At 37.4% G+C, this 60,948-nt stretch overlaps 2 protein-coding genes across 2 annotated transcripts; one reads left to right on the forward strand and one right to left on the reverse strand.

Annotated features, from left to right (window-relative positions):
- Positions 1-23,849: 23,849 nt before the first annotated feature.
- LOC145769370 (uncharacterized) lies at positions 23,850-41,731 on the forward strand. The gene is made up of 12 exons (XM_082580992.1): positions 23,850-25,185; positions 26,955-27,165; positions 27,353-27,459; positions 29,654-29,726; positions 31,573-31,702; positions 32,187-32,352; positions 33,693-33,861; positions 37,242-37,339; positions 37,849-37,920; positions 38,989-39,144; positions 39,363-39,525; positions 40,846-41,731. The coding sequence occupies exons 1-12, from the start codon at positions 25,084-25,086 to the stop codon at positions 40,968-40,970; spliced, it is 1,572 nt and encodes a 523-aa protein (XP_082437118.1). The 5' UTR covers positions 23,850-25,083; the 3' UTR covers positions 40,971-41,731.
- Positions 41,732-42,473: 742 nt separating this feature from the next.
- LOC145769361 (uncharacterized) lies at positions 42,474-60,545 on the reverse strand. The gene is made up of 16 exons (XM_082580979.1): positions 60,443-60,545; positions 57,788-57,943; positions 57,568-57,701; positions 56,976-57,133; positions 56,423-56,612; positions 55,406-55,553; positions 54,696-54,888; positions 53,655-53,790; positions 53,149-53,241; positions 51,891-52,034; positions 51,045-51,270; positions 48,698-48,823; positions 46,811-46,974; positions 46,103-46,251; positions 44,099-44,225; positions 42,474-42,721 (listed from the first exon to the last, which is right to left on the reverse strand). Exons 1-16 carry the CDS (start codon positions 60,522-60,524, stop codon positions 42,608-42,610), a joined length of 2,340 nt encoding a protein of 779 aa, XP_082437105.1. The 5' UTR covers positions 60,525-60,545; the 3' UTR covers positions 42,474-42,607.
- Positions 60,546-60,948: the final 403 nt, after the last annotated feature.

Below are 60,948 nucleotides of genomic sequence, written 5' to 3' on the forward strand. Positions count from 1 at the left end.
ACATTTTCCAACTAACCCCACCGACTATTTTCCAACTAGCCCCATTAGCATATGGGGAGCAAAGGAGCAAACGCTCCTTGGGCAAAGTGGAAAACATTAAATCGACTCCGAACCGATGTTGGACGTACTAAGTCTGCAATGGTGGAGTGGGGCTACGACACGGGCCCTGCTGTATGTATCTGTGGCACCGAGCCCCAAACAGCGGACCACCTTCTTGTTTGCCCTCGGCTTGCCACCCGGTGCAGTAGGTGGGACCTGTCAGTGTACAACTACGTTGTGGAAGAATGTGTCAATCTGTGGTGTATCAACAAACTTTAGAAGACTCGATAGAAGAAGAAGCATATGACAAACTATTTTCCTAAAATATTCAAGCATGGTGCAATAAACTAAAATTTGTTTACTTCTTAGTGTTGTAGAACACCTACAGCTGACACACACCAAAAAACTTCTTCCTATCTTTAACGATATCGACGCATGAGATGTTTTTAAATACACTAAAAAATTTACTTCGAAAGTAAGAAAACACAAAATTGTCAGCCAAACAAATAAACCTTGACTCAACAAATCGAAACTAACATGGATTGTGTGTTTTTATAAACTACTTCACATGTTTGCAGTAAATATTTAAAAAAGTTATGGAGAGCTAAAAAATGATCATTTTTCAAATAACCCCGCCTTCCAACTAACCCCACTCTCCCCTACTTTTCATTAATCATTTTAGTAGGCCCACGTCTTTGGTTTGCAGCGTTTCCGTTTGTACAAACAAATAACTCAACATAAAGCGCCATTATGATGCAAAACATATTATTTTTCCAAGTTAATGTGTCAAACAAGGAACGACAAGGTTAATCTACTCAAAAATAGCTTTAAAACAGCAAATTTCTCTGTTACAAAGGAAAGGAAAACAAATGAATCAGAAAATTCTTCTGCTAGCTACAAGGAAGCACAATCAATAGCAAAAGACAAGAAATCGTTTAGTGATGGAGAATTTGGGAAAAGGTGTAAGATGGATGTTATTGAAAACATATGTCCAGAGAAAAAAAAAAAAAACTACTTTTCAGATATAGGCCTAAGTCTACAAGAATCGTAACTCAACGAAAAGAAGAGATATCGGAGAACGTAACATCCAGCAAAAAGTTATTGTACCGTATATCTACAGTTCTTCGCAATAGATGAGAGCACAGACACGACAGATAAGCCTACAGCTGAGCTGGCAGTATTTGTGCGTGCAGTAAATAAAGATTTTGATGTTTAAGAATTTGTTCAGCTGATTCCCGTCAAGGATATTACTTTAAGAAAAATGTGAACACTATAATATAAAAGACGACCTTTTAGAGTACATGTTAATTGTATGAGATAACTCATATCACATTTTTCTTAAATTTTTGATGCTTTTGTATCTGCTTTACGCGGATCCCCGATTGACTTTAACGTTGATACGGGTTTAAAGTAATCGCCTCCATTTTTTAAATAAGGATATTACTAGCCGATATTCTGAAGGTATTAGGCTACGTCAACGCCTTGAAATCATGCCTCTGAATCTGTCAAAACTGGTATTAATAGGCTACGGCCTGCCAAGACCATGTAAAGTTTGGCTTTGGCCCGCTGTTAGAAAAAGGTTGCCGACCCCTGGTTTACACATTACATTGCGTTTTCATAATTGCCTTTCGTGCCAACAGGCAAGACTTTCTATTTTTGGGCCGATAATCACCGATAAATTTTATTTCGGATCAACACGCAAGTGGAAAGACCATGAAAAGTAATATTTTTACTAGCCACCTAGTTAATGAAACTAAAATTGAAACCAGTTCTTCTTCAGTGCCTGAAGTGTGTGTGCACAGGTCGTTGTCAGGGGAGGGGGCACGCGCACGCCCCCCTGCAGCGACGGCCCTGACAACACGATATGTTTTAGAGTTGCAAATTGCTGCAATGAAATGCACGCAACAATTCAAAGTAATATACAACATCACTGAAACAAGTCATTGCGGAATATGATATTGCTTGAAGCATTTGACATGCAGACCAACAATCACATTTTTGCATCGTGTAGTAGTTTTTGCATGACAATAGGCACATCGAGTTGCGTGGTAAAAATTGTGCTAAATACAGTATAACCTTTCTTATTTACCGATGCGACATAGCCTACCTCAATCAAATATTTTTATTCCCACTAATACAGTGCCTATATTGTAATTCTTATCTCAACAACTCAGCGTTCTGCCATTGTTTTAATGATAGTGTTCACAAAGAAAACAAAAAAAAAATATCTAAAATTATATCAGTAAATTACGATTATTATGTTATTGTTCTAAAACAAACACGACTAATTTGACAAGCTTGATGGATGTCACAGTATGCACATTTTTATTACCAATAACGCTTAAGATTAATGATAAATTTTCAAGCATTTTGCGCTGTTGGAATTTTTTAATTATTGCTGACTTTGCTGTAAACAGCCCTTTAAGCAGAAAGCAAAATACAAAGTTTGGAATTTTTTTTATGTATTTTCATTTGATTTAATTATTTTGTCTACTGCACGTAAGCGGCAGTGTAACTCAATTGATAAAAGCATCCAACTGGTAACTGAAGGTATAATTATAAGCACGGCGGTTACCTCAGTGGTTTGATTGTGCATCAAGAGGTTGAAGATTCGATACCCACTGCCGCTGTTGCGATTCTATTCATGCATAACTTACAAAAAGTTTTGTCCTTTCACAGTAGGTATATTATGTTCGATTTTTCGTCATGTTGATGAAAACCGTTCGTAATGCATGGGATGGGGCAGCGCTAATCAATAAAAAATTATCGTTATCGGACATGATCGGCGATAGTTTTATCGTTTATCGTTATCGCTTAACTTTTTTTGATTGATCGCTTATCGTTATCGCTTTAGGCATTTTTCGTTTATCGATTATCGTTATTGCTTGACTGAAAAATGAGTTATCGCGCCCAACACTGATGATATCACTGTTCTAACCATAGAGAGCATAGAAAATAATTAAATTGATTGGTAGATTGCTCCAGACCACCAGTCACACGCAACCACACCCACACGTGCTGCACATCAATAATGGACTCAACAGAAAAGTTTAAAGATTGGATTTCATCATTGAGCTATCAAGGATAATAATCAAACTACTGTGTATCAAACGAGTGAAGACCTTTTTTTGGAACTCCCTCTCAGATTTGCCGTTTTCGCTACCTTTTCAAAGAAATTTGGCTTTTAAAAGTGGGTGGGCCAGGCCCATCCAGAAAATAAAGTAGGTGGGCCTAGGCCAAGCCCAGGCCCACGAGGCCCACGTGGTTCCTCCATCCCTGCTTATCACCAGGTTGGGAGGCTCTAGCAAGCAATATAAACATGTGAGCACGATTTTGTATGAAAAATTGTGATTTTTATTTTTTTTGGATTTTAGAATTTTTTAGATGTCGAGTGAGTTTTTTCTTAATATATAAGAAAGGTTATTATTTAGTGAGTGCAACGCTAGGGCAGTTATTAAAGCTCACTTTGACGGTGAAGCCGTTGTTGGAAGTTCGATAGTTTGACATAAATTTTAGTTTTTACAATATGGCTGCCATGGTATCCGGACAACTGCTCCCGGACAATTGACCCCTGGACAATTTCCCCCGGACAATTGCCCCCGTAGGACAATTGACCCCCGGATAACTGTCCCCGGATAATCAATACCAAGAAAATAATAAAATTTAAGCGTGACTTGGTGAAGTTTATTCAGAGCACGAAGGCGTTTAGTGGCAACATCGTTACTCGTTACAACGAACAAAGGAAAGGCAGGCGGAAGGATTGCAAGGCCAATATCAGGCAGATGCTGACTTTGCTCTGAAAATTTGTATGCTTCCAGCTCTAGCTTTTATTCGACCAAATGACGTGGTTAGTGCGTTTGAAACACTTTAGGATACTATGCCAACAGACAGTAGCGCACCCAGAAAAAAAATTAGGGGGGTGGGGGGGTAATTTAGAAATGTTGGCCGAGTGATTTGCGACAATAGTGACAGTAGGCCAATGCCCATCCCTTTGATTAATATTTAAAGGCACTCACGGCCCACAACCCACCGGTTGCCGATACATCAGGATTCGTTCTCTCAATCAGATTAGAAGTTGGCCTATAGTGAACTCCATGCTATTACAACCATCAGCACTCTCATCCCTACGTCCACTCTAGCAATCTTCTATAGATCTCGATTTTTTTCGTCATGTATGACAAAATAGAATTAGCTTTCCGTTAGCCAACACAAATAAGTGCGAAAACAACAACTAGCACGAAAACAATTTGAAACAAAACACTAATAATTTGTAAACAGTAAATATGATGTGGACATTTTTCTTACTTACAAAACATTCAAAATTAGTTCGTATTTTCAATTACAGTCCCAGACGCCTTCGTCATTCTACTCAAATGTCGTAGCCTATACAGTTTTACATGTCCGTGTGATTCAACATTGACGGTACGGTACATCGGTATGTACATCGGTATGTCCCAGGGGCGCTGGAAGCGGGGGGCAAGGGGACAATGGTTCTCTTTTCAGGTCACGTAAGCTACTGCACATTTTGCAATATAAGAATTTCTGCTATTCGCTTTTAGCCTAATTATAATCTTTCATTTTTGCCTCAAAATAATATTCACGGCACAAGGTTCTGTAACACAGTAGGTTACATCATTATAACATAGCCTAGCATGACGCCCTTCTTTGTATACCGGACACTTGTAGGCTATCATTACTCAATAGTGAGGTGATAGATGAGTATTTTTGCTATATCTTATCTTAAAACTTTAAAGAAATTGGCCTTTCAGTAAAAAAGTGTCCTTTTTTCGTAATCCTGCCCCCCCCAATCAAAAATCGTTCCGGCGCCCCTGTGTTCACCAGACATTTGACCTCGAGCGTAGGCTACGGGAGCATCTGAATTTTAGGGACTTAAAGAAAAGTGCCACCAAAGACCATATCATGAAATGTTCTTTTTGCACAGATCAAAAATTCTCTGCTGACTCATTTACAATTTTACGCAAAGGCAAATCCCGATTTGACACTAAAATTCAGGAGGCATTGTCAATGCTAGGCCTACAACCCAAATTTAAACAAACAATTATTTGCCTCAACATTTACTTGATGTATCACGTTCCCTGTGGCGCAAATTTTTTTGTAGTTATTTATGTAGTTGCCTTTTCCTAATGTAAATTTACCTTCAAAAAGTTGAAATTTGCAGTTTTTAATTATTTTCAGGTTCCTGATGAGGGCTTAAAGTTGAGCCGAAAACGTTCGACTGTTAAAACTATTTGTGAATATGTAAAATAGCCTATATATTGTTATAATGCTCAGCCCTGTTGTATTTTTGTGGCTTATTCATATCTAACCTGTAAATAAAAGGTATAAATGGGGAACATACAAAAGTCAAAACTTCATTTTTAGTGGCGGGTTTGGGGGGGGCTTGAGTCCCTTTAGCCCCATGCTGGGTGCGCTACTGCCAACAGAAGCTGATTCGATCTTAGATTACTTTGAAGATGTCTTCATCGAAAGAAGGCTACACATCAACAGACGATCACCCCGTTTTCCGATCAGCATATGGAGCATGCATGATCGACGATCGTGTAGTGGAAGATCTTCCCCGCACAAACAATTGGTTGAAAAGATCAAAGATGACATATCCAACTTCAAGCTAACATGAGTGCATGTCATCTAAACGTTTGGAAGTTTATGTAAGTTTATGGACGCATTAAACAGCGAGCAGGCTTTAGCAACGGTAACAATTAACCAAATGGTTGCAGAATTTCCTGCACCACCGCCCAAAAAATGCTATCAAGACTGTTCAGCTCGCATTGCAACCATTGTAGAAGACTATGAAAATTGCAATGTAGGCTACTTGGCTTTTTAAGAAGAATCGTTTATAATTTACATTTCTAGTGGCGATGTTTCTATATCTTTCTGTCGCAGATAAGAATCAAACCATTAGCGCTAATTAAGAAAAAACTTTAACTTACTGCACTTTTTGATGGAATTGTCCGGGGGCAATTGTCCGGGGGGCAGTTGTCCTGGGGGCAATTGTCCGGGAGGCAATTGTCCTAGAACCCAAAACTTGATAGCAATTCTTCATATATTGTGGTTACAGCCAGACTTGTTGAATTGTTTTCGCGGAAACCATGTTGTGATGTCGTCAGTAAATTATATTTGTCAATGAATTTTATCATTTTTTTGTGAGTAATTTTTTCAAAAATTTTAGAGAATGTTGTTAACAGTGATATAGGGCGCAAGTCTTTTATAATTTTTGGTGAGTTCACTTTTGGAATAAGAACGATTTGCGATATTTTAAGAACATCTGGAAATATTTCTGTAGCAACTAAATGCATATGTTTAATAACTTTGTTAGGATAGGTGTGACAACTAGCCTACATTAACCATTTTAATAATTTAGGATGAAATTTCAAAAATTCTTGCAGCTCTGTTTAGTTTTAAGTTCCTTATTACATCAGATACCTCATCCTCACTTATGTCTTCAAAACCACAGGAACAAAAATTTGAATTCGAAAGAAAGTTTTGATAAGAGATCGTTTGTTGTGGGATAGAAGCTGCCATTTCAATAGGCCCAGTGGCGTAACTACCCATTGGATCTTGTGGATAAATCCAGGGGCGGCACGTTGCTAGAGGGCGGCACAATGTGATAACGTTTTAAAGTTTAAACGAACAAAGACAGTCACATTAATTTATTCCTGAAGAGATTCAGACTTAAACGACCTAAGTTAACACTGATCTAAGTGAAGCCAAAAAATTAAACAAGTTATGCCTATAAACTAATTTGCAACTTTTTTAGATTGTGCCTCACCATGTGGTATTTGTGACGGTTTAATGATACTCATGCTGTTGTTTGTTTAATGATACTTTGTTTAATTGACGGTTACTTTGTTTAATGACGGTTTAATGATACTCATGCTGTTGTTTCTCTGGGCAAGAAACTTTACGATAATTGCCTCTACCCAGTGATCGATTTCGAGTAATGGGTAGTACCAAATTTAAGTCATACGTAGAGTAGACAACCGGAAACAGGCATTGCAGTCGGCTGCAGCGTGGGTCAGGTGTACGTCGGAAGGCGTACACCGATGCATAGCGCTCAAGTCTGCTTTCCCGCAATGCAGGATAAAGATAATAAAACAAACAAAAAACAAACAAACATGCTGTTGAAGTAATGATAGAATGTCGGTTGTAACTTGTAAGCTATAACATTGTTCAGTCAATTTAGCTTTGGTAGTTAACTTCAAATTAGTTTTAAGTTTATTTCACTTTCGGGAGGAGACAGGAGTGGACCGTGAGGTCATCGAGTCAACTGCCACCTTTACCATCTGTCTGTGGTAGATAGACGGGATTCTTCCATCTTCATGAGTGAAGATGGGTTAGGTTACTGAAAGGTTTAAAGTTTCAGGTCTGAAATAGACCACTTAGATTAACTCAGCAAATTTGCAAATATGGTTATTATTTTTAACTAGGCTTACCATACGTCCCGTTTTAGGCGGGACAGTCCCGCTTTTTAACGTCTTGTCCCGGCGTCCCGACCGGTCAGCCAAACGTCCCGCTTTGGCGTTCAGCTTCAGCCAGCATAATACACGAACATTACCAATTAGCATGTTCTCGTTACTGTTGTTACTGTGTAGCGTACCGGTAGCCTACTTGCTGAAGGTGAATGCGTGATTTTGGGCAAATAATGCAAAGGCAAAAGGGCATAATAATGTTTTCTTCAAAGTGAAAGAAAAGATCGAAAGAGATCTGACAGGGATCGGATGTGCAGCTCATATTGTTCACAACTGCCTCCAACATGCTGAGGATACTCTCCCTGTATGTGTCGAAAGTCTTGTTGTGAAAATCTATAAATTCTTTCACATATACACCGTTCGAGTTAATGAGCTGAAAATGTTTTGCGACTTTGTAGATATTGAGTATCAGCGTATCTTGCAACATGGCAATACAAGATTTCACTCTTTGCTACCAGCTTTGCAAAGAATACTTGAAATGTTTGAGGGATTAAAAAGTTACTTCAACTCCCAAGAATGTTGTCTTACGCTCATCAAAAAATGCTTCAAAATTTGTTCATGGGCAGTTGAAATACTTCAACGAGACTATTCTAAAGTTAGAAAAGGAAAACGCTAGTGCCGTAGATGTGGCACATGTTCTGTCAGAGCTAAAGCTAAACTTACTTGAAAAGAAAGAAAAACAATTTCATCTCATCTGCAGCATTGACTCTCTTAGGCAAGCTAGAAAAAGCAGGCAAAGTAAACGTAAACTTGTTTTACAAAGATGCAAGAGATTTTTACGATAAATGCTTATCGTATCTGAATCTTTATGATGGTACGGTAATTATAAAGATGAGCTTCCTCATCTTTGGATCGACCTAAACAAAGAAATATCCTGGGGGCAGGTGTGTGAGTCTGCAGAAAAGATCAACATGATGTTTGGGAAGCAGGTGATCAACAGCGACTCTCTTTTCGACGAACAAGTACTAGTGAAACGGCACATGTCTGAACGTTGTAATAAAGAGAGCTGGCAAAATGCGTCTTTGGAACAAAAGTGGGTCGAGATGTTCAAAGAATTTGAAAAAACATGCATACGCGTTGCAAACTTTCAAAAGCTATTAGATTTCATATTTTGTTCACCCGGAACATCCGCAACCGTTGAAAGATTTTTTTCCATCATGAAGAGCATGTGATCTGAGAGCAGAAGCAGGATGCTGGAGCAGAACGTGAAAGCGTTATCACATGTAAAATCAATACTGATTGCCTTGTGATTGGTCCTGCTCTGACTTTTACGAGAATGTAAAATTGAACAATTTCTTTTTGAAGAATCTACAGAAAAGTATGATTGGGCGAATAAGTAAATTCGCAAATGCTTGTACGCAGTGTTAGGTAAATTCAGTGCAATTGGGAGTTACTTATCGACTTGAAAACCGCAGGCTATTTTACTATTCTTTCTTCTTTCTGCTTTACAAAAAATATAAATTCGAATTACTTTGTATCGTTAACGTCAATTCCTTTCTATTTTTCGAACTGAAACCGATATTTAGACAGAGAATATGCGCATGAACTCTCGATGACAATACGGTCAATGAAGACGGCCGGGATGGCTTTAAATGTAGGCCTATGTAATAATATCGGAAAATGTAAAGTTAAAAAATCACAGTTAAGTGGTCTTGGTCTTTGGAGGCGTCCCGTTTTGAAGTCATAAAAATATGGTAAGCCTATTTTTAACTAATGTGCTGCAGATTCCAGAACAAGATTTAAGTTGCAATTTTTTTAAGTTAATTTTGCCTATGACGAGAATAAAAGAAAGTGAAGAGTTTTTTAGAAAGATAAAGAAAGCTAGAGAAGAGGAACTAAAAATAATGAAGGAGGTATTTTGAAGTTCGTAAAAACTACCTCTGCTAAAAAAAAAAACAGTAGCCTAGATCTTAGCACAGTAAATCTCTACCTCAAGTTGAAACGGAAAAAGAAGTGTAGTGTAGGCTACCTCGACGAAAACAATAACAAAGTGATCATTGCAAGAAGTCAGCCTATAAATGAAACACTGTTAGATAAAGATAAAACAGATGCTATCTATTATTCTCATAACGATATGGCTACTTGGCCAGAAACATTAACTCATAACATGAGAGTTGAGATGATCAGACTAGGGCCGAAAGGTTTCAGAATAAAGAAGGGCCATTCAAGCCAGCGATTAGAGTGATTAAAGGTGACAAAGAATTCTTCAGCTGTCTGAGTAAGAAGTGGTTTTATTTTGAACTTTCAGTAAAATTAAACAAAACTGCTTTAGCCTAATTATTCTGTTGTGTGGAATTTTAATCAGCTTTTACGACGGTGTCAAGGGGGGGTAGGGTCGGTAGGGGCGGCATTTCGTGCAAAAATCCAAGGGCGGCATATTGCGTTGCTACGCCACTGAATAGGCCTACCTATATTTGTAAAGTATGTATTCAATAGATTGACAAAAGCATTTGAGCTGTAGCATATGGTTTATTCTCCACAAACATAGTGGGTGGAATTTTGGGTGCTCTTCCACAAGACGCCCTGTTGGTCAACCAGACAAAATGATGACGTCATAAAACGTCACACACATTGGAATGGACTATTATGAAGGAGGAAATGCGGGGTGGAAATGCAATGAAACACACCAGAAAGAAATTGTCTCCCATTTATTTATTTGTTGTTCAATTTCAACAGATTTGCTATCGTTGAAAAGCACAAGCATAGATCTAACCAACTAAATTAATACCAAGTCCCAAAATACTACTAGCTCCATCTAGTGGCCACCTAAACTTGATCACATGCAAACCATTGCATTTCAATGGCGAATCGATCGTCTTCCAGTTTACGCCCTGCATGTTCACGATAATTAATTGTCTCCCATTTATTCATTTCTTGCTCAATTTCAACAGATTTGCTATCGTTGAAAAGCAAAGCATAGATCTAACCAACTAAATTAATATCAAGTCCCAAAATACTACTAGCTCCATCTGGTGGCCACCTAAACTTGACCAAATTTAAACCATCACCAAAACTTCATTTTAAATGATAAACAATCTAAATCAAATCCAATTAATAGAACATGGTACTGTTTATTGGAGGGCTAACTTTCATTTTTGTATCTTATTTAATATGCGCGTAATCGTTGTTCGAAGACAGCCCCCCAACGAAGCTTTTGCCCAATGCATTTCAATGGCGAATCGATCGTCTTCCAGTTCACGCCCTGCATGTTCACGATAATTAATTGTCTCCCATTTATTCATTTCTTGCTCAATTTCAACAGATTTGCTATCGTTGAAAAGCACAAGCATAGATCTAACCAACTAAATTAATACCAAGTCCCAAAACACTACTAGCTCCATCTGGTGGCCACCTAAACTTGACCAAATTCAAACCATCACCAAAACTTCATTTTAAATGATAAACAATCTAAATCAAATCCAATTAATAGAACATGTTACTGTTTATTGGAGGGCTAACTTTCATTTTCGTATCTTATTTAATATGCGCGTAATCGTTGTTCGAAGACAGCCCCCCAACGAAGCTTTTGCCCAATGCATTTCAATGGCGAATCGATCGTCTTCCAGTTCACGCCCTGCATGTTCACGATAATTAATTGTCTCCCATTTATTCATTTCTTGCTCAATTTCAACAGATTTGCTATCGTTGAAAAGCAAAAGCATAGATCTAACCAACTAAATTAATACCAAGTCCCAAAATACTACTAGCTCCATCTAGTGGCCACCTAAACTTGATCACATGCAAACCATTGCATTTCAATGGCGAATCGATCGTCTTCCAGTTCACGCCCTGCATGTTCACGATAATTAATTGTCTCCCATTTATTCATTTCTTGCTCAATTTCAACAGATTTGCTATCGTTGAAAAGCACAAGCATAGATCTAACCAACTAAATTAATACCAAGTCCCAAAACACTACTAGCTCCATCTGGTGGCCACCTAAACTTGACCAAATTCAAACCATCACCAAAACTTCATTTTAAATGATAAACAATCTAAATCAAATCCAATTAATAGAACATGTTACTGTTTATTGGAGGGCTAACTTTCATTTTTGTATCTTATTTAATATGCGCGTAATCGTTGTTCGAAGACAGCCCCCCAACGAAGCTTTTGCCCAATGCATTTCAATTGCGAATCGATCGTCTTCCAGTTCACGCCCTGCATGTTCACGATAATTAATTGTCTCCCATTTATTCATTTCTTTCTCAATTTCAACAGATTTGCTATCGTTAAAAAGCACAAGCATAAATCTAACCAACTAAATTAATATCAAGTCCCAAAATACTACTAGCTCCATCTAGTGGCTACTTAAACTTGAGCAAATTCAAACCACTATCAAAACTTCATTTTAAATGATAAGAACATTAAACGACAGCCAAATAAAAGAACATGTTATTGTTTATTGGAGGGCTAACTTTCATTGTTATATCTTATTCAATATGCGCGCAATCGTTGTTCGAAGACAGCCCCCCAACGAAGCTTTTGCCCAATGCATTTCAATGGCGAATCGATCGTCTTCCAGTTCACGCCCTGCATGTTCACGATAATTAATTGTCTCCCATTTATTCATTTCTTGCTCAATTTCAACAGATTTGCTATCGTTGAAAAGCAAAAGCATAGATCTAACCAACTAAATTAATACCAAGTCCCAAAATACTACTAGCTCCATCTAGTGGCCACCTAAACTTGATCACATGCAAACCATTGCATTTCAATGGCGAATCGATCGTCTTCCAGTTCACGCCCTGCATGTTCACGATAATTAATTGTCTCCCATTTATTCATTTCTTGCTCAATTTCAACAGATTTGCTATCGTTGAAAAGCACAAGCATAGATCTAACCAACTAAATTAATACCAAGTCCCAAAACACTACTAGCTCCATCTGGTGGCCACCTAAACTTGACCAAATTCAAACCATCACCAAAACTTCATTTTAAATGATAAACAATCTAAATCAAATTCAATAACATGTTACTGTTTATTGGAGGGCTAACTTTCATTTTTGTATCTTATTTAATATGCGCGTAATCGTTGTTCGAAGACAGCCCCCCAACGAAGCTTTTGCCCAATGCATTTCAATGGCGAATCGATCGTCTTCCAGTTCACGCCCTGCATGTTCACGATAATTAATTGTCTCCCATTTATTCATTTCTTGCTCAATTTCAACAGATTTGCTATCGTTGAAAAGCAAAAGCATAGATCTAACCAACTAAATTAATACCAAGTCCCAAAATACTACTAGCTCCATCTAGTGGCCACCTAAACTTGACCAAATTCAAACCATCACCAAAACTTCATTTTAAATGATAAACAATCTAAATCAAATTCAATGACATGTTACTGTTTATTAGAGGGCTAAGTTTCATTTTTGTATCTTATTTAATATGCGCGTAATCGTTGTTCGAAGACAGCCCCCCAACGAAGCTTTTGCCCAATGCATTTCAATGGCGAATCGATCGTCTTCCAGTTCACGCCCTGCATGTTCACGATAATTAATTGTCTCCCATTTATTCATTTCTTGCTCAATTTCAACAGATTTGCTATCGTTGAAAAGCACAAGCATAGATCTAACCAACTAAATTAATACCAAGTCCCAAAACACTACTAGCTCCATCTGGTGGCCACCTAAACTTGACCAAATTCAAACCATCACCAAAACTTCATTTTAAATGATAAACAATCTAAATCAAATCCAATTAATAGAACATGTTACTGTTTATTGGAGGGCTAACTTTCATTTTTGTATCTTATTTAATATGCGCGTAATCGTTGTTCGAAGACAGCCCCCCAACGAAGCTTTTGCCCAATGCATTTCAATTGCGAATCGATCGTCTTCCAGTTCACGCCCTGCATGTTCACGATAATTAATTGTCTCCCATTTATTCATTTCTTTCTCAATTTCAACAGATTTGCTATCGTTAAAAAGCACAAGCATAAATCTAACCAACTAAATTAATATCAAGTCCCAAAATACTACTAGCTCCATCTAGTGGCTACTTAAACTTGAGCAAATTCAAACCACTATCAAAACTTCATTTTAAATGATAAGAACATTAAACGACAGCCAAATAAAAGAACATGTTATTGTTTATTGGAGGGCTAACTTTCATTGTTATATCTTATTCAATATGCGCGCAATCGTTGTTCGAAGACAGCCCCCCAACGAAGCTTTTGCCCAATGCATTTCAATGGCGAATCGATCGTCTTCCAGTTCACGCCCTGCATGTTCACGATAATTAATTGTCTCCCATTTATTCATTTCTTGCTCAATTTCAACAGATTTGCTATCGTTGAAAAGCAAAAGCATAGATCTAACCAACTAAATTAATACCAAGTCCCAAAATACTACTAGCTCCATCTAGTGGCCACCTAAACTTGATCACATGCAAACCATTGCATTTCAATGGCGAATCGATCGTCTTCCAGTTCACGCCCTGCATGTTCACGATAATTAATTGTCTCCCATTTATTCATTTCTTGCTCAATTTCAACAGATTTGCTATCGTTGAAAAGCACAAGCATAGATCTAACCAACTAAATTAATACCAAGTCCCAAAACACTACTAGCTCCATCTGGTGGCCACCTAAACTTGACCAAATTCAAACCATCACCAAAACTTCATTTTAAATGATAAACAATCTAAATCAAATTCAATAACATGTTACTGTTTATTGGAGGGCTAACTTTCATTTTTGTATCTTATTTAATATGCGCGTAATCGTTGTTCGAAGACAGCCCCCCAACGAAGCTTTTGCCCAATGCATTTCAATGGCGAATCGATCGTCTTCCAGTTCACGCCCTGCATGTTCACGATAATTAATTGTCTCCCATTTATTCATTTCTTGCTCAATTTCAACAGATTTGCTATCGTTGAAAAGCAAAAGCATAGATCTAACCAACTAAATTAATACCAAGTCCCAAAATACTACTAGCTCCATCTAGTGGCCACCTAAACTTGACCAAATTCAAACCATCACCAAAACTTCATTTTAAATGATAAACAATCTAAATCAAATTCAATGACATGTTACTGTTTATTAGAGGGCTAAGTTTCATTTTTGTATCTTATTTAATATGCGCGTAATCGTTGTTCGAAGACAGCCCCCCAACGAAGCTTTTGCCCAATGCATTTCAATGGCGAATCGATCGTCTTCCAGTTCACGCCCTGCATGTTCACGATAATTAATTGTCTCCCATTTATTCATTTCTTGCTCAATTTCAACAGATTTGCTATCGTTAAAAAGCACAAGCATAGATCTAACCAACTAAATTAATATCAAGTCCCAAAATACTACTAGCTCCATCTGGTGGCTACCTAAACTTGAGCAAATTCAAACCATTATCAAAACTTCATTTTAAATGATAAGAACATTAAACGACAGCCAAATAAAAGAACATGTTACTGTTTATTGAAGTGCTAACTTTCATTGTTATATCTTATTCAATATGCGCGCAATCGTTGTTCGAAGACAGCCCCCCAACGAAGCTTTTGCCCAATGCATTTCAATGGCGAATCGATCGTTTTCCAGTTCACGCCCTGCATGTTCACGATAATTAATTGTCTCCCATTTATTCATTTCTTGCTCAATTTCAACAGATTTGCTATCGTTGAAAAGCAAAAGCATAGATCTAACCAACTAAATTAATATCAAGTCCCAAAATACTACTAGCTCCATCTAGTGGCCACCTAAACTTGATCACATGCAAACCATCACCAAAGCTTCATTTTTAATGATAAACAATCTACATGAAATTCAATTAAAAGAACATGTTACTGTTTATTGAAGTGCTAACTTTCATTGTTATATCTTATTCAATATGCGCGCAATCGTTGTTTGAAGACAGCCCCCCAACGAAGCTTTTGCCCAATGCATTTCAATGGCGAATCGATCGTTTTCCAGTTCACGCCCTGCATGTTCACGATAATTAATTGTCTCCCGTTTATTCATTTCTTGCTCAATTTCAACAGATTTGCTATCGTTGAAAAGCACAAGCATAGATCTAACCAACTAAATTAATATCAAGTCCCAAAATACTACTAGCTCTATCTGGTGGCCACCTAAACTTGAGCAAATTCAAACCATTATCAAAACTTCATTTTAAATGATAAGAACATTAAACGACAGCCAAATAAAAGAACATGTTACTGTTTATTGAAGTGCTAACTTTCATTGTTATATCTTATTCAATATGCGCGCAATCGTTGTTCGAAGACAGCCCCCCAACGAAGCTTTTGCCCAATGCATTTCAATGGCGAATCGATCGTCTTCCAGTTCACGCCCTGCATGTTCACGATAATTAATTGTCTCCCATTTATTCATTTCTTGCTCAATTTCAACAGATTTGCTATCGTTGAAAAGCACAAGCAAGGATCTAACCAACTAAATTAATACCAAGTCCCAAAATACTACTAGCTCCATCTGGTGGCCACCTAAACTTGAACAAATTCAAACCATTTCCAAAACTTCATTTTAAATGATAAGAACATTAAAGGACAGCCAAATAAAAGAACATGTTACTGTTTATTGAAGTGCTAACTTTCATTGTTATATCTTATTCAATATGCGCGCAATCGTTGTTCGAAGACAGCCCCCCAACGAAGCTTTTGCCCAATGCATTTCAATGGCGAATCGATCGTCTTCCAGTTCACGCCCTGCATGTTCACGATAATTAATTGTCTCCCATTTATTCATTTCTTGCTCAATTTCAACAGATTTGCTATCGTTGAAAAGCACAAGCATAGATCTAACCAACTAAATTAATACCAAGTCCCAAAATACTACTAGCTCCATCTAGTGGCCACCTAAACTTGATCACAAGCAAACCATCATTAAAACTTCATTTTAAATGATAAACAATCTAAATCAAATCCAATTAAAAGAACATGTTACTGTTTATTGAAGTGCTAACTTTCATTGTTATATATTATTCCATATGCGCGCAATCGTTGTTCGAAGACAGCCCCCCAACGAAGCTTTTGCCCAATGCATTTCAATGGCGAATCGATCGTCTTCCAGTTCACGCCCTGCATGTTCACGATAATTAATTGTCTCCCATTTATTCATTTCTTGCTCAATTTCAACAGATTTGCTATCGTTGAAAAGCACAAGCATAGATCTAACCAACTAAATTAATATCAAGTCCCAAAATACTACTAGCTCCATCTGGTGGCCACCTAAACTTGACCACATGCAAACCATCATTTGTCGATTGTTGTAGAAAAATTAAATCTTCGTGTTTCTTAATAGTTGCACTGAGGTCTCCACAGGGCCTCTGAGAAAAATTTTCAGTAATTGTACGAAGAGTCATTCCGGGCCCCCCTCTCACTCCGGGCCCTCTTTGTCTTTGGCAAAGCGCGTGATTTTACTTAGGCGTATTGCACACCATACAACATTTTACTGCAGAATTGGTCATCTGTGCGCAATAATAGCATCAGGCTGCAATAAAACTATTATTTAGTGTTTTGTGTTGTGTATAGCTTATCATGTGATCTGTCCCTCGCCAATTTGCGTAGGCTATCCTGCATTGGATTCGTGTGTCAGTTGTTGATGCCGGTGCTGTTGAGAGGTGTCGCTTGTAGCTTACAGTTTTAATGCAAAATTTTCAAATTCATTCATTTATTTCTCTTAGATGTAGCCTATAATTAGTCCTGATGAGGACACTATGATTTGGTGTCGAAAACGTTGGATTTAGTAGTGTTTCTTGTTTTTTTGTGTGTTTAATAAAAAATGTTAAATCCACTAACGTTACTGAGTGTTATATGTATCTGGTACAACAAGTCAAGCTCTCTACCAAGGCTCAAACATAACATCTTGTCAAAACATCATCAAATTAATCGTCTGACCAATAAGCTTTCTTCATTAACTTTTGTATTCACCACATGCCTAGCAGAGGTGAACGAAGTTACTTTTTTTTGACTCGGTTCCGTTCCTGCTCCGAAAGTATTGACTCCGGCTCTTGCTCCAACTCCGAAATCCATTTTGAAGTGAAATAAGCGTGAAACTACCTTTTTCAAATAATTTTTAAAAAACACAAAAAAGCCCAAAATCACCCGAGCTTTTTAAAAAAGCCCGGGTTTTTCTCAACCCTGCTTTTGCTTCCCTATGTCCTCCCCCCCCCCCCGAACAGGAGAAAAACCAACTTTTACGATTTAATTTTGGGTGCTTTAAAACGAAACATTTTTGCACGTAAAGCATTAAATCACCACTTTGGGCCCCTAATTTGCGTGCAATGCACTCAATTACTTTTCCGGGCCCTTTTGCTACATTACGGGCCCCCAGGACTAGAGGATAACAACTTTTATGCTTGAATTTAGTCGTTTAGGGTGGTTTTAACCATCATTTTTTCGCGTAAAGTATAAAATTACAATTTCGGGCTTCCCAACAATCACAGGCCTGGGCCCTCAAGGGTATGCCGTACCCTCAGTACCCTCTTCTCATAGGCCCTGAGTCTCCAAGCAAAATATTCAAACACAAACGGTTTTGAAACAACAAATATTCGTGCTTGTACGAAAAGCATATTATGTGGCTTCAGGCCACATCATCACTATTGATGAACACGAATATTTGCCATTTGTTGATAACGTACAGATCTGTTCGGAGGATTTGTTGAGGAATCAGCATCAAATCGGTGGACCTGGCCAGTGGCCACATCGTCGCTATCGGTGAGTCCTTGGTGGCCAGACGAAAACGAGGAAATTCACAAGGGCGCCCAGTGCCACAGCAGTGGATCTTCGGCGGGATTGACACCACAACAAAGTAAGTTATATAATATGTGCATGTTTACGCACTACAACTAGGCCTACGCCTAGTCAACTACGTTCGAGCAGGTGAGCAATATCACTTGGGCTTGGGATTTGAAGGAATATTTGACACTTTTATTTAACCCACCCTACTTAGGGCACTTTCTTTTGCTTCTCAATGCCTGTAGATATCCCTAGTAAATTGTGCTATTAGAGAATGCTTCATCGTAATGGTACCGCGGCGGGACAGGGCTACACTGGAGGCAGAAATTCTACGCCACATCGCACAGGAACAGAGATTCATTCCGATGAATGGGATGCATACTCTAATTTGTCTAGTGAGTGTTTCTTGTAGTTCTATTTTAAAATGACATACACTAACATGTAAACACTTAACGTGGATTATGTTAAACATTAAATGGATTAGATGAAGTACATAAAATGCATGTAGATTAAACATTTGTGTATACTAGGTGTACTGAGAGTAAAAATGTGTAGGGGAGATGTGGCACCCATGGGACGAATATGACATTATTTCTAATAAAACGTTATTTTAAAGCAAATCATGAACTAAAGCAATTTTATTGCAAAGTTTAGTCATTGTTTCATAACATGAAATCAAAACAGTGATGACTGTAGGGTAATATTCTTTATTGTTTTTTTTATCATCATTAAAAAGTGTCAGACAACTGTCCCATAGGTTGCTTACACACATGATCAATGAGACAAGGGGCTATGTCCCAGGGGACACTTTGCTAGATAGGCTACATCAATTGATTGTCAAGGGTATGATGGAATGAAAGAGACTCAAGAGAAAAGAAGCAGAACGTGGTTTCTTGGTTTTCATCAATAAATAGACCCGCTTTTCTTTTCAGACATGATAAAATAAGACACTTTAAAGGTTCAATGAATTGAAATCTAAAAAGGTATATACTTTTGCCATGATCTATAGCAAAGTGTAGTGTAATAAGGCTTTTTAAGATTGTACAAAATAAAGCAGTAGCTCTTATCTACATTCCTAGTGAAAAATACTTTTTAAGTGAAAAAAATTCCTTTCAGCCTTAAAATAACGTAGGATTATGTCCCAAAAGTGATTGCTTGCACAGTCCCATTGGTCATTCAAACACCAGTTTGTGTTTAGCTTGTCTGAAGACATATCACAGTACAATGTGTACTTTTCTGTTGTGATAGCATCAGACCCAACCATATGGCTTAAACTGTCATGCCAGGTCCCACTTGATACAACTTATTCATAGTGTAGAAATTGTTAACAAAAGTTAACCATTTAAAGTTACTTTGGGAGCAGAAAAAACAATCAACTGACCTCGCCACTTAACTGCACAGCTCCTTTTCAAAAAGCACGATGGCTCATGTCAAAAGAATTATGCATCCAATAAAAATAAATTTACCAATTTAACATGTTTTTGTTATTTCTATTTGGAAACCGTTGCAGCAAGCATTTTACGCTGAAACTTATTTAAAGTTGCTTTCGTATTTTTTTAGATCTTGGATATCGCCACCAAACGGTCAACCATCACCATCATTATGGTTCGGCCACAGGGGTGTGGCACCACAAGACACATGATACCTGGGTATCTTGATGAATTTATGTGGCGACATCAGTTTCCACGGGGACGACATTTTCCGGAAGTTCTCCGCGTCATAAGGGAGTCCTATCCCTTACTGTAGCCACCACATCGTCCATTTGCCAAAAAAACAGCCCTTTTCAGGACTACCTAATGATAAAAAAGAGTTGCTGCCCACATACTTTGTGATATTTATTCTATAACAAACAAACTAGGCTAACAAAAGTGCAATGTCAGATGAAACAAAATAATTGTTTTAACTTACGGTACGTTTGTAACATGATTTTTGTGTGTCAACGTTTAAGGATTGGACCTATGAATCATTTTGTTTACACGCACGGATGCCTTTGGGAAAAAGACTTAGTGTGGTAATGAAAGAACACGAGAATGCAAGCCCAAGTCATTTCATTACGGTTTCGTTACTTACCTTTGATCCATATTTAAGCCTAGGTTCATTAGGCTTAGCTTATGTGTTCTGAAAAATTTTCTTGGCTAAGCTTTGAACAAAACATAAGCTAAGTATCCGCACCCACTGTCTCGCTGGTTGTTGTTGCTTTTTATTATTTGCAGAGGTTTCTCCATCCAAATAGGAACAATTTTCTGGCTCCTGCAGTTGGAGCTGACATCACTTGCTTCCTCAACCGAGCTTTTCCAGTTGATGTCGACTGAGGGCCGAGTGACAAGAATTCTTCCACCACCTCCGAAAGGATCAAAGATCTACACCGCTCTAGAGCACACATCGCTTTCCTATTGATCAGTGTTTGTTACATCACTTGATTCGGACAAGCCATTACACCACCAATTAGGCTATTTGTGTGCCTGATCCTAATCCTTTCTATGACTTTAGCATTTTATCAATATAAATGGGAGACAATTAATTATCGTAATCACGCAATGTGAATCCAGAAAGACGATCGATTCGTCATTGAAATGCATTGTGCAAAAGCTTCGTTGGGAGGCTGTCTTCGAACAACGATTGCTCGTATATTCAATAAGGTATAACAATGAAAGTTAGCACTTCAATAAACAGTAACATGTTCTTTTAATTGGCTGTCGTTTAATATTCTTATCATTTAAAATGAAGTTTTATTAATGGTTTGAATTTGCTCAAGTTTAGGTGGCCTCCAGATGGAGCTAGTAGTATTTTGGGACTTGGTATTAATTTAGTTGGTTAGATCTATGCTTGTGCTTTTCAACGATAGCAAATCTGTTGAAATTAAGCAAGAAATGAATAAATGGGAGACAATTAATTATCGTGATCACGCAGGGCGTGAACTGGAAGACGATCAATTCGCTATTGAAATGCATTGGGCAAAAGCTTCGTTGGGGGGCTGTCTTCGAACAACGATTGCGCGCATATTGAATAAGATATAACAATGAAAGTTAGCACTTCAATAAACAGTAACATGTTCTTTTAATTGGATTTAATTTAGATTGTTTATCATTTAAAATGAAGTTTTGGTGATGGTTTGCATGTGATCAAGTTTAGGTGGCCACTAGATGGAGCTAGTAGTATTTTGGGACTTGATATTAATTTAGTTGGTTAGATCTATGCTTGTGCTTTTCAACGATAGCAAATCTGTTGAAATTGAGCAAGAAATGAATAAATGGGAGACAATTAATTATCGTGAACATACAGGGCGTGAAGTGGAAGACGATCGATTCGCGATTGAAATGCATTGGGCAAAAGCTTCGTTGGGGGGCTGTCTTCGAACAACGATTGCGCGCATATTGAATAAGATATAACAATGAAAGTTAGCACTTCAATAAACAGTAACATGTTCTTTTATTTGGCTGTCCTTTAATGTTCTTATCATTTAAAATGAAGTTTTGATAATGGTTTGAATTTGCTCAAGTTTAGGTAGCCACCAGATGGAGCTAGTAGTATTTTGGGACTTGATATTAATTTAGTTGGTTAGATCTATGCTTGTGCTTTTCAACGATAGCAAATCTGTTGAAATTGAGCAAGAAATGAATAAATGGGAGACAATTAATTATCGTGAACATGCAGGGCGTGAACTGGAAGACGATCGATTCGCCATTGAAATGCATTGGGCAAACGCTTCGTTGGGGGGCTGTCTTCGAACAACGATTACGCGCATATTAAATAAGATACAAAAATGAAAGTTAGCCCTCCAATAAACAGTAACATGTTCTTTTAAGTGAATTTAATTTAGATTGTTTATCATTTAAAATGAAGATTTGTTAATGGTTTGAATTTGCTCAAGTTTAGGTAGCCACCAGATGGAGCTAGTAGTATTTTGGGACTTGGTATTAATTTAGTTGGTTAGATCTATGCTTGTGCTTTTCAACGATAGCAAATCTGTTGAAATTGAGCAAGAAATGAATAAATGGGAGACAATTAATTATCGTGAACATGCAGGGCGTGAACTGGAAGACGATCGATTCGCCATTGAAATGCATTGGGCAAAAGCTTCGTTGGGGGGCTGTCTTCGAACAACGATTACGCGCATATTAAATAAGATACAAAAATGAAAGTTAGCCCTCCAATAAACAGTAGCATGTTATTGAATTTGATTTAGATTGTTTATCATTTAAAATGAAGTTTTGGTGATGGTTTGAATTTGGTCAAGTTTAGGTAGCGACCAGATGGAGCTAGTAGTATTTTGGGACTTGGTATTAATTTAGTTGGTTAGATCTATGCTTGTGCTTTTCAACGATAGCAAATCTGTTGAAATTGAGCAAGAAATGAATAAATGGGAGACAATTAATTATCGTGAACATGCAGGGCGTGAACTGGAAGACGATCGATTCGCCATTGAAATGCATTGGGCAAAAGCTTCGTTGGGGGGCTGTCTTCGAACAACGATTGCGCGCATATTGAATAAGATATAACAATGAAAGTTAGCACTTCAATAAACAGTAACATGTTCTTTTATTTGGATGTCGTTTGATGTTCTTATCATTTAAAATGAAGTTTTGATAATGGTTTGAATTTGCTCAAGTTTAGGTGGCCACTAGATGGAGCTAGTAGTATTTTGGGACTTGGTATTATTTTAGTTGGTTAGATCTATGCTTGTGCTTTTCAACGATAGCAAATCTGTTGAAATTGAGCAAGAAATGAATAAATGGGAGACAATTAATTATCGTGAACATGCAGGGCGTGAACTGGAAGACGATCGATTCGCCATTGAAATGCATTGGGCAAAAGCTTTGTTGGGGGGCTGTCTTCGAACAACGATTGCGCGCATATTGAATAAGATATAACAATGAAAGTTAGCACTTCAATAAACAGTAACATGTTCTTTTATTTGGATGTCGTTTGATGTTCTTATCATTTAAAATGAAGTTTTGATAATGGTTTGAATTTGCTCAAGTTTAGGTGGCCACTAGATGGAGCTAGTAGTATTTTGGGACTTGGTATTATTTTAGTTGGTTAGATCTATGCTTGTGCTTTTCAACGATAGCAAATCTGTTGAAATTGAGCAAGAAATGAATAAATGGGAGACAATTAATTATCGTGAACATGCAGGGCGTGAACTGGAAGACGATCGATTCGCCATTGAAATGCATTGGGCAAAAGCTTTGTTGGGGGGCTGTCTTCGAACAACGATTACGCGCATATTAAATAAGATACAAAAATGAAAGTTAGCCCTCCAATAAACAGTAACATGTTATTGAATTTGATTTAGATTGTTTATCATTTAAAATGAAGTTTTGGTGATGGTTTGAATTTGGTCAAGTTTAGGTGGCCACTAGATGGAGCTAGTAGTATTTTGGGACTTGGTATTAATTTAGTTGGTTAGATCTATGCTTGTGCTTTTCAACGATAGCAAGTCTGTTGAAATTGAACAACAAATGAATAAATGGGAGACAATTTCCTTCTGGTGTGTTGTATTGCATTTCCACCCCGCATTTCCTCCTTCATAATAGTCCATTCCAATGTGTGTGACGTATTATGACGTCATCATTTTGTCTGGTTGACCAACAGGGCGTCTTGTGGAAGAGCACCGAATTTTGTTGCACTGAGATTTGTCACGGCCACATATTATGTCGTTAATTATTTTCATTGTTTTTTTGTGTCATTTTTTGTTTTCTTCAAATCTTGTTCTGAAGTATTGATTCTTTAATAGTTTCTTTAAGTGAGTTAACTTGTTGTTGTATGCTTTGTACTTCCTTTTTGCTGATTCATTTTTGGTTCTTATCCAACGTTTAAACATTTTGTTTTTTGTTTGTATAGATTTTTATAAACCTTTTTTGTTATCCATGCTTTTTTTGAAAGTTTTATCTCACGTCTAGACATCATTTTTAATGGTGCATGTTTTTCAAGTGTTTCTTGAAACTGTAAACTAAATGTACGCATTAAATCATTTGCATTGCTATTGTCAGGATTTGTAATGTTTAGGTTAGCACTTAGCAGCCAAATCAGTTAAAAATTCTTCCAGATTGAAATTCTTCAAAGACTGAACAAGTAGTGTTGCCAGATAAACCATAAAAGTGGTGAAAAACAATAATGTTACCAGATGACCAAATCAGAATGAAAATTAATAATTTATACAGTTTTGGTTTCATCCTCAGATTTTATCTGCGCGGTACCGCACGACAAAGTTCAAACAGTCAAAATTCCGCGTGGTATGGTGGTAATATCGCGTTGAGACCATACTCAATTGGCAGAATTTTTCTATTAGAAATTGTTAACACCGAGCAAAGGTGTAGCTAAGAAATGATAGACCTGTGTTTGCGTTTACTTACACTTGTGTTGTTTTCTAAGCTGGTGAAAAAGTTTATTGAAGTGAACCACATTTGCATATAGGTGCAGTGAAAGTATACGCAACACTATAGGTCTGCTTGACAATAGAGGGCCCAAAATTATTCTGGCCCCGGGGCCCACAAAGGGTTTAACACAGCACTGTGCAGCACCACCACTTTCACAACTCACCATCAGTCGCCACGGTTTTGGTGAAAAAAAAAGTGTCCGAGACCGTAGGCCGTAGCGTAATCAGGAAGCATTCAAAAGTTGTTGGAAACCAAAATAGCAACTTGTAATTAAGTTAATCGTTAACTACGATTGGGGCGTTTATAAAAGCGTGGGTTTGGCGTCGCTTGTTGCTGCAATTTATTTTGCTGCAGGCTATTTAGCAAAGAACGAGTTTAGGGTTAAACCTAACTAGTCAGCTTTGCGATAAGTAGCCTAAGCTTAACGTGCAAACAACGTTTCTCTATTTAAGTAGATTACCTTATCCTAATTGCAAGAGGAATTATGGTGATAAATAACCCTTTCCCAGCTTTGGTCATCCCTGATACGACAGTTAGCGACTACTTGTTACAGAGCTTGGACAAGTATGGAAATGATCTTGCTTTGGTAAGTTGCTTTGTTCTGTTGTAGCCTATATAAGGTATTAAAGAATAAAACCAACCACTTTTTCCATGGTTGATAAATCAGGCTAAATAAGTTACATGCATGCAAAATGACCAACATTGCATCTATTGAAAATCAAGGGTATAGCAACACAGGGGACACAAAAAATGCTTAGTTTCGTTTATTCTTGCGACTTTATTACAGTATCGAACTGGCCAACCACAGTTAGTAATAATGTGATTGTGGTCGAACAACTCGGCATGCAACAGCCGACAACTCAGCAATTGCTTTAGCTCAGCAATTACATTTCAGCTACAGCCCAAGTCAGCAAATAAAATTTTCATGTAGCATCGGACTTGCTTGGTCATCGCTTGCTAAACTGAATTTGCTGACATTGTTACATGCCACGTATTGGCTTAGTCAGTTTTTGTTTGTTTAGGTTCATCATTTACCAATTTCAGCCACTTGTTGAAATGTTGCTAGTTCAGTTGTCACTTGCTAAACCGCAATGTGCTGAGTTCACAACTGCTGAGTTGTAGGAGACTCAAGAAATGTACTGCAACTCAATTTGACATTGTCAGAAAAGATTGAAATCAAACAATCATATTCGGTGACCAGCAACAGTAAAGATTCCATAACTTATATTGAACTAGGAACAGACGCAGGAGCCAGGGGTGCAGGGTGGAAACCGCACCCACAAACTTTTCAATTAGTCGAAAATTTGGGCAAATTGGAGACAAATTTGGGCAAGAACTTTCACCATGTTTCAAAAATTTCATGACCTGTCACTAGAGGTCGCCGTGATCAGAATAAAATAAGCCTACGAGTGGTAATACATTTCCTACATTTCTCATAGCGGGCAGAACGAGGCAAAAACACTAGTGGTGCTGCAGCGCTACAGCACCATTACACTAGCAGGGCTTCCCGATTCGTTTATTACCCCACACCCCATGGGATTGATGAAGCCAATCTCGCACCCCCTGTTTTGAAGCGGAGTGGTTCTGAGAAGAAAATTCAAAATACGTACGAAAACAACGCAGAAAAGCAGCTCACCGGCCTTTATATGGTAAACGAATAGGAAAAAGGGCAGCCTTCAACAACGCAATCACACAAAATGCAAAAGCGAATAAATAAAGAAATGACACAAACTGAGAACCCAATGGCGTTAATTAAGATCTTTTATCTGTTTGACTAGTAGCTGACACTTTCCTTTTCGTAAGTCAATCCACAGTTTACAACGTGAAAAACTTCGTTCTCGCTTAAAACGCGGTCTTTCCCAATGTGTACGATAAGAAATTGCCAACAATGAGCAACAATTGCAAAGAATAAGCAAATTGCTCACACAATATTATCGCATTATCCGCCACCAATCACGTGACGTTCGGATCACAGCCTTTTTGTTATCAGCAACTTGTCGGGTGGTATTTTCTTGTTGTGCATTGTGCTGTATAGGGCATAGGCCAACATAGAATGCTCTGAGAGATAATCACCACCTCCCTAGTTAAACAAAATCCATCTCTATATACGGTATAGCTCTTCTTCCTCGGTGGATTCTCGCACCCCTAGCAACAGCTACTCGCACCCCCAGGGGGTGCGAGCACCCCCAATCGGGAAGCCCTGCACTAGCCGCCACTGCCAGTATTGACTTTGAAGTGATGCTTTAAACACATACAGTAACTTACAATATCGAAATGAAATGCCACCCCGCGCATGCCCACACAAGAAATGGAGTATTCTTTTTCTATTTTGAAATAATATTTCTATTTTTTCAGATCGATGGTGCAGATGAAAGGAATAACCTTACCTTTCGGCAAATTAAAGACCTTTCTATCAACTGTGCAAAAGCATTTGCATCATTGGGATTGGGCAGGGGAGATTTTATTGCCACTTGCTGCTCCAATTGTGTCCAGTTTCCAGTCATAGCTATAGGCACCAGCATTTGTGGAGCTTCGCTTACTGCTTGTAATCCTAATCTCACCGATGGTAAAACAACGAGTTTTTCATTTTGAAGCCTATAGGTAGGCTATAATAAAACCGTTTCTTAAATGTCTAATGCTGTAAATACTTTAAATTTTAAATGCAATAATGAATTGCAAAAATAATTATGAAAGCGGAATAACATACCTGGTCTACAACGTTTTTTTATCACCATAAACCGATTTCTTTACAGGTGAAACTAAACATTTGTTTCAAGACTCGAAGCCAAGGGTTGTATTCATCGATGGAAAAGATTATGATAAGATCAAGAAAGTTTCTAAAGATGTTAAGTCAATTCAGGTAAAGATCTCCGTTCTTGTTTTAAAAAAAAGTCTTAGAAAATTTCGAATTTTATTGCATTACTGTATGATAATACCTTATTAACATTACAATCTGGCCTTATCGGAATAAAAATGTATAAATAAAAGTTAATAGCCTACAAAAACAGCATGTCTGAAATAGTAGCTTATCTGAAGAATGCATTTGTGGTAAAGAAAACGAGAGATAGGCTACAACTACTACTAACAAGTTTGTAATAAAACAAATAAAAAATGTTTAGTAAAAAAGGTAAAACTTAGAATATGTGATGACTATGATGGCAAGAGCTCGTGTTTGAGGATAATGGTCTTTGCATAGGCTACTGTAAGAGTTAACGGTAGGATCGAAGATGGCTAATAAGTCCATTTCTAGCTTTAAAAATGCTGTTGCATTTAAAACATTTGTGATCACTTAGTTAGATTTCGGGATCTGGCGTTCTCAAGCGTGACAGCATCTTCTCGAGCAGTAGATCTCTAGAGAGGCCCAGCCTTTGTGACTTCATCTCAGCTTGTGCAATCGATAATATACTTTTTGAGGCTGCTCCTCAGAGAATATTTGTAGCTTGTCGTTTGTAGCCTACTGAACGCTTACTGAACGCTTACTTTTAATCAGTTTTGAGTAAAATATTTGATTAGAAATATGGTGATCTGGAATTCTTATTACATGCCCGCACTATCTGAATTTCGTACGCTAAGCCTCGTTCTTTTCTCTCACCCCCATCTATAATATTCAGCAATTTTCGGAGACAGCGCTCTTGAAACTTTTCAAGGTAGTACGATAGCGTCAAGGCTTCAGAAGGATACAGTGGTGTTGGTATAACTCCTGCATTACTTCATTATTAAACAGGAAGCTTCGTACTTTTTCGAATGAACCAAAGCAACCAGCTTTGTCAAATGGCAAGGCAAGCCAAAACGATTGGAACTGGTGACATTCTGCAGCCTTGATCTCCCCTCACAGCAGTGTTGATCTTATATTGACTTCAGCCGCCTGTTTTATTGAATACTTAAGATACTTCGGACTACATTTTGTCTCGCCTCTATTTTTTGACCAATCTGGTATTGGGGAGTCTTCTGAACAGGGTTGAGAAAAACCCGGGTTTTTTTAAAAAAGCCCAACCCGCCCGGGTTTTTTTAAAAAAACCCGGGTTTTTTTGGGTTTTATTGGGTTTTTTTAAAAAAGATGCAAAAAAAGGTAGATTCATGCTTATTTCACCTCAAAACTACTTTTTACGAGTGAAGTGCCTTTCACTCACAGTACATGCTTGCATAACTCAATAAAATAATGCACTAGGGCTGTTGTTGCTTGAATGTTGCATCATCCATTAGTTTCAAGATCAAGTTGGATGTTGCATGATCCACTGATTTCTATACCAAGTTGATGCTACTGTGGTAGAAATCACATTATTGCATCATTTGTTTAGATTTGAAGGCAAGAAGCATTTATGCCATCATGTTTAAATATTTTTTATCATTTATATATATATTTATATATTATATATTATATATATATAGTAATGGATGAGCAATTGAGCGATTGCGTGGCCAGTGGCCAATTAGGCAAATGCTCTGAAACAGCCATGCGTTAGAATCCAGAATCTGTAATTGGTAAATAGCCTGCTAAATTGCATTTCACATCATATATACAGACTACAGTAGAGTACCGTAGTACTTTCACCAACTTAACTATAAGGCCTTCTTGCATAAATGAGTTTTAGTGTAGTATACACAAAGTGACATTACTTGATTTTTGTGTACTGTGCAATATCCACTGCGTTTTCAGTTTATTCTTGGAAATTACTTCACAATCACATCCTTAAGTCCTAATTTAAAGTTTGTTGTAAGTGCCTTGTAGTGTTTTTGTAAAAATTTTTAATTTTCCAATAAAAACTGGACAAATATGATGCTTTGGGTTTTTTATGGGTTTTTTTTGGTTTTTTTAAGTGGGTTTTATTAAAAAAACCCACCCGGGTTTTTTTGGGTCGGGTAAAATACCAACAACCCTGCTTCTGAAAGCAATTAGCTTCCGCCAGTGCAGCTCTAGAGGTTACTGAGGCACGAAACTCTCTCGCTACATTAAGGTATAATACTCCGATGAGGGAGCATGTAGGTTACCTTTCCTACGTCAGCACTTAAATAATACTTTTACATTTCCATAAATTCCATGTACATTGTTTCAGCATATAATTTCAATTGATGATACGTCTGTGTGCACGTCATTAAAGGAGCTACTGATATCTACTTCTCATAAAGGTAAGTTTGTTTTTGCAGTTAGTAATTTTTATCACGGAAACTAGTGCTTTTAAAACAACACGGGTTTACCTGAAAAGTACTGTAGTTGCAATATCTTCATAGTGTGAAAAATCCGTTCATCTACTTGTTGCCAGAAGTGGGATCCCCCATAACCTTGATTTTGTTTACACTAGGAGTCAGCAATTTACAACCCGCCAAGAAAAATCATCCGTCGCCGCTCCTTTACAAATTATAACAATATGTGGCCAGGCCAGTGGTTTATTAGGCTACAGTATAATCGAATGGAAGAACAAGCCTACTTTTCATTAATCATTTTATTAGGCCCACGTCTTTGGTTTGCAGCGTTTCTGTTTGTACAAACAAATAACTCAACATAAAGCGCCATTATGATGCAAAACATATTATTTTTCCAAGTTAATGTGTCAAACAAGGAACGACAAGGTTAATCTACTCAAAAATAGCTTTAAAACAGCAAATTTCTCTGTTACAAAGGAAAGGAAAACGAATGAATCAGAACATTCTTCTGCTAGCTACAAGGTAGCACAATCAATAGCAAAAGACAAGAAATCGTTTAGTGATGGAGAATTTGGGAAAAGGTGTAAGATGGATGTTATTGAAAACATATGTCCAGAGAAAAAAAAAACTACTTTTCAGATATAGGCCTAAGTCTTTTAACAAGAATCGTAACTCAACGAAAAGAAGAGATATCGGAGAACGTAACATCCAGCAAAAAGTTATTGTACCGTATATCTACAGTTCTTCGCAATAGATGAGAGCACAGACACGACAGATAAGCCTACAGCTGAGCTGGCAGTATTTGTGCGTGCAGTAAATAAAGATTTTGATGTTTAAGAATTTGTTCAGCTAATTCCCGTCAAGGATATTACTTTAAGAAAAATGTGAACACTATAATATAAAAGACGACCTTTTAGAGTACATGTTAATTGTATGAGATAACTCATATCACATTTTTCTTAAATTTTTGATGCTTTTGTAGCCTAACTGCTTTACGCGGATCCCAGATTGACTTTACGTTGATACGGGTTTAAAGTAATTGCCCCCTTTTTTAAATAAGGAAATTACTAGCCGATATTCTGAAGGCATTAGGCTACGTCAACGCCTTGAAATCATGCCTCTGAATCTGTCAAAACTGGTATTAATAGGCTACGGCCTGCCAAGACCATGTAAAGTTTGGCTTTGGCCCGCTGTTAGAAAAAGGTTGCCGACCCCTGGTTTACACATTGCGTTTTCATAATTGCCTTTCTTGCCAACAGGCAAGACTTTCTATTTTTGGACCGGATTTGGTCAAAAAATTACAAAATTGTTAAATTGTTCTATAGCGCTTTACAAAATATGGCGATGTACAATGTGCATACTGTACAAATAAAAAGGCAACAATACACACACAGTTATAATGCCACCTGCGAATAATAATATGCAGCATTATACAGTATAGGCTACGTGCATATGTAATGATATCACTGATCTAACCATAGAGAGCATAGAAAATAATTAAATTGATTGGTAGATTGCTCCAGACCACCAGTCACACGCAACCACACCCACACGTGCTGCACATCAATAATGGACTCAACAGAAACGTTTAAAGATTGGATTTCATCATTGAGCTATCAAGGATAATATTCAAACTACTGTGTATCAAATGAGTGAAGACCTTTTTTTGGAACTCCCTCTCAGATTTGCCGTTTTCGCTACCTTTTCAAAGAAATTTGGCTTTTAAAAGTGGGTGGGCCGGGCCCACCCAGAAAATAAAGTAGGTGGGCTCAGGCCCACGAGGCCCACGTGGTTCCTCCATCCCTTATTGATTGTCGAGTGTTTTCTACAGACTATCCACGAAATGTCGTTGTCAAGCAAGACGATACATTCTTTCTTCCATATTCAAGTGGAACAACTGGATTGCCTAAAGGAGTGATGATAACACAAAGGAATATGCTTGCATTCAGTCAAGAGCTCAAGTATGAAATAATTTCTTATTATAGCCTAAGTTAATAGTTATTAACTGTTAAGGAATTTACTGCACTTGAGAAGAATGGGCTAAAATTCAGAAAGTAACGAATGTGGTAAATTCACTCCAGTAGCTTATATTTAATATACCACCAAAACTTATACACTAATTAGATCTTCTTGTATTGTTTCATAGAAAATAAGATCGGGCTCACTAGGCTACTTAGCGTCTTCAACCACGGCAAACGATATCTTTTTACAATAAACTCATTGTACATGTACTACACAATTATGCTGTATGAGGTGTTCACTTGCAGATGGCTAGAGCAATTGATTTCACGTGGTCATCTATACAAGTATAAACTTGAAAAGGCTGTATAGTACTATAGTATGACGCTACGCTATGTAAGACTGCAGGAATTCGTTTAGTAATTGTCAATTACCGCTAACTTTACCAACACATCTAACAAAATAACATACTTTCAATGTTTTCAGAATAGCATTGCCATTCTCTAGGAGGTCTGTCTATTACGGTGTTCTGCCAATGTTTCATATATTTGGCTCTATGCTCAGTCTATCGTGTGTGGCACAAGGAGCAAAGCTTGTAATTGAGAAACGTTTTGATATCGAACGATTTTTTGAAAGCGTCCACAAGTATAAAGTAAGTGATGCAACGTTAAACATACTGCATCTACTTCGGTTTATCTTTGCTTAATTTAGCGTAGGTCAAAAGGCATTTTTTATGAGTGGCTAGCGTAGGCTATAATCTAGTTTTAAACTTCCACTGAACTTCAATTGAGGTGACAAAGACATCAAGTTTACATTTGAGAAAGGTGCTTTATGAAGTATTTGGGCCTAACTGTTATTTTGAAGAAGTGAAAACGTCATTTGCTTTAAATCAAACACAACATACCCCACTTCTGACATATCAAATACTTTCTACTTTACACAGGCCCGGATTTAGGGGGGGGCAGAGGGGGCAGTTGCCCCGGGCCCCCCGACTTTTGAAGGGCCCCCCAGCCCCCCCTATGTGGAAAAAATGTGATTTTGTGTTATTTTTTTCCTTTTGGCCTTTAAAGTTTCTTCAAAATGCTGTGCAGTACTGGACTGATGCTACTGTAGACGTAGAGATGGTTTTTCGCGAAAAATTTTTTTGCACGGGGGCCCCCCGATCTAAAAGTGCCCCGGGCCCCCCATCAGCTAAATCCGGCCCTGACTTTACATAGACCCAGTGTTGTGTTTCTTTGAACAAGTGTTGCTCGCAACAAAATAGTGCAAAATGTCACGAAAACTTTTCTTAAAACGTATAAGTAAGTTTGCACATATATTCAATTGAGGCTCGTTTTTGTATGAAGCTTTAGACAGAGGGTCTACAATTTTACCACTCCAATACTTTTAATCGATGCTGTTTGCTTGGGCAACACCGTATGGCTGCTGGAGAATAGTCAGTCTTTAGTCTGGTCGTCCACAACGTGCAAATCTTCCGCTCCATTTGGTGGACGGAGGATGGTGCCATAATTTGAGGTATATAATAGGCTATGTTCTTCAGCACCACACTTGCATGAAAAAGGAACGTAGTCTGGTCAAATTCGTACTCCATTAATGATCCGGTCAATAAGCTATATACACTGGTGATTTGTTTTTTAGCTTTGCTAAACGAAAGTTGAACTGCTGACATAAATAGGTGTTTTGATTTCAATCGGATGAGCATAAACTTCTAGATGTGGTTTGGCTCCAATGTTTGTGTTTCTAGAGACAGATTGGATTATATAAAACGTAACTGAAATAATGCTATTTCATTGTTTATGATTACTTACAAAATGCAAGCTTAGTTTTAACCTGAATAAACTTTTAGGCTGCTGAAAATTTTTCAAAACACCTTACCCAAACGAAGCTCTTTGACTTACAAATCAACTTCATGCTTTTGAAGACTAAAGTAAAAAAATAATTTTTCATACAGAAATCATTTAACGATCAAGATCGATAAACTGTTTTCAATAGATTAATAGCCTTGCCGCCGTTCCTCCTATCATACTTGCTATCTGCAATAGTCCATTGAGATCCAGATATGATTTGTCTTCATTGAAAGAAATTCTCTGCGCTGCAGCTCCTCTTCCCGATAATGTTGGGTTGCAAGTACAGAAAACTCTCCAAGTGAGATTATTTCAAGGTAGGTTACTAAACATTTATTTGCTACACCATCCTATGCTAGAAGTTTGAAATCCTAACTCTCCTCAAAATCATTTTCTATTAATTTAAAATATATGGATCTCTTCACTTACCGCTGATAATACTCCATGTTCCCCGTGACTTCAATACAATTTTCATGGTAAAGTAGTCCAATGTTATTAGATATTTCATGAGTTATATGAGATGGAAGATAGTTTCTTTTACTAAAACATTGTCGCAGGATAGCCGAACATACAGTATAGCAAAAAAACTATAAAGTTGTCCTGGATGGTCGGAGGAAACCTACAAAATTATCGCATTTAACTGTGTTATGGCAAACAGATTTTAAAAACACCAATGAAATATCGTGTAACATCACTGCTGTGGTGGTTGCCGTGTTGTCCTGCTATCGTTCAGTGTTACGACACTGAGCAATATTCGACGGTCATAGTGCATGATCGATACGATAATAGTTAGCCGGCACTCGACAACACTGTATGAGCTGAAAAAAAATTGTGTAGTTCGTGCCCATAGGTGGATATCGGCACTTAAAAAGTAATATAGTAACCTACCAGTACTCGTCACTTTCCCAGAAGTAACTTAGTTTCGGTACTCAACACTTATTTTAAACAGTATCGAATTACTTCAGCGGTCAGCGTACTCAGTACCGGTAGTCTACGTTTTCAAATTTTATCAAAACAAGAAATTTAAACCTCAGCATTACCAACGAAATCAAATTGTAGTTAGTAGTACCATGGCCACCTTGAGATCCGGCCTGATTTGTCACATTTTGCAGATTTTGATTACAGCTACTGCTAGTGCTTGACTGACATTTTTTGAGATGTTTTTACTTTTTGCGGTTTCCTAATGACAAAAAACTTTTTTGTTGCCTTGGGAAAGCAGTAGCAAATGAGAAAAAGTAAGTTGAAAAACGCAAAATCAGACTGTTATTTAAAATTAACAGTCTGACTAAAATTTACAAAATCAAATTTTCTTTGTTTTTCAACATGTGAGGATGTTAAAACCTATTGTGTCATCTGGGGAAAAGAATAAAGAAAGCGTAAAAATCTAATTTTTAGAAAAATTTATTTAAACGTTCGCCCAAAGTTAGAAAAACCTGGAAATTTCTGCAAAATGTGACAAATCAGGCCGTATCTTTAGGTGGCCATGGTAGTACTCATTATACAGCGAAATAATTTTAAGACATGTTGAAGATGAAAGAGCTATTAGTATTGCAGGAAACAACATTAACCACATACGATATGCTGACGACACCGTTTTGGTAGCTGACTCGGACGTAAAACTGTAGAACATCTTAGATATTGTGTACGTACGAAAAGCAAGATATTTGGTATGGAATTAAATAAAAAGAAAACAGAAACAATGGTCATAACAAAGAAAAAAGCCGAAACTCCTATTTGTGATTTATCAGTTAAATGGAACAATTCTTAAACACGTCCAAAAATTCAAATACCTCGGTAGTGTGGTGAATTGGGATGCAAGAGACGAAGCAGAGCTCAACATAAGAACAGCCCAAGCAAAAGCAAGCTTCCAACAAATGAAACCAATTCTTTGCAATAAAAATATCTGCTTTAAGACAAGGTCTTTAGAGCTTTAAAATGCTACATTTATCCTGTTTTTCATTACAACTTCGAAACCTGGACTTCCTCAACAAAAATGGCTGAAAAAATTAATGCTTTTGAAATGTGGTGTTTCCATAGAATGCAACGCATTTCATGGCTGGCAAAGAAAACAAAGAAAGAAATTTTACTCCAAGTGAACCAAACCAAAACTCTGTTAAAAAAGTATGAAAACCAGACAATATAAATTTCTCGGCCATGTAATAAGAAAGCAAAAACTGGAGCATCTCTCTTTAACTGGTAAAATTTTTGGAAAGCGGGCACCTGGCAGACAAAGACAAACTCATCTGAAAGAATTTAACGACAAGACAGAAACAATCTCTTTTAACGACAAGACAGAAACAAACAGAATCCACGCAACATATAATAGGAATATTTGGTCTAATTATTCATCTGAGGCCGTCGATGCCTGGTTCAGGCAAGGCAATTGAAGAAAAAGAAGAAGTCAGTAGTAGGACAATTAAAACCACCATAACGACTGAAGTTATATTAATTGTAATTTGTACTTTCACACCGATTTTTCGCAAAATCACTCTTTAAACAAGTAAACATAAATTGTTGGCTGGGGTACACTGTCCGCGCCAATGGTATTCATGGCCACCTGGAGATGCGGCCTGATTTGTCACATTTTGCAGATTTTGATTACAGCTACTGCTAGTGCTTGATTGACATTTTTTGAGATGTTTTTACTTTTTGCGGTCTCCTAATGACATAAAACTTTTTTGTTGCCTTGGGGAAGCAGTAGCAAATGAGAAAAAGTAAGTTGAAAAACGCAAAATCAGACTGTTATTGAAAATTAACAGTCTGACTAAAATCTTCGAAATCAAATTTTCTTTGTTTTCCAACTTGTGAGAATTTGTTTGTTTGTTTGTTTGTTTTATCTTTATCCTGCATTGCGGGAAAGCGGACTTGAGCGCTATGCATCGGTGTACGCCTTCCGACCTACACCTGACCCACGCTGCAGCCGACGGCAATGTCTGTTTCTGGTTGTCTACTCTATTTATGACTTAAATTTGGTACTACCCATTACTCGAAATCGATCACTGGGTAGAGGCAATTATCGTAAAGTTTCTTGCTCAGAGAAACAACAGCAAGTGCGGGTGGCTGGAGTCGAACATGCAGGCTCTCGACTGCGAGCCCAACGCGAATGTTAAAACCTATTGTGACATCTGGGGAAAAGAATAAAGAAAGCGTAAAAATCTACTTTTTAGAAAAATTTATTTAAACGTTCGCTGAAAGTTAAAAAAACTTGGAAATTTTTGCAAAATGTGACAAATCAGGCCGTATCTTTAGGTGGCCATGTGGTATTTTAAAAACATTTTTGAGAGAGTTAACATAAGTTTAACTCACCGAAAGATTACAAGCACAGCCGTAGCCCGTAGCTCACTTGAAAGACAATGTTACGTTGGTGATGATCGTAAAAATACTGCCGTTTCAATATATTGAAATATAAGCCCCATCCCAGCGATTCATTTCAGTTGGGCATAGTTTTGCATGGCTTCAGACGTTGACGGTAGGCTATTAGACGGAAAGTTTGAAGGTGAAATTCGGTACGATACTCTAAAATAAATTTACTGCCGGTACGGATACTAAACAAATAATTCTGTAGCCTACTGCCCATCTTTGTGCAATGTGCATGCCTTATTCAGATAAAATTGTGCGATATAATTCATTTTGTCATGAAAACTATCACCCCAACACACAGAAACAAATTTAATGTTCACCTTTCTTACAAATACAGCCTGGGGATTAACAGAGGGGATTTACACCAGCGCTCAGTTCGACCCGTTCATCCCTTTAAAATCTGTCGGTTGCCCATTTCCTAACACAGAGATAAAGGTGAGTCAATTATCCAGGTAAAAAATTAAAACAACAGTTTTTTAGTTAGCCTACGATAATATAGACTTTGCTCCTAAAAATAGTAAATCTCTTCATATATAGAGACTAGAGAGATTCATATATATAGAATTTATTTGACAGTAAGTTGCATAACTATTATTTGAAGAAAAAATCAAAAATAAGTTCAATCTTTATGAAATTTTTGAATCATTTTAAAAGTTCTTGCCCAAATTCTTATCTAATTTTCGAGTAATTGAATAGTTTAGGGGTGCGGTTGCACTTTATTTGACATTTGCATCACTATTACATAGCTTAAACAAAAATCAAAAATAAGTTTAATTTTATTGAACTTTTTGAAATATGCTGAAAGTTCTTGCCCAAATTTTTATTAAAATTTGCAGAAATTTTCAAGTGATTGAAAAGTTTCTGGGTGCGGTTGCTCTTCTGGCTTCTACGCCTATGTTTGTAGCAATGCAACATCGTTAATGTAAACTATCACACTCCTGTAGATTGTTGACGTTGAAAGCGGTAAAGAATTGGGACAAAATCAAAGTGGTGAAATATGCGGAAGAGGTCCAACGGTAAGCATAATCTCATTATAAAAAAATAACTTCTTGTTTTTTTATAAGCTATTTTTGTGTATTTGTATATTTCTAATATGTTTGCATTGCACAATTGATTTTTTTTATGAAAATTGAAAACTGCCAGCACTTTGGTAAAGCAGCACTAATATTTGAAATTTAAAGACCATAAACAGAAGTGACGCCAATACAATAAGGCATGTTTTACGCAACGTTAATGCAGTCCTTCTAAAAAGCAATTTTCTGGGTAGGAAAGTTTTAGACGGACATTTCAAAAAGATTATACTAGAAGTCTTATAGTCTTGCTGCATCTCAAAATCATAGCTAAAGTTGAAATAAAAATTATCCCCCCTTTACCATTAAGCGCATTGCCGAAACACAATTATTGTATAGTAGACCCAGTATATTAGTATTGTTGTTAAATTTTTTTTTTTCATTTTTTTTTAATCTGCAATTTGGTAAAATAGTTTAAGCCTTATATAAACATACAAAAACAACAGAAAGTATATTTTATGTAAATGTTTATCGTTAAAACACATTTTTTCAATGATTCTTATAATACTAACGCATATTATCAGGAGATATTCCCAATATTCTTCTTTATTTTTCGTTCAGCTTTAGACTTTCTTATAGGTCGGCAGTCTCGTCGCAAAGGTATACGACTGTCATTTCAATAAAAACAAGACCTTTAGAAAGCTCTTTGATCGTTTCACATCCATCTTCAGAAAGCAACTTTACCCAAGCCTAACCATCGTTACCATGATTGCGTCAGTAGCACGTAGAAACGGTGAACCATCTTGAGAAAATTATTTGAAAGTCTTACAGTCTACAAAAATATCTTTCTCTGTTTTGATGGACGTTCGGTATATGGGCAGAAAAGCCATCTATATGGCAAGGAAATTATAAAAGCAAGCGCGGCTAGAGCACAACCGGGCCGCAAAATCCATTTCAGAAAATCAACAAGTGAATTTTGGTGGTGTGACGCGGAAACTTGTGATCTGAAGGTGTCTACAAAAAGCGACTATTCCATGTCCAGATCTTTAAGTTATTTGTGATGCTTGTATTCAGGTTATGAAGGGTTACCACAACAACCCTTCGGCTACAGCGCGATGCATTGACAAGGACGGGTGGCTTCATACCGGAGATATCGGTTATTTCGACAAATACGGAAATCTTTACATCGTTGATAGATTGAAGGAATTAATCAAGTACAAAGGGTTTCAGGTTTAACATTCATTTTATTTTCGCGGAATTATTTGCATAATTTTCGGCCTAGTGTTCACAAGAAAGATTTTGTTAGAGACAAGGGCAGGAATAAATTATTTCTAATTAACATAGGCTATAAAACGTTTCACTTTTATGTATTGTTGGTTTATATTGTTTTTTCGACACATCACTGAGGGGCAAGGATTTATTTCTTGAATTCACTTGATATTTGTTAGGTGGCTCCAGCTGAATTAGAAGAAGTTCTCCTTTCCCATCCGAAGGTGTTTGATGCGGCAGTTATTGGGGTGCCCGACAGCTTGGCCGGAGAGATTCCGAAAGCAATCGTTGTTAGGAAAGACATCTCTCTAACTGTTGAAGATGTTAAACAGTTTGTTGAAGGTAGGATAGTTCTGTTTCAATAAAGTAATTTATACGTTCTGTTAGCTCAGTTTGATCAAGTTTGTAAGCAGCAGTGGTCACAGCAGCTTTTTAGCCACAGACCGCACCACAACGGGTTACTTGAACAAAATTATTGCGACATCTGTCAAAATATCACTTATGGAACTAGAAGATTTTTTAATTAGCCTACATGGTAGGCTTTTTATCAAAAGGCTTTACTGCAATTAAGTTTAAAATCGCACGAACGGAAAAAGAGAGTGCAAACAGTTGATGACCTTGTTGGAAATTTTTTTGGTTCTTGACCAAAGCGTAAATAGGTTTGGTTGTAAAACGTCAATATTGATTGTAGTTGTGGTAGCCATAAGGAAAGAGAATGGTTGAAAGAAATTGTATCCTAGAAACGAAGAAGCCAAACCTTTCTGCTGTTTCGTATGGTGTAAATGCGGAAGCTTTGAGCTACTGCAGCCGGTCGCTGTAGCAAATGAGGTTTATTGACCAACTAGTTACTAGACGGTAAGATTTAATCCAGATGAGAAAAACTTCGTAGGAGAAAAGTTTGAGAGATCAGGATTCTCATAATTCGCAACATTAGCCTACTTGTCAAAATCGAACTTGGGAAGAATCAGACGGCGAGCTTTAAAAAAAAATTGCAAAACAAAGTTTAGTAAATAAGGTTTGTGTAGCCTACAAATTTTCGAATGCTAAGTATTCAGGTAGGTCACTTATCAGATTTATTAAGGTGTGTTGCTGGCATGCTCATTGAAATTTCGACATCATGGACAAATGTTACGAGTTATGGGAAACCTGATTGACTAAACTTTTCTCAGCAAAATTTCTTTCAGCCGCGTTGTCCTGCTTTGATTGGCCAAAACACCCCATCTGCTGCAGGTTACTAATACGCCACAAAATCCGATCAGAAAGTGCCACAACGTTCATCAGCTAATTCGCAACACGAAATGAAACGAAAACAAATTTGACAAGGCATGAATTTGGTTGCGTGGTCGACTAGTGAGAGCACTGGAACGATGTTCGAAAGTCACTTAATTTGAAATCTGCAACTGGGCTTCAGCCCGGCTAACAAAAACACTTTTAGGTAGAACTATCCTCAAACTTTTTAGATATAGGCTACATAACCAGATTTCAACAGTGATTTGGCTTGTGAAACACTGTACATCCCAACATTGCTGATAGTTTGAATTAAAAAAGGTGTTCGTTTCTAAAGTTATGGTGTTGGTTGTGACTTCTATGAAAACATCGAATATTAGTTGTAATTGCTAAAAAAAAAAATTTGTTGTTTAAAAGAATAAGTTTTGATTTCAGGGAAAGTCGCAACATACAAGAGGCTGCGCGGAGGAGTTGAGTTCCGCGATTCCATTCCAAAAAATCCGAGTGGAAAAATACTCCGAAGAGAACTAAGGGCCAAGGAAAGGAAAGCTAAACTTTAAGTGAAAATGTAAAATTATGTTGTTGTTATATAAAGCTATAGAAAATGTTTTTCGTTAAGTTTTTAACTTGTGGCGTGGCTGAGTTTTGGTGGTTTTGGTTAGCAGTCAAAACCATTTTTGTCAGATGAGCCGAAGCCGCCAACTAACAACTACTAAAGGTTTTAATTGAACGTTTAGCTGCTAAATTGTTAAAACCACAGACGTGTGAACGATGTGAGAAATAAACAAATGTATTTGTGTTCATCAAACCGATTGTCAGAAAATGAAAACCGATCACGTTGCAACATTAGCTAATTATAAAACGAAATTTTCTTCTGGCAATCCGAAGATCGTGAATATTCAAGAAATCCTGCATGAACATCTTGAAGTCTCATTGTCACAGTACGCAAAGGAACGACTTTGTTTCCATCAGCTGATGCATGTTTTACAGTAATCACCTTAATTCCGTACCTGCCTAATTCATACTAAATAGCATCGAAATATTTAGTATCCCAAACTTTCCAATACTGATATTTTACACTCGTTGCAATGAGTGAAATAAACTAATTATCATGCAGAACTCTGTTTTCCTCTTTCCGCAAAAAAATTGACAATGTTTTCTCTTGTAGCCCATATGCTGTTGAATCACGCTTAAGCTTAACCCAAGTATTAACGTTATTTACTTAGTTCGTTCACTCCTGGCTTCCCGATCGAAGCTTTCAAAAGTAAAAGCATTCACACAGAACTTTGGCACTTAATAACACTTTAACTCCATTTTAGGTTTTTGGTCAATTATGAGAATTTTATTTTATAGAAGTAATTGCACTTGCATAGTAACCACACGATCAATATTGCAAAGAATGTATGAAATCAAAGAAGCACGTCAGTGGTTTGTAATATCGCATCAAGAAAATAACGATCTCTTTTGGCTTGTTTCTTGCTACGAAAATGATTATGTGATCAAAGTAATTGTGTCAATAAAAAAATCTTAAAATTAGGTTATATCGGGTCGAAAGTTTTCAAACAGATATAATTATTTTTGAGCTATTCTGCGCTATTTCCGATCAAATGACGATTTCATAACTGAATTGCTACTGTCGGGTACGTTAAAAGATGAAGATTTGATAACTTGGTAAAATAACTCACAAAGCATCAATTGAACCGAATCAAAAGCTCATTTACACCCCCTACAAATGATGCCAAACAGCTGGCAACAACGGTGAGGAAAGTTTTTATCAAAGTTACTGCGAAGCAGAGTCGTTAATGTTAAAATCGAAATCAGTTTTAGTTTGTATTTCTGAACATCAAAGTAAAAATTATTACTTGTCATAACGTATAGCAGTGGTCAGAAAAAACGTATAAGCAGAAAACGCGAACGTTAAAGCGTGCGTGAGACTAAAATAATTTATTAAATACAGGGATTTTGGCACAGCTATGCTACACATTACAAATACTGCATGCTTGGATTCACACTCGCTACAAGCTGAAAGCGAAATGAAATCGTCATACTGTCACAACAATTAGATTGCGTTTAACACAAAGGCAAATAAAAATGTATTGATATTTGTTGTTCATTCAAAGTTTCATTTTTGCAATAAAACTTATCTCGGCATTGAAATGCATGAATAGATTTATGTGATTGCGTTATAGCAACCCGATTACGAGGGAAGACAATGTCCTGAATTGGCGGACATTCGCACGGCACCATCTGCTAGAACCAAACACGATGTGGAGTGCAACTGTCCGTTCACAACAAAATCCATCTTCACCAGCTAGAAATAACAACAGAATAATATAAGTAGTCTAGTTCGCAATATTATTTGTAGAAAAGCAGTTCATTGTAGCCCATGTGGAGAGTTGATCGCCCCTATATAGGCTACTGCAGTTCCATTAAGCGACCGATTTTGTCAATCAATAAACAGGGTGGGCGCTCGAGCAACGTAGGCTGTTTCAAGGACAACTCTCCATTCAGCGGCACCTAGTGAATGGAGTAAATCACAGATAATAAACGCCCTTTGAAATTTTAAAAGACGCACCAGGGCGTCGGGACGCACAGTTTGACAATCACTGTAATACACAAATAAAGCACAAACAATTTTTAATGTTTGTATTGTGTAAATCATGCTGCAAATTTAGAAACTATCACAAACCCCCTGAAAACGCTTCGCGAACCCCCGGTTGAGAACCGCTGGGAATACGACACGTGTTTCGCCCATGAGGCTGAGCTCATCAGTATCGCACCACTAATTCATGCCACAGAGCTCCCGACGGCTGATTTTACCAGTCAGTTGAATTCTTACCAAACCAAACGACAAAGATGTACATTATGTGATTGTGGGAATCGTTATTCTTGAACAGAATAAACTTAATCTAGACAGTTTTGCATAGGTTACTTGTGGTGTAGAGGCTTTGAACCACTGACCACCGCCCGGTTACTGAGATTGATAGAGTGAAGTTTTTGATTGTTGTAAAAATTGTGTATTATCTTGTCCACTAGGTGTCGCTAAGAACTCCTGAAAATGCGTAGCTCAAGCACACAACCCGAGCCAGCGCTGCTTGATCTTGAAGTTGTTTTCGTTCACTAAGTCCGGCGTCCAAGGTGAGGCGGGCGATTGAAGATTTTTGTTGGCTGGGTATTGCATAGTTAACTACAACATATCACGCGCACCATCTCGTCTGATCATAGCAATATGCAGTTGCATAGCCGAGTAGTGAGAGTCCTCGTTTGACGATAGAAAAGGCAAGGAATCGACGCCGTTGAAAAACATACTGCTGTGTTTTTGGCAAGATACTTAAAGGCACTCCTGAAAGTGGACATGAAGATTGGTTTCCTTATCTTTCCGTTTACTTGATTTAAATCTTCAATCAGCAGGCGTAAGCCTGGATACAAAAAAAAGCAATATAGATGAGTGACGCACTTATATCAGTGGTATAGGTGGATGGCGCAACAAATAAGACGCTGGCTTTCCAGTAGTGCAAACCAAGTTCCATACCCAGTTTAAGTTGAGTGATGACAAACAGCGCCATAGATGTGATAACAATTGCTAAAGGAAAAGCGCATAGAGAAAGGAACCGACCACCTATTCTCGTTGGTGATGAGAACCTCCTGAAGCTCAGTAACTGCGTAAGGGACCACATTTACATATTACCTCAGATGGCTTTCCAATGACATCAATAAGAAGGTTTCCATTTTTAACTTCGACTCCTCGAATCCGTCGAGAGGACACGGGAACCCATTTGCTCCGCTCTCCTAGGATCACCACCTCCATGGAGGAGCTAAATGTCGGGAAATGCATTGAAAGTTTTGCTCAAACAAACAATCTGCTGAACGTTTTCAGTTAGGTTCTTAGAAAAAAATATTGACACTGTTCATGAGCGATTCTCAATATGGTTCTCAACCAATTCGTCACAACGCACGACTTGGTGGTTCAATATCATGTCTCCGCAACAATTCCCTTAAATTTAAAAAAATAAACTAAAAATTGTGCGGGACCGATCTCACAAGGCAAACAAATTATTTCGCCACTCACACCCATGTCGGATACCAAGAAGCATTTCATGACTCAAAAACGCGCCATTCCTTCAGAAGTGTCAGGGCATCTCTGCCTAACGTAGCAGAAATCAAAAAAGGTAGAAGCGACATAACTAAACTTTCAGTAAACTGCACTGTATTCAGGAATTGTAACGGTTAACTTTGCCGCTTATAGGAAATAAACACCAATTGTCAGATAGACACGCTGATGACATCACGACCATCAATCTTTAAAAATGCTTTTTTCTCCTGTTTTATTTGATATATGTTTCGTCCATGTTTGGAAAGATATAACCAGCTAAAATTGGGGCATTCTTTTTAAATCGCCCTGTATACTGAGTTCAGAGAACCGGAATCATTTAATTTGACGACGTCAAAATTAACATTTATCACTCAATTAAACGTGTCGATGTAAACCAAAAAGTCTCAAACAAACCACTTACAGAAAGCACAAATGCAGCCTATATCTGGCTATATGAAAAATAGCGAAAACTTTATATCTACGTTATGCATATTCAAACGGGGCTGTGAATTCGGAGTCGTGAAGCCGGGGGTTTGGCGTGTCTGGAATCGGAGTTGTTGATAAAAAGGTCAACTCCGATGCCGGCTTGATACAAAACGATGAACAATAAAAATATGTTAGCAATCTTTTTTTTAAATGTTGTTTCTTGTTTTCACTATTGCGCTTTAAATCTTTTCCAGAAAATAGAAGTGGTTGTTCTTGTCATGTGGAGATTTCAATACAACTGCTGTTTTGCTGTGGTTCGATTGGGCTCGGTTTCAGTCAGCGTTAAAACACAGAAGTTTCGAGAAAACTTGTTTTTAAAAGTCAACTTAGGAACAAAATTACTAGCGACAAAAGTTGTTTTCTGGACAGTTCAAACAAAAGTAGGCATTGTGTGAAACACATGATTCAAATATTCACAAGATTTTCAATGGTCAAAAAAGGGTGAGAATAACCGAGTCGCCTGGCTATATCGAGCAATGTTTTAGGTTTGAAAATCGTTTAGTTTAGCTTAGTTTTGTTTATATTTCTTCTCGTGACAGCGGAAAGTGACAGAATACATGCCAACATTTTTTCAGGTAGATGTAGTCGCGGCAAGACATGTGGTTGCCTACATGGTAAGTTTACTGTTAAAACAAAAATGTTCATTGTTCATAGAGCCTTGCAAACAGCCTGGTTAGTTAGGGCTGACATTTAGGGTATACTGACTAAAATTTGCAATTTTGATATTTGTTTCAAACATGACAAAGCAACAAATTTCTACAGCACTTCTTTTGCACAAAAAGTTTCTGATGTGAAACAATGGACAAAGAAAAGTTTTAGCGACAGCTTCAAAACCACAATAATCTGTGGAGTTATTACATTAAAAAAAATGCTTAAAATTTGAAACCACTTAGACTACCGTGCAGTGGTAAAGACATCATACAGGGTAACAAGTAGGCCTTATTGCTTATACAGCACAAATATTTGAAGTGCGCCAATGAAAGTTAGAAGCTATTGAAAACTTGAATCAACTTCCTTGAATTTAAAAGTACAGTAGTTGATAGCAACGAAAAAAACTTGTTGATCAAATTCATGTGGACAGAACTTCATATATAAATAGAACATGTCCCTCACTTGACTTTAATTGCGGGAGAAATGTGCCATAACTGGAAGTCTTTTAGTCCACAAGGTTTCACTGCAAACTGACCATTGGAGGTAATGTTGTACAAGGTTGAGTCCACACCTGGATGACCTTGATACACCATGTACTTAGTGCTGGATGGCTGAATAGTTAAACGGTGAATTTTGGTTTAGTAAGTTTGAACGATTACGCTTATCAAAATTATTATTGCTGCAGACTGCAGTACATCTAAGATAATGATATTTTTAAAGAAACCGTAAAATATCCAACACTTCAAATAATTAGACGCTCGTAAATAACTGGAAATTGACATATCAAGGAGACCAAATGTAGCATTTTGTATGAATCAACGAATGCAACTTACAAATGTTTTTAAACACACCTGTAGCAAAATAAGGCAAATTATTTTAGTGCATGATCGATAGCAATTCACTTGTGAAAACCTCCTATCTTGAGAAACAAATCAAATGATTCCATTTTTTTCCATCATGAAATCTTCCCAAGAGAATTGTATATTCTAACGATACAGTCTCTCTCTACACAGCACATCAGAGAGCATCGTCAGTGATCAATAAAATGTTTTGCAAAGCTACTACCGAAATCAGATCAAACTTACAGTAGTTTTACCACAAATAAAAACAGGCGCAAAATACATTTAGCAATGCAAACTTTACTATTGCGCATAACTAAGAATAACTTACGTTGATATCGTTTAGATACATGGCGTCAGTACCAATTTTGTAATCAGAAGTAGTGAGTCCTGCTGCTAGAAGGATACCGAACCTTATTGCTTCCTCACCACTGCTACCATAAAGTCTAACATCCGAGTACGTGGTATATACCTCCGCATCAAGGTTGGCGGCACCTGCGCAAACAAGAAAATGTTGTCAGTTTGTTTGCAAATATTGTTTCAGTCAGATTTATCCCCCAGTTTTTTCTTATTTTCTATTTTACAACAAATACTTTTCCACAGTATTTAAAGAAAACTTATTTTTAAGCAGTAATGATATCTTTTGCAAGAATCTCTAAAAGCTGTGCAAATGTCGAGAAGTTCTTACTTTAATCGATTTGCACTTTTAGGTGATTTCACCGGTTAATCATGTTTTCATTTATTTGTGTTGTTCCACACACTGAAGAAGCCGCCTTTACTGTGGCGAAAGTTTAACCGATAAATTATACAATTTTCCAAACCTGATTGATTTGTTTATTATTTTACCAAATTGCTGATATCTGGACCTGTTCGGATAAGCCATGGACTTCTAAATAGTAGTATCTGGACTGGAAACGCAGTGACCAACATGTGGCCAAACAGTTGGTACAACAGTGGACCAACAGTGGGCCAACAGCCAAGTAACTAACCCTGTTGGCCCACTGTTGGCCAACTGTTGTACCAACTGTTTGGCCACATGTTGGTCACTGCGTTTCCAGTCCAGATACTACTATTTAGAAGTCCATGGATAAGCATAAAGTTGATTTTCGTGCAGGAATTGCAAAAAAGACAAACGCAAAGCTCTTCCTCAACAGTTCGCAATCGTTTTTGTTTTTTCAAATTTTATAGCAGTCATGCTTGTAAAACTCATCCACAAACACAATTTGTTGAAAATGGAAGCAAAATCGAAATAGCATTGTTTGCCACAATAGGAAGCTCCTTGGAAGTCATCAACCAAAACATTCGAAAGATGATCGGAGAATCTTAATCTTAAAGATCGAATCTTAATCTAATACGATATTGTTTAAGTTGAATAAATTCTTCTTGTTCCGGTACAGTCATAACTTTAGTAGACCCTGATGCTGAGCTACAAGGCTTCTTGATCCAGCCAAAGTGTTGGGTGGCAACAGAGGGGAAATAAAACGTTAATTTCTCCTCAAAAGTTTTAAAATGTTTTTCTGTGATCTCGTATGGAGCAGCAGTGTTTACATTTCCTTGATATTTTTGGGTGAGAACGTATCAAGGACTGTATTTTTCACACGTTGTTGCCAAAGCTGCACCTTTATACAAAATCCATTCACTTTGTCTGTGCTTAAGGGACAAGGTTTTCATTGCTGCCTTGCATCCGTGTATTCAGTTCACTTTAAATGTTTGCATATGTCACCCATGTATGCTATGCTAATTTTTCACACTAATTATCACATGCCAGCAGCTTTGTCTAATCAAAGCCTTCATTAGTTAAAATTGTCTTTAGCTCTTTTTTCAATTCATAAACACGAGCTAAAACTGTTTCTCACGACAGCCATCTGACTTCCATGTCCAGCAGTAAAGTTATGTGATTTTCAGTGATTTTCGACGGTGTTCCATGGAACACTAGTCAAATTAATAAACTTCTTGCGGAACACCTGGCGATGTTTCACGGAACACCATAGTGTTCTGCGGAACACCGGTTGAAAATCACTGGCTAATAAACCATCTCGCAGACAGACTGGTTTGTGGTCATTTCCTGAAAGCATACCAGAAGACCGAAATCGACGATGCTCTATTTCTGTTGCTAGATCAGTCATCACGTGCAGAGATTATGAAAAAGTATTTACACAGGCCTACGTCTAATGATGAACCTAGACAAAGCATTGTACAATGCTTTCATTGGCCATACCTTGGGTTGAGTTTGGAAATGCATGTTCCATCAGAGTTGCGTCGGTTGATGTGATTGGTCGAGACGGTTTGATGATGAAACCATCAGATCGACAACACTTCATGAGCAAATCTACATCAGTGAGGCCTGCGCATGCATCAACAACGGGTTGGAAGTAGCTAGACTATACACAGATGTAAGCCATAGCTATATATATTTCTAGCAGAGTAACTGGCACCAGGGAATTGGATGGGATGGAAGGCAGATTTTGAGATGGAAGACAGAAAGGAATGAAAGATTTAGATGATGCGATGGAAGACAGTCTTCCATCATTCCATCCCAATTCTGACGAGGTATTAAGACACAATAAAATAGTTTGAGAAACAATAACATTATGTGGCAGTATGCAGAGCTCTTTGAAAATCAAAGCACTAACTGTGATCATAATAATTAAATCAATCAATCAAGTATATTTCAGTATAGCTTCACATACTTGTACGGTACATTTGAAAAAAAACCAAAACAAAAATAATAAGAGCTATATCAACCCCATTATAGCCTAACTTTTATCGATATCGAAGCTACACCTTTTACAGTAGAGGCATCCAAAAAAACATTATCTTAGACAAGGTGCTCCAACAAATCCAAATAAATCTTAAGCGATAGAAGAGAGAGTAAGCTTGCCCTGCTACAAACTTTAAACACACACTGGACAGAAATCACCGTGAAAACAGAACACATAAACGCAGCAGCTCCTACGCTCCACCAACCCACAAAACACATTGACGATACACTTGGAGACATCCAAAAAAACAAACAGTTATCTAATAGTAGAGCTACCCCTGATGTTTCACATGAAATGATGAATCACGAACAACAGTGACTCCAACGCATTCCATCTCGGTGTGCTACCTGTACAACAAGTGCTGAACTTGCATCGACATAAGACCACTTTGAAGACCACAAATATCTGTATAGCCTACAGTAGGCCTTCTAGTTCTTCTAACACCACACGGTAGGCTACGTAATCCTTATAGTCGGTAGGCTAACTTGTGGCATATAGCTAAGTTACTACTATGCAGAAATCACAAAATTAGCAGTTGGAAGATGGTAGCAAATTTTCAGATGGAGTGGAAGGTAGAATGGAAGATTTGTATGATGGAATGAAAATGGGGTGGAAGAAAATCTCAGGATGGAAGAAAAAAAAAAGTTTTTTATTCCATTCCATCCCATACCCTGACTGATACAGCCACCAAAGCAAACAAAACTGGTAAAGATTGTAGCCTACCACGTATTCCACAGCACGATAAACAACACAAAAAATTAGCCTACTTTCAAATAAACTGTTCCATTTTGCAGCATTTTAAAAATTTAATTTCAGAATACAGATTGTCGTTTAAAAATACAGTAGAATTCGCCTATAACGGCACCTCTAGGGGATTTGCAAAAACTGACGTTATAGCCGAATTGACGTTATAGACGAACTACCGCAAACTATTCCACAACTGTCTTTTGATTAAAGAAAGAGGTGTATAATACAATCAGGGTTACTGTGTACCATCAAACTGACAAAAGGCACGCAGAAAATACAGTAAACAAAGAAATTGTTTAAAAAAAATAACCTACAGCGAAAGGTACAGGAAATTTGCGCAATACAGCTCGTTACATACAGTAGTAGAAAAGTTCATTGTTTATTAGCAAAAAAGGCATTGATCTTGAGCTGTTTCGGTTTTGACACGGATTTGACACAGCTGTAAAGCTGCTTTTTACACGTGATAGTTTTTCACGCCGGAAAAAAGTTAATTCAGTTAAAGTCCCTGCTGAGAACGACGTAGCGAAATAAAGGGAAGACATTGTGCAAGCGGCAGCGCTAACTGGATTAAAAGACTGACCGTTCGTGGTGAAGGTGATGGTTTAAAGTGACGTTATAAACGAACAAAAGACGTCTGGGGACCAATAAAGGGTGCTGTTACATGCGAATTGACGTTATAGGCGATGCTGTTGTAGCCGAACTACAATGTATGTAAAAGATAGGAGTTCTGCCGGGACCGAGCGAAATGTGACGTAATAGGCGAATTGACGTTATAAACGAAGCCGTTATAGGCGAATTCTACTGTAAAACAAAAGTGCAGAATATAGCTTTATGTTTTAAGAAACTACTATTTTTGACCCTTTCTTATGCTGACATACGGTATATCATACCACGTATTTGACTAAATGTTGCTTGAAAGTGACGAATCTGCTGTTCACCTTTACAACAATACGCTACAGAGTTTTCAAATTACAGTTGTTCACATTGCACTTCAAACAGGTAATCAATGATTAATATAGTTTTCTTTATTTTATCAAACAAGCACTTCGCCCTCACCCAGTCCGTCGCTTGGTCCAACCGGGCCAGTGGACAGCGTGGAAATAGCGGCTTGCAATGCTGTGTTGGGTTCAGTGGCCAGTTTGCCGTAAGGACTGCTAGGTTGGTCTGAGGTCGTCCAAAACGTGTCCTTATATGGAGCTACGTAAAGCGCATGCGCAAACATCGATGTGACTCCGATTCTCCACTGGAAGTTGCCAGGGTGATAGTCACCGCTAACTCGAGCCTGGGGATTTATAAATTGTAGCTTCCAAGATGCTAATTGGCATACGGTATTTAGTTTGTATTTAGATTCTCTATGAAGTAGGCTATGACGTTTAGAATGCAATCTTTCAGTTGCTTTTATAATTTACTACCAAATTACAAGAAGTAGCCTATTCAAAGCTTCAACTAATGCAATCTTGGCCGTTTTTATGAAAAACAGTGAGTTTTACAAAATCGTTGTTCAAACGATGAAAAGATTTTCATGAACGTTTACGAAAAACTAACTAATTTTTCAGTTGATTAAAATATGCTTATTCTTGAACTCAAAAAGTAATATGTTTTTTAATGCGCATCATCAAAGTTTCCTATTCCGCTTTAGCTTTGACAGAGGTTTTTCAGTTTTGGTCAGAAAGTCTATTAAAATAAACCATATTTCCATACCCATGCACTGAAAATACACACGTATAGTGTTTTCACACATAGATTTTCTTGCCTGTAGGGGGGCCAAAATTATTTTGGCTCCGGGGCCCACAAAGGGCTAAACACAGTAGGCTACTGCTAATACCATACGACTACTTACATCCAAGTTATTGGTCGACTGTATTTGCAGACACATTTGTTACCAAGCAAATTTATTGTTACCTGAGTAACTACAGGAATCTCCACACTTTGCATCATATGCCGTGGCAGTGCCATGCAGTATTGTATGGTGAGGTCGGTGTTGGCTGCTCCTTTGCCCATTTCCATCAGCCAGTCGTTGGCCACGCTGATATTTGTGTGGGTTATCTGAAAGTTGTTTATTGTCATTAACATGGCATGAGAAGTGGGCTTCATGTTTAGAACCACTAGGATTGATGATCTGCCAATACAGCAAGCATACATGTACCAACTCAGGTTGCGGATAAGCTACATTGCGAGGCTAAGAATGACAAGCCAGTGGGTTGGTTAGTTTTGAATCTTTATCATCGGACTAACAAAACCACTGATAGGTTATTCCTGGTAGTTTCGCATAGCCTACTTGTACAGGCTTTGAATCACTGATGCAGGGCTGGTTACCGAGATTGGCTGAGTGAAGTTTCCGATCGTTGTTTGAAGTGTCTGTGAGCTATTTCATCCATTAAGTGCTTGCTGAATGGAGAGCAGTCCTGAAATGCGTTGCTCATGCGCACACCCCGACAGTCGAACGTGCCGCTTGATCAAGTCAGGTCCTTAACCACTGAGATAATGGGGCGAATCTTTGCTTTCACCTAAGTAGACTTTCCGAACCTATAGACTATAGAGAAGAAAAGAATTATTAGCGAATCTTGGGCACTTGGTCACGTGTCTCCTCAAAACCGAGAAAAAACATATAATTTTTCTTGTTTTTTTGCGAAATAGTTTCGCTTGCTCAATCACATTTCACTGAACTAATTGGCGACATACGGGTCGCGTGTTTTTATCATTGAATTTAGAAGTAAGTTAGGCGTACAAAGTTCATGTGCTCTTCAACAAGTGAGAAAGTAATGCAATATTCGGCAGGAAAAATACATTTTTCAAAAAACTACTTAACAATTAAAGTAGTCTATTTTAGTGGTAATAGGGGTGAAATGTACCTTGTAACTAGGCCTATGTGAAGATGGGTAGCCTACATAGCGGGCGGGTTTTTTAAATTTCACTTGAAGAATATATAGTAAGTAGTAAGCCAATTTTAATCTGGTGATGGATGTCCCTGAGTCATTTTAGTCAAATACAAAGTGCGCTTCTTCAACAAAAATTCAGTATTATGACATAACATTTGCTGTTTGTTCTTGATAGATGGATTGGACAATCATAGGTTCTTGAAAAATTTAGTTGGACTCAGAAAAGAACCTTCGTTAAACTGGTCGACAAATCCCAAACGAAATTTGCAAACAAAACAAACCTTCATGTCCACAAACTCTGTGACCAACCAATCCTGCTCGTACGTGATCAATCCCCACTGCTTCGATGAACGAAGAAGATCGCTCCAAAACCTCTGGAACATTATTAACAGGTTCAAATACTTTGCTATAACTTTCGTCGAAACGCAGAGGTAAGTAGGTTCGGTTTACGTAGCAAAGAAGCGATATCCGTTCTTATTTGGTACCACGTGTATAAATACAAACCACACAGCGTTGTCAGCAAACGAATCATAGATGTGAAAATATTCAAAGTCAAAGCTAAAACAATTAACTCTACAAAAATAATGTTAAAATAATGTTTAAAATAACTCAACCACAATAATATTTAATGTTCGAACAAAGGAAGCCTGAACGACAACGATGATCCTGCATGTTACTTCGCATCAAGCGCAACTTTACATCTTCGAAAAAGTAAGCCTACCGAGCTATTCTAAATATTAAATAATAATAATAAAAATATTCTTAGCCAAAGTCCGCTTCACAATACCGTATCAGCAGGGATTGCTTTCTTCTCCTCTACATAGAAATCGTATATCCCTCCATTTTTTTTGGCATAGCTTGTGTCTGCTGACCAGTAGCGATTGTGAGCAACGATGGGAAGACCAGTGCTTTCGAATATGGAGCTGAAATAAACAAAATGAGAGTAGGCCTAAACCATAAAAGAATAAGTTATGGTAAGTTTTTATTTTTTTCATTTTTTTTTATGTAGACGTGTGACTGCAAACGATGAAAAACATTTCAGGTTCAAAAGTAGTTGGCTTGACAAATTAATGGCTTGTGGCGAGGACAACAGCTTTGGACAAGAAGTTGTTTGGTTATAATATCTAATCATATTTGCAACCAACAAGGTATGAGGAAGACAGCTTTTAATTGATGTGGAGTCTGTTGAATGAAGGTTAATCACCAATAACAATCCTTCATTAGTCAAAATAACTTGACGTATCAATGACACTTTTACAACTAGGCTGCAAATTACTAATTTTCTAGGATCATCAACACCCAATTTTGGTTATACAGGTCATGAATCAATCCTCATGTTGAGTGTGTGGCCTGTTTGTCTGTCGAAGGCGAAGTCTTCCTCTCCACACCTCACGGTCCGCTGGGTCGGCAGAGTCCATGCTCAGTGTCAAAAGGTCACGCTTAACAAGAATCGGACCATGACATCTCATTGTAATATGCATTAACCCTCTTAGCACCAACGGTATTAAAAAGTGCACTTTTAATTGGCAATGACCGTAGAACTGTAGGCTACATACAATAATGACCTACAGCTCCGAAAAGAAACAAAAAGCTTGCAGCGTTCTACTGTACTTTGAATTGTATTGATGGCTAAACTGATAAACCACATCAACAACAAAAAAGATTAAAAACGTGGTTCATGATCATCGAGTCGTTCAGTGGAGCAATACATTGTCACGGTAATGGATGTTGCGCTGATGGTAGTCGCAAGAATGAACTAGTCTCGCTATTGACCGGACAGTTTATCAATCACGTTTAAAAAGGTCCTGGAGTGTGAACGTCAACTCACTTGATCCCGTTAGGAAACACACTGGGCTCAGCGGTCCAGTTTTTTACCCCATTTTCAACACCTTTGTAGTACCACCAGGAGTCATACTGTAGATATCCATACGGGATTGAAGAGCTCTTGGCATACGCCACAACATCCAACATGGTGTCTTCATATGTTTTGTTTGCTTCGGTGTGATAATAATAATATGCTCCTGTCGTAAAAAAACAATTACGAGTTTCATTCAAGTAACAACGCTCTTGATTGACCATGAATTAGCCTGAAATAAAGTTCACAATCCGAGTTACTTGAACCATACACCTTAAAAATGCACTTTTCTTTGAGAGAAGAAGTACGATACTTTGAAAGAATATGATAATGTAAGAGAAGTCAGAAAAAAATAAATAAACTAAACTGAACTGACGCCTCAAAAATAAACGTTAGCTAATAAGTATTTCGCCTTAATCTATTGTTGATCTTGAGTGGGCCTACATAGGCTACAGTACACTACGGTATATAATTGATGGCAACTATGACTTACACTTAAAGTTGGCATACCTTGATTTTTAGTGATTTGAAAGCTTTAATTTCTTCGTGAAATGTTACCGCTTGTCCAAACAAAGATGGTCGTTTGTTAATCAGATAATTTTAGCGATATCTGGCAAACGTAGGCATGTAGGCTACTTGCTCATTGGCAAAAAAACATTATTTCCACATTGCTCAATGCTCACCATTGTCGGTGTAGTAACCAAGATAGTTTATACTGAAATCGGTTTCCATGTAAGCTCGCTTCTTGTTGTACCTGGTGACCAGTACCTGACCCCATGCTTCAATGGCTCGGTTTATCCCCATGTCGCTATAGTACAACAACGTGTCGATCTGTTATTAAAAAAGGCTGTTGATTGAAATGGACATTTCACAATTTCAAAAATTACCTAAGTTTGTTTAAATTTTTTGTTACATTGAAAAGAAGTTGCTCCTTTGCAGATTATTTTACACAAGTATCAAACTTAGTTAGTATCAAAACTTATATTAGTATTGTTAGTATCAAACTTATATTAATATTAAACAATGAAACAATTGTTTGTCAACGATAATAATAAGTTTGAAAGAAAAAGCATAATAAGAACGGATAACTGTCCCGAACTTTTTGGTATGGCATCAATCGTAGCATGTAAGTCCGTTTGGACTTTGCAGTTTGCAGAAAAATATTGTATAACAATTTTATAAGCATGATATGTGCTTCTGACGTAAATTAAGATGTCGTTTATATTGTTGTTTATTGATCTTAGTTTAGCTTGCAGGTTTTACACCAGAAAAATGTATCATGTTTGTAAATTAGATGGCTAGTGAATAGTCTCGTGCAACAAAGTTCATCTTATCTCTTTAATTATTGTATGTAGCCTATGGATTGTTGCTTTGTTAGTATATGTGATTTTAATTTATTGCCTAAAAAAACGATTTTTAGTCGGTTTTGTTTCGTTTTGAAGTCCATTTTGTAGTGAGTGATCCCAGTAGCCCAAGTAGTATAGACTTTGTGGGTGATGTTGGATACGTTGTCAATAGTATTGTTGTTGCAGATAAACATCACATGGAATTAACTCACGTTTGTATAGAAGATTGGTACCACTTGCAGGCAAAACCAAATAAGAGCTTTGGTCTCATCAAATAACCAGTGAAGACGTGCCAAAACATATAAATATTAAGTAACGTAAAAAATTACAAGAAAATAAACAAAAGTACATCACCTCATAACGCTTTGGAACTTCAGTAACGCCTCCCATGATTCCAAATCTAATCGTATCATCACTATAGATCATGTTGTGCGCCATGAAGCTTTTGTAGGAAGAAAGAATCATGACTTTTCCTGACTTGTCAAACAACACGAGCGGACCTGAACTTTCTCCTCCTTTGATCAACTCTGGATGTGTTGCCACGCTGTGACAAAACACAAAGCAAATTGCACCTTATACCAGTAAACTCACAAAAAGTGCGGTGGTGGAATGGCATACGTCGGCTTAACCTTATACGTTACAGTCGACATGCTGTAAGTTGAGATGCGTGCATCATCATTTCTGATGAATGTAGTGGCTAGTGAATACAGTATATGATCACCTTTTTAGGTGTCAAATCGCTGGGGATTCGGGATGATTACTTTATAACTTGGGGCTATTTGACGGGAAAGAGGTTGAGAATCCCTTCTATATACTGGCCTCAATTAAATCAATACAAATGTAGCTTAGCCTATACGTTTCCCTGTCAAAAAGAAGTTATCAACGTAAAAGCCAACTTAATTCTTACTCTGCAATGGAATAACTGTAGCCGAACATATCGCCAAAGTTGGCCAAAAATCCAAGGTTTTTCGTAGCTGAGTCGTTGCCGATATTAAAGCTTGGAAATCCTGACAAAAGTCCAGCGGGATCGGAGACGTTGCATTGCTTCACGCCGTCTGGGAAGCTCTAACCAATTTCACGCTCAATGTGAATATTTCAAAAATAACTAAAGTCCAACGTAAAGTCAAAAATCAAAAGCTGTTTAATCGCAATCTATAAACAGATACACAAATACCAAATGGAAGCATTTTAAAATTTAACACACTTTCTTAAAAAGTAGTTTTCAACAATTTTTACAGTAAATTTTATGCATAGCCTAGACTAAATACAATTTCTTATTTTAAGGGTCTAATCGTTCTTTTTTCCTTCATCAGTCTATAAACTTACAAATCACTATTTTTGACGAATCGCGATTAACATGATTAATTGTTCAACTTGCTTTCAAATTTTATTAGAACTTCTCATCACAGGGAAACTCACTGTATATAAATATGATTAGAAACCGATTAGAATGGAATGGCAAAAGAGTTTATCAACTGACGAAAAAATGCATAAAAAACCTGAGTGAATCTGACAAATTGTCCACCATTGTAAACAGCAACTTCAGCGTTCATTCGGCTGTTCCCTGTCACGTATTGAAATAGTTTCCCACTAAACACTCCTGTGGAATCTGAACCCGAAATCGCTTTCGATCCTGGAATATATAAACAGAAACTTTTTTTTCGATTCAATGCAAGTTTTTAACTCAGATTTTATTTCTACACAATCTAATAAACTGACCTGTTAGTTTCAAAGACCCATCCGAGGTGGTTGCCATCTTTCCTTCCGCTTGCAGAAAAGCATCTTTGCTAATGAGGCCAAATTTTTCGTCCGCGTGAAAAGAGTAAGATCCATCATCTTTTATGACGAACTGCAGCTTGGCTGCGACACCTTCAGCTGAGTGAAGGAAAATGGAAAATATTGTTTCTGGTTAAAACGAATATGGTAGGAAAATGAGTTAATCGTTTGTGCTGATGTTTACACAAAAAGTGTTGTTTTTTGTCGCACTTTTATGTGTGCAAACTTATGGTGGCCCTGCCTATATGCTACATGTGTTGTATGAGTCTGTGGCCGTCATTTGGGAAATGGTACAAATGCTCAAAATAATTTAGCCAATCTATTATCAAGCTGTTAGAATTACTCAGATGACAACAGCTAATATACATTTGTTACTCCTACTTAAATGGTCCCTACATCAAACACAGTTACTTTTCTCTAAATACCTCAATAACTTAGTTTGTTTCATCCTTATTGGGATGATCAAAAGTTTCTTAATTCAAAATCATTTCTTATATGATTATCCTATGTTTGAAAAAGAATCTTCTGATGGTCCCAATAAGGAAGAAACCGCCAGTTAAGGTTTTTAATACCGGTGAACAGCCTAGTGCTAGTATTCGATGTGATTTGCTTTGCTTGGCTTTTTTGCTTGGCATTGAGCAGATTTTTGTAATACTACAGTATTAGTAGTATAGGCTAGTTATGGTTTAAAATTATTCTTAGGCTATATAGAAGCAGCACCGGAACGGAATTTTCGAGAACGTTTTCATCGATACGGTTATCTCTGAATCGGCCGCACTGAATCAAGTCTTTCCGGTGTTGTATAGATATAATCGATTTGTGTTATCGTTAAATGATGTCGTCATCGAGATTACCTTCATTTTTGCAGTTGCATTTGCACAGGAAACTCCAAATACTAAAGCCGAAACTGTTTATCACTCAGGTTGGAGAAAAAAATAAATAACGAAGTCAGCTAACACAATTTATGCAACAGAGTGCGTAGTTGAGCAAAGTCATCAAGTGGTTTTATAGGGACAGTGGAACACTTTCACCTTCACATTTGATTACTTCTACTTCGACCAACCCTAGTTTTTTTTAAGTTGGCAGCAGTAACATTGAGTGCCATAGCTCAGTGAACAAGCATGTCCCACAGGGACTGGGTGATAGCAGTTACTCAGTTAGGGATTTTGTTTGATTTTTTTTTAAATAAAAGTAGCTTTCTGGGAAATACACAGAATGGAAATGTGTAATGGAAATCAAAACACAACCACCTTTCATCGACATTACCAACTAAAAATGTGTCACTTTGCATCTTGATCACGAGATTAGGCCCGCATACGCTGTCTTGCAATAACGCATTAATCTTTAACTCGGTACAAAGTTTCAAGGACAAACTGCATGCCCTAGCCAAACAAATATCACATGATCTTATTTATTAATGAATGGAGAGACTGATAATTGTGTAAATTATTCCGGGCGATCTGATATCCAGCAACCAATAAAAGCATTACTCCTACCAGTCTTCAAAGGTGGATAAATGCTTGTACAGGTATATTACAGCTAAGAAGCAACAACTTAGGGTTTAACTACAATATGTTGAATTGAAACACGGCGTACTCTCAGTTAAACTACACCAAGTATATCCCATGTAAACCAAATATACGTTTAACGTCCTAGCTCAAAGTTGAAACAACGAAAGCAATGGGTCTCTGTTTTGAACACAACCTCATCATAGTGAAACAAATTTCGTTTTTACTGTGTTAATCATAATCATAGAAATGAACACTTTTTGACACTTGATTAATGACACTTTTTACGTCCACGTGATGAAAATGTAGGAACGAATACTGCTGCGCCTGGTACATAATAGTAATTGATACTATAAATTCCTGCATTAACAGTAGACGTGTCTCATTCATAGCCTATCACACATGCAATGCAACACTACATAAAGCATTTAAAGTATTCTATTACCCGATCGACGTTTTTTGCACATGTCTTCAAATTGTTGCAAATTTTTCATGACTTCTTTTCAATATTAACCTACAGCAAAGATAGAGTTCAATAAAAAAATTAAAGAGCCCAAAATGTGTATATACTGTATATTATAGATATTACACTTATGTTCAACAAAGGTTTCGAAAAGTCATAGATAGTGTTTTCCTCTTTTTTTTTACTGCTACGAGAGCAGTCACTTGTGTTGCAAAGTTTTAAATTAACTTGCTACTGAATTAGATTTATTTGAAAACTTGTGATAACAGAACTGCAAGGTCTCACTTTTGTTACATGCATTGTTTCATTAAGGGCTTGTCTTTTATATTTAGGAGTGAAGGTAGTAGGCTGTCATTTTTCCTCGTGATACCGTAGCTTGTTGATTAGCCCTTATGACGTCAGCCGCAATTTAATTCAAAACTTAGCAGCACAAGACATTGCTTTCATTAATAACACTGAATATGAAAACAAATTTGTTTTCGAAACATTTATTGCTGAGCATAAGTTTAGTATCTACATTTTGGGCTCTTTATTTTTTGATTAGATTGATCAGGTGTTCCAAGTATTTTGCTCTAAAGATAGAACTGTCAGTTACATAAAATAAAAATAGATTGCACAGATTCTTACCGTTTTTCACAGAAATGCCAAGAATATCCACAGAAAATATCAACAGCAATGCTAGCTTGAATAACATGGCGTAGCCTCTCATTTCCCGTACCACTGAATAACCAACGCGGTCTGCACGGTCTTGTTTATCCATCTCATCATTTACATGCCAGTGCAGCGGTCAGAGCTGCCATAGGGTACAATACTAGGCGAACAAGCGTCTGTGTAAAACCAGTATTTCCATCACAAATATAAACCAAATATTCCGGTCTGTCTTTTAAAAAGTTACATAAAGTTGCTATTCATTTTAATCTACTATGAGAAAACGAAATTATTTCTATCATGGGTAGCTTATCAGAATTGAATATTGGTCTTTGGAAACTTATTTCAAATAAATTGCTCTGCGAATGTTCTGTTTTGCTTTTAATTTAATTTTTGTTTGGTAAATCCTACTAGTGATGAAAGTCGCAAACTTCTTTTTGAATATTTTTGAAAACAAAATAACTAAACGTTTCAATTGAGATGGC

The sequence above is a fragment of the Aplidium turbinatum genome, chromosome 1 (genome assembly GCF_918807975.1).
Source record: "Aplidium turbinatum chromosome 1, kaAplTurb1.1, whole genome shotgun sequence".
Taxonomy (NCBI): domain Eukaryota; kingdom Metazoa; phylum Chordata; class Ascidiacea; order Aplousobranchia; family Polyclinidae; genus Aplidium; species Aplidium turbinatum.

Bases quoted from the DNA above. Each gene is read 5' to 3' on its own strand.
- LOC145769370 (XM_082580992.1), top strand. From the start codon at position 25,084: ATGGTGATAAATAACCCTTTCCCAGCTTTGGTCATCCCTGATACGACA. The intron at 27,166-27,352 runs GTAAAACAACGA...ATTTCTTTACAG, and splicing joins TAATCCTAATCTCACCGATG to GTGAAACTAAACATTTGTTT. The intron at 29,727-31,572 runs GTAAGTTTGTTT...TGTTTTCTACAG, and splicing joins GATATCTACTTCTCATAAAG to ACTATCCACGAAATGTCGTT.
- LOC145769361 (XM_082580979.1), bottom strand. From the start codon at position 60,524: ATGAGAGGCTACGCCATGTTATTCAAGCTAGCATTGCTGTTGATATTT. The intron at 54,889-55,405 runs GTGAGCATTGAG...TTTTTACGACAG, and splicing joins TGGTTACTACACCGACAATG to GAGCATATTATTATTATCAC. The intron at 44,226-46,102 runs GTGAGGGACATG...CCCGACATTTAG, and splicing joins TCTCCCGCAATTAAAGTCAA to CTCCTCCATGGAGGTGGTGA.